This window comes from Clarias gariepinus, chromosome 20 (genome assembly GCF_024256425.1).
Source record: "Clarias gariepinus isolate MV-2021 ecotype Netherlands chromosome 20, CGAR_prim_01v2, whole genome shotgun sequence".
Taxonomy (NCBI): domain Eukaryota; kingdom Metazoa; phylum Chordata; class Actinopteri; order Siluriformes; family Clariidae; genus Clarias; species Clarias gariepinus.
In genome coordinates this window covers 18,127,703-18,199,791 of record NC_071119.1, presented here as the reverse complement: position 1 = coordinate 18,199,791, position 72,089 = coordinate 18,127,703, and the positions used below count along the sequence as shown (strand labels likewise).

Here is a 72,089-nt window from a genome sequence, read left to right as displayed (position 1 = left end):
TTTGCTCTTACAACCTGTGTTTTATCTCACCATGGTGCTTCACATCACTGCTTTTTATTAACGCTGTGATCTCAGAACATATGAGAGAAACTTATTTTAAACTTCCCCTAGAAAGAATAAACATATACTTCTCTCTCCATTTATCTTTAAAGGTTCAGTTTTTATAGTCAACTGTCCTTCACTTGGAGTAAGGCATGCTATATCGAGCTTTTTGTTTCAATTCTACCATCGTATTGATTGGCTCTGATTAGTGCCGTGTATAGCCATGCCCACCTCGAAGGAAAAAGCACTAGATTACTGAAATATTAATTATTCTCATTTAGCAAAAAAGCTAATCTCAAACCTCATTTCTCTTGAAACATTTTTATTGTTTATATAAATAAAAGAAGTTTTTTTTTTTTTTTGTACATTGGTCCGAACTCATTCTTTCAATAGTATCTTTACATTTTATACATTGGTAACCACCCCAAAACCAGTCTCAGAGAATTTTCTGTCTGTCCAGGCAAATTTGTCACAGCATGACGCCAAACTGGCTGTAGAGAATTTAATATAACGTTTGCAAGACTTAGATATTCGCCTGAAGTTTAACCTGACCATACGTGAAATGAAAATGTCGAGTAAAAGAAATGTTATGAACAGTTATGTACTGGATTTAATAATCTACTTTAAAATAAGCTACAAATAAGCTACTTGCTCAATGTAAACACACACCTGCACCAATAGATATTAATTAGAAAAGCTAAACTGAATATGTGTACTGGGATTAGTTCATATTTATATATTAGCGCTGAAGTGGTATAAGTGAATTTTAACATGCTGTAATCGTTTTCAGACAAAACTTAATCTTTACTGTAATATGTCTTTATTTACTGCACTATGTCTTTATTTTTACTTGTACAGTATATTTTACCAGTTAACTTTATTTTCTACCATATTACCTTTTATTTATATTTATTCTTATGTTTAAGTTTTTATTTTAAGGTCACTGGTAGTCGAAAAAGCATTTCACTGCATATCGTACTGTGTATGACTGTGTACGTGACAAATTAAATTTGAATTTGAATTCATCTGATCTATTTATTGGATTTCTCATCTGTAATTCACTGTACAATAACCAAACAGAAACTGTATTTGGCTGACAATAAAAGAACTACAACAAACAAAGCGTAACCATAAACTTTTCTATATCCTCTCTTTCCCATTCATTGTAATAAGAAATGACAATACTGTATATTTACAATCTTGCTGTGAACTCCATACATTTTCCCAATATTTGCCAGCAATTCAGTGGAAACCAATACCATATAATGTTGTCTAACAAAAAAAAAATTGGTGTAATTTTTTGTTCATCTTTGTTGCAGTTAGACGTGTACATAAGCTTTTTTTTTTTCTTTTTTTTTTTACTGTTTCTAACGCTATTATTATTAAATCCCAAATGTTAATTCAGTTAATCAGTTCTACGGGATAGGTGCGGATCTGGCAACACAATTTTTTTTAAAAAAGCCGCACTCTACATATCGCCTCTGTACATTACAGTTTCCTGTGTCAGGTATTACAACACCTGAAGTGAAACTGCTGAGCCAGTGCAAGTCGGAACAGCACGCCACAGCAGGCAGCGTGCTGTTCCAGCTCAGGTGTGTGTGGTTTGACATAACATTAGGTAACGCTTCTGCAATCGCGACCAGTGCACTGCACTGCACTGCACGCTGCCATGGGCGCGAGCGCTGACAGGAGTTTTCCGAGTGTATCCTGCCAAAATGACGCAAGCCTTTAACACAACTCAGTCTGCCGATTGGGACACCGCTCTGAGCGGAGGACACCCCCTGTCTCCGACTCTCTCTATCCCTCTTCTTTTGTCGGCTGTCCAGTACTCCAGAGAGGACACGCAGCTCGCGCAGCAATGGTCGTGCTCGAGTGGTCGGTGCTCGCGCGAATTTTCGTCTCGTGCTTGACGTGTTTGACGTTGCAGCGCGGCGCGCGCGGCTTGCAAGCGGTAAGTGGCGGCAAATGACCCGAGTGTGGCAAAGTTCAGCACTGTGACCTGACACTATCTATCTAGATCTCTATCTTTATATTTGTCTTTTTCTCTTTATTCATCTCCCCCTTTATCTGTTTATATATATATATATATATATATATATACTTATATAAACTGTCTCCTTTTTTATCTATTTATCTATCCTTTAAAAGTTCCTCAAGAGTTTTTCAGGAGCAATAACCATTTTATCTGTAAACAATCTAAAATAAAGGTCCAGTTATCTCACTTTTTAGATAATCCTAATCTTTAACACAGCCGGGAAGAGTTATTTCCTTTTTTTTTTTTTTTTTTTAGAGTCTATGCTGTATCAATAAGGTTTTAAGAACAAATAGGTTACATGGAAACAGTTACCTTATAAGAGGTGGATTTAAGTTTATATGCATGATTGTATGTATTCCACTGTTGGATCATTAGGTTTTTATCCGAGGTCCTGGATTGGTAAAACGTCACACCCAGGGGTTACCTGTTCGGTAAAGATTATCATTTCTACCATACGACTGTAAGTATGCTGGGTCCATGAGTATTTGGAAAATAACAGATTTTGTTTTGTTTTTGCTGTTTTTGCCTGGATAAAGTTCATCAGCACAATGGATTTGAAATGAAGACTTTGAGCTTTAATTTAACAAAAATATTTAATTAACCACTTAGAAATTACACAGTCTGAAAAGTAACTGGACAACTGACCGATAAGTAGATAAGTATCCATTTGTGGTCTTTTTTAAAATTAATTTACAATGACCTAAGGAGATAGAAATGCACATGCAAGATACCAGTACTTTAATTAGGCCATAATTTGGATTAAATGGATTAATTAATTAATTAATTTGGATTTGGTAAATACAAAGCAAACCTATCAGAGAGATAGCAGAAACTTGGGGTCAAAAATTTGGTGCTTTCTTAAAAAACGATGAACGAGAAACACCAAAAGCTCTGAACAGCTTCACATCATGTAGCCAGGTCGAGAACACACTTTCTCGCTGTATCATTTTCAAAGTTAACAATCAAGAGGCATCCTAATCATTATAAATATAGACTATATAAAAACAACTGGAAAAACCCTTTGCGACATCACCAGTAGGTTTCCTGAAGAGTGGTTTCGAAGCATGACTTTGGTTGAGGTGGCAGGAGGTGACTCGATCTGCCGAAATTCCGATTAATCCATAAATGGGCATATAGGCAGCGCGAACAGCAGCTGGGTGTTAGTTGCCAAGCCTACTTACCTCAGTTAACCTTTTTAGCTAACCTTTAGCTTAGCTAAAATGTTAAGGTGGCTGATGTCACATCGTGCTTACGCTGCCTAGAATTTGATTGAACTTCATCATCCATCATGTTGTCTGTCAACTCCTACATTTCTTCTTGTAGGTTAAACTACAACAATTTCTGTTTTCTGATTAACCAAAGTGATGCATAGCAGACAGCTATCGGCAGCAACTGCCGTGGCTCAAATCGTCCATACAAAATGTATAATTTTAAGGTTTAACGTAATGTAACTAATGAGTTCCCCCTAATGTGCAGTTATCATGAATGGGATATCCAGCTTTGGTGACCAAAACTGCTGCAAACACGTCTGTGTCTGTTGTAAAGTTCCTAGTGGACATGGGAGGAACTGCATATGTTGGCGATTTCAAGTTGGGTCAATTTTGCAGCAAGATTCTTTAGACAGTAAAAACCATGATTAACTCGTATCAGCATGAAGGGATGAAAGGAAGATGCATAAGGACAGGAGAGGCTCGTGATCCCATCATCTATCAAACATGGTAGAGGCAGTATTATGGAACGGAGTCACTTGTGTTTACTGATGATTTGAATTATCCAGGAGTCTAAAGGGTGATATTTGCTGCTCACATTATGTTAAATGCTGCACGACACCACAATATCAAAAAAAAAAAAAATAAAACGAAAAAAAGGATGGAAAACATCTCAAAAGCTCCTTAAGGCAAGGAAATGTAAAATTTTTAAAGGACTGAGTCAGTTACCTGACCGCAACCCAGTTGAGTATGAAAGTAAAAGAATACCAACCAAACAAGCAGTTATTGAAGGCAGCTGCAGCAAAACCCAGGCAAAGCAAGTATATTCATATTTATGTTGATTTGTCCGATTACTTTTGGCTGTAATTCCTAAACGGTTTATGCAATATTTTAGTTAATCCGCGTAAATTCTCTCTCTCTCTTTCTCTCTCTCACTTTCTCTCTCTCTCTCTCTCTCTCTCTCGCTTTCTTGCTCTCAAAAATACACAGCTTGTTTCTTTTCTGAGGATCCTATAAACTCCTCCGTCTAGTAAATTTTCCTGAACTGGGAAACATTATCTGTTCATCAATTAAAAGCAAGATTGTTTCAGGAATGTATGGTTATGTGTGTTCTGTACATTTACTAGTCATCACAAGTGCCCTAAGGGAACAAAGTTTTATGTAATGACATCATTCTGATACTGAAGTTTCTGTTTCTCTGTCCACACTGAAGCGCAAACAGCCTCCTGGGATTGAGATCTTTACCTCCACACAGTCAGTCATTGCAGGTCAAAAAGGTACGTTTGGAAAAGGAAAGCAATTGTATTAAGTTAATGATTGCTTAAGTTAAAGATTTTAGATCTTGTATGAACAGTGCAGGGTTTTCAGTTTACACTGTGATGTAGTGCATCACTGCGGTGTTAACCATTTGTCATTAATGGGTGTTAATGATTTAAAAAATGATTTGATGCTTTTGGATATGTTGTATCTTGTCTTGTGATGTCAGTGTGTGTGTATGTGTGTGTTTGTCAGTCCTCACCATAGAGGGAAGGGAGTGTAAGTTCCCGTTTAGATGGGGTGGGACTCTTTATCATCAGTGCGTTACATCGAGTCCTGGCATCCGGTGGTGAGTTATTCCATGTCATACATGACACACACATACACACACACACACACACACACACACACGTTTGTACTGTAAATGCAAATAATTAATGCTATGTTCGCCCCTAAATCCAACTCTAACTTTAACTTCAGTAACATGATTGCTTTAGGAGACCCCTGTTAGATGTTAGATGTGTTTTTTTGTTTGTTAAAAAAAAAAAAAAAAAAGGCAGTTTTCCTTCTGGGGACCAGCCAGATGTCCCCACAAGTTAAAAACTAACAGATGTTCCAATGCTTGTGCATACACACACACATGCAAAATCAATGCACCAAATCAGTCCCAATCACACACACACAGACTTAAGATTAAACCACAACCATATTTCTCAGACTTCACATTCAACAAGGACCTTACAATATATAGTTACTGTATTTTTTTCCCGAAAGTTGCTCAGTAAATTCAGTTAATTTCAAGTTGCAGCTTTTTCAGTCTCACATTTGGTACATCTTTTTATGTAAGTTAAGTTTTACAGATACCTGATTTTCCAGCTTTTTTTTACTTTACCGAATTCAAAGAAGGTTTTTCAGAACTTCAGCAGAAGTTGCAGAATCAGTCAGTGGCTCAGTTTCACTCCATGGCTGTTTCTGTATGTTTGCATGTACTTTAATATGCTTTGGAGCAATGCAGTTCCAGGGTGTACACTACAACAGATCAGCCATAAGGTCCATCTACTCCTTAGAGGGCCAGTGGTCACCCTGTCTGGTCCAATTGCACAGAATGCAGTCGATGCATGACAAATCACCAAAAAAAGACACAATAGAAAGGCATAAGAATACTCAGTGCACCACTCCCTGCCATGCATGAAGCATGACAGGCAAAGAGCCCAAGGCCAACAACACAGCCATCAAATTCCCCAGATCCTAATCTGATTGAGCACCTATGGGATGTGCCAGACAAACAAGTCTGATCGACTGACCCTGCCACTCACAGCACCCAAATGATCTGCTGCTAATGTCATGGTGCCAAACATCACGGGACACCTCCACAGGCCATGAGAAGCTACACCCAGAGAGCCAGAGACACACCTGTGGCACAAGGGGAACTAGGATTATGACTGATCAATTTAGGGCAATTAGAATTAATTTGCATGCTTGCATTGAATTCAATATCCGTAACACGTTAAAATGATGTAATGCAAATAAATTCCGGTTCTTCAACCTTTCTGAATGGAATGAAGGATGCATCTGATTAGACAAATCCTAGGACCGAAAAACAGTTAAAGATTCAATTAGACTGAACCAGTCTTGTGATTCTAAACTCTTTCTTTTCCCACTTTCAGTTCTAGAATTTGTCAAGTCTGATGCGTCCTGCATCCCACTGAGGAAGTACAGACCCAATGGCAACACACATGAAATACTGACAAGAGCTCCCATCATCAATAAGTGCTTGGGGACAATACTGTAGCTCGGTTCATTGGTGAAGACTGGCATTTGTTTGCAATAACTGTTGAAAATGAAAGAAACCAATATGTGTGTGATAATGCATTCATTTCACAACAACATCAAGATTATTGTTAAAATAATAAATAAAAATCAAGGCCCGGTTTACCCCAGCTGGTGCCCTTAGTCTCCTGGCCACCTGTAAACCCAGACCACTTAATAAGCAGTATGGAAGATGGATAGATGGATGGAAATAATCTACTAATAGTCCTGATATATACACATCAGGTGAGATAGGTGATAAAAAGTTTTCCTAACCCTGACCAGGATGAAACTTTTACTAAAATGAATAAATTAATGAAAGAGTAAATGCAAATAACGAACAGTAAAACAGCTAATGAGTCGATATACTAGGAATGTAACTAAATATAAATGCATTATTTAGTTTAAAAAGGTTTAAATCAGTACAGATAATAGGAGAGGCACAGTGAATGTGTGTGTCAGGACTGTGGATACAAGATGAAACAAGTTTTAATGTTAGCTGTCAGATTTCCCTCTAAGGCCCAGTCCACATGTACATGTTTTTAAAGCATTAAAAAAAAAAAAAAAAACTTGCTGTCAAATCATTCCAAATCAGCAGGCAGCTGTTGGCAGAAACACCATTTTTCCTGCCCACATGTCATCACTGAAAACACCCAGAAGGAAATTTTGTGGTGACATTAAATTGGCAATGTTATAGGAACAACATTGACTGCATGAAGACCAGAGAAAGTTGAATAAATGCCTCTAATGCAACGTTTCGAATACGAACTCCAGTTGCTGCACTAAAATATTTCCAAATAAAATTTAAACAATAGAACGAGATGGACATGCTGTAAGTGGGATGTGTTTTATCACATTTCACGGATTCTAAACCCTATTAGAAACTTATGGGCCCATGGATGCGATCAGACGTTGGGTGAATGAATGTTAATCAGCATAGATGCTCAAAATAAAGGTTGAAATTTCAGTGTTTTGAGGCTGTATTTTCAACATTGTGTTTGGGTTGTTCATTTAATGTTATCTCAACGTCATTCTAACTTTAAAAGAACAACATTGAGCGTCATCAGAGGTGGGTCGAGTAGCCAAAAAATTGTACTCAAGTAAGAGTAGCTGTACTTCAAAATAATATTATTTAAGTATGAGAAAAAAGTAGTCATCCCAAATATTACTCAAGTAAGAGTAAAAAAGTATTTAGTGAAAAGATTTTCAAGTACTGAGCAACTGTTTCAATCCTAATGTCCGATTTTTTATTTTTATTTTTTTAGAAATTATGTAAGCAGTCGAACAAAATAATGAAATAATGTACAAATTCTGACAATTTCAAATAGTAAAATAAATTAATAAAAATAAATATCTTTACAAAATATCAAATTAAGGAAAAATGAAACACAAATGTCCTAATCTTACTTTTTTCACAGTATAAAGTTTTTTTAAATAAATCCCTACTGTATGTTACATATGTATGTTTGAACAGTGTAAACTATTTCCTGTGTAAGTTATACTGTATATTCAGTCGCCCTGAAAATGACTCAGCAGATTTAAATAACATTAGAACACGTACAAGAGGCCTCACTTTACCATAAACTGTGTTCAGCAGAACAAATGTAAGAAACTTATATTTTTTAGCATCTAGCTTACTCGCTAATTATCTATGTTAACACGGCAACATTAAACAAAACAGCTAAGCTAACGTCAAGGTTTTATATGCTAAAGTGTCAGTCTGTTTTGGCAGACAGAAAAGACACTGCATTATGAAGCTGTTCTTTTGTATTTCGTTAGTTTACTTCGCTGTCTACGACGACTGAAGATTTTTTTTTCATGTGACATGTGGTTATTGTTATTGCAGATGATTGGTCAAACGGAGTCATGTGATTATTTTTGCTACGTTTGATTGGTGGAACATGGTCACATGGTACTGAAGATCCACCAGCTACATGTTCTACATCTAATGTGTAGAATAAATGGTTAGAAAAGTAACGAGTCATGTGTAGCCGAATGTAGCGGAGTAGCATTTCTTTATTGCAAATTTACTCAAGTAAAAGTAAAAAGTATGGTGCGGTAAAACTACTCATAGAAGTGATTTTTTTTTTTAAAGTTACTTAAATAAATGTAACAAAGTAAATGTAACTCGTTAATACCCACCTCTGAGCATGATGGCAACGAATAAGCGGTATCACATCCAATATCAGGGTTTCCGCTGGACAGAGTTTCTAAATATCCAAAAGTGATCCAAGACAACCCTGTTTCTAGAAGCGCCTATCTATAAAAGAACAAAGCATTTACAAAGCTTTTTAGAATTTTCTCAGGGAGCTCCTATCTTAGTTTAAAAAGTCCTAGACTAAAAGTGATTTAGGAAACTTCTCAGAGCAACTCTGAGTAAGGAAACTACATAAACTTTTATGCAAAGTTTCTGTAATAGGCTAAATATCTTAAAGATAATTAAAACAGCCAAATGTTGTTACAAATGTGTCTACTTTTGAAGCAACCAATTTCCACACAGAAGTTACTATATTTAAGTTCTTACGTTTATTTGCCATACTGATTGTATTTTCCTTGTAATCCATTTCAGATTGATGGTAGCAAAATGTCTCAGGTTTTACCAATTTACATGATTGCAGGACAGTCTATTTAGGTTGCACTTTTGGATGGTATGGATGGTACAATCCAAGAGAGATGGAAGGAATTAAAACAACAAGAAAACCAAATTGGACAGAAGAGCATTGTTTATGTTTAGTGCTTTATGTTCAGTCTTTGGAGAATATTTCTTCCGCCATTTTGTCCGCTGCTAAAAGCCTCTTAAAAGTCCTCCTCTCTACTCCTAACAGTTTTTATCTTAGGAGCTGTGTTTAGGGCCAAGATGTTTCGCGAATCATTTTTATCTTTACTATGATGTAGTCCTAAATTTAAGGGGAAATAAAAAAAAATGACATAATGCTAACAATTTTCTTTCGGAGCAACTTTTAGGCTTAAGAAGCTTTGTGAATATGGGCCCAGAAAGTTAGGGGTTTTTTTTGTTTATCTAAGTCCTTGCATTAGTAACAGGTTCAAACTAAGTCGTAGATCGGTAAATTTTTTTAGCGTTGTTCAATTCAACACAGTACACTCCAGCATGTCTGAGGTTTTTTAGCCACAAACCCAGATCAAATTGAGGGAAGGGATCACTCTGTGACTGAGCTACAAAGAATTTACAGTGGAAAGAACTTAGCGGTAGCTTTGCTTCTTTATACAGTACTGTATAACGCAGTACAATGCTGTGTGTTTATAATCCAAGAATATGTTGCAACTGATTCTATTCTTCAAGTCTCAAATATTTCATGTTTAGGCAAATTAGATAAGATAGAAGTTTGGCAATATGAATAGGAGTTACTGTATAAACTGATCCAGTACAGCACTTCTGGTTTGGGTGACTAAACCCTGAATACTCTGAACAGCTGTGTTTTCAGTATGTCTTGTGAGTATATTTGTTTTTTTGTGGTAAGTAGAAAGCCTTCGGTAATAGTCTTCAGTATGAAACATCATCAAATTGTAAGCCATAAAGGGATTAAAACAGTATTGCGTTCTGTAACCTCTGGATCGTTCTGCTTTAAACCGGCGATGTCTGCATTCCTTAATGACCACAGCGTTACACTATTTAGTGTTTTCCCAGGCTAGCCATGTATTAAAAACCGTATAATCCAACGCATACCTTCCAAACCTGTATCTGTTTAGCGATCTATGAGTGTATCCAGAGTCAACTAAAACTAACTAACTAATTTCTATAAACACTGACATGAGCCATAATGTCTTTACTACATTCCAGTAAGACTAATCGTTAGTAATTTTTTTTAGTTGTAGTCTGTCATTGCTTGTCTTTTGCCTTGTGGTTTAGTTTAAATGTCTGCACTTAAGTAATGCCAAAGTTTCATCACCTGCTGCTTTACAGTGCATGTCTGCTGACTGACATTCATTTTCAGAGCTTTGCTGGCTAACCAAAAAGCAACCGAAGAGCACAAACTTGTTATTTAAAAATGTTAGCCATGGAAAACCGTTCACATAAACTTGGAGAGGTTTCTGGAAAAGCCATGCGGGCTGATTAGCAAAACTTTCTTGCTGAAAGATTTGATCGTACAAGTCAAATTATGATAATCAAATTTTTCCCCCTCACTGCTAACCAACTAGCTTTAGGCTCTTGTAGCAGAGCTTATTAACTAAACACAAAGGCAGACGAAACAAAACTCAAACAGCAGGCACACCACAGCAAAGAGAATCTCCTCGAGACGGAAATAAAGACCAACTCAAAACTCCTTCGCTCCATGAGACAGGATTATGCATTTATCTTTTCTATTCTTTTATTTTTGGGGGGTATCTCTTTTCTTTGTCTCTTCACTTTTTTGTCTTTTAGTTTTCCCATTTTTTCTCTTTTCACTTGTGTTGTCTTTCCAGTTTTCACTTTCTTTTTCATCTTTTCTCTTTTCTTTTCTTTGTCTTTTCTTTTTCCTTTTCTTTGTGTTTTCTCTTTCTTTTTCTTTGTCTTTTTTTCTTTGTCTTTTCTCTTTCATTTTCTTTGTCTTTTCTTTTTTTCCTTTTTGTTTCCCCTCATACCTGGTGCTACCTAATGTCCTCATGTCTATTGACTTGTCTTGGTATTCCCGCATTCCCCCGCATTCACGTTTTCCCCCTGATTGACATCATAGCGCTGTTGCCTAGCAACTGTACATGAGGTTGGCTGCAGATCTGTCTGACCAGAAATCTCTGGTATTACTGTAGATGTCCGGTGGTTTGCCCGGGGGCGAGACTGGCTGTGTTACAAAAGGAAGTTTCTTCACCAACATTGAGGATTGTGTTAGGCTTCCCATTTCATCGACATTAAGCGTTCTGCATTATGATTGGTTACAATTCCATCTCAGCTCTGATTAGGTTAGATGCGTTACTCCAGAGACACAATGGATATATGTCAGTGTATTTCAGTGGCTTTCTGGAAACTGGTCATGTCACCTAATGTTACTCCCATGTAGGGCAAACATTGTCATAAAGAATATATTTATTTCGACAAAAGAGAAACGATAAGGTCAAGTGCTTACATGGCTAATATTTGTACGCATTATCTAAGGTTTGGAGTGCTATAACTTAAGTAAATGCTTCTTGATTTTTCTTTATTAAGTAATATAATATATAGTACTGTGCAAAAGTCTTAGGCACCAGATTATATGCTGTTATACATGTTTATCATGTCTACATAATAATGTACAAAATCATTCAGTATTTCCATATAAAACTTAAAAATTAATAACTAAATAACATTACAGGAGAATATATGCATGGGTGTAAAGAAATAAAATGTATTACAAGACAGACATTTTTTCAGATGGAAACGAAAAACCTAATGTACTCTCCTGGGATTTGCATAAAAATATAAAGGAGCGAGTGAGACAAAGTTACCAGAAGAACTCGTATTCTCCAGCAAGCTCAGTAAAACCTAACAGCTGTTTTACTTATAAAACTGCACAAATCTGTGTCAAAAACTCCTGATTTTAACTCCTGAGTTTTCACCCCAAATATTGACTGTTTATTTTATTACTCTTTGTTGCTCTTTATAGAAGTTTCTTTTATGCAGAAAAGTTTTCAAAAGCATCTTTTGCATATGCCATATTTTTGCATGTGCCCAAGACTTTTGCACAAGTAAACTAGTTGTTAGGTTTTACTGAAAGCATTGCAAATTTTGCAGACATGATAAACAATTATAACAAAATTGGTACAGCATATAATATGGTGCCTAAGACTTTTGCACTGTACTGTATGGTCCTGTCTATTATCTGTTTAGTTGTGGAGTTGGATTTCCTTTTCAGATTGACCTTCGCATGAACTTTTCCTCCTTCTATTCCAGGTGCTCACTCACCAACAACTTCGACCGGGACATGGAGTGGGGATATTGTAGGACACGGCCACACCATTCCAACAGTAAGGAAGATCCTTCTTCCTTTTTTTACACACAGAAAGCTGCATAAGGAGCACATTACTCAGCACACGAACATGCACGTTGTGGGTGGAATCTGTTTGTGCCGCCGTGCACTTGAGGAAGAAGTATAGTGGTGTTGTAAAAAAAAAAAAAAAAAAAAAGATAATAAAAATCCAAACATTCGACGGAGCATGTTTAGATGAATGAACACGCTAACTCAAGCAGCTGGAAGCACATTTTCCTACGTGTGTGTGTGTGTGTGTGTGCTCTACTACAGATGCACATGAAAGGTGGACACAACTCCAGACTGTCCAGTCTTTCTAAACATGAAAATGATCTCATGATGTTTATTTATTTATAGTGGAGATTTGCGTGATCTTGTGGCATTGAGGATGATTTGTCAAGAAGAGTGGGCTGAGTTTGAAACAATCTTCATGATGTGTCATCATCTGCACTTGTTTCCCACTGGTTCATGTCTTAAGTTAGATGGTTTTTACCCTTGAATGATTCATAGGTCACTGTGTGGCTTAACAAGCAAAAGAGATTCCTCTGAAACTGCTCAGGTACAGGGACTGACCAAAAAGTAAAGCCACAAAAGTTGTTTAGGACTTCTGGAGAACTGTTGCTCAAGACTATGTTAAAAATACAATAAAGTCTGGCTCACTGGAAGCGAAATATAAAGAAATAAGGACTTTTGCACAGTACTGAACAGTACAGTAATCAATTGTGAATCCACCATAGTTCACAATATTATCTTATATTCTTTTAAATTTACATAAGTTACTTGCCAACTAGAGTTTCGGTGCAGGAAAGTATTCGCTCGACTGCCTTCACATGCATATAAACTTAAGTAACATCTCATTCTTAATCCATAGGGTTAATATGATGTTGGCCCCGCCCTTTTTACAGCTATAACAGCTTCAATTCTTTTATGAAGTCTTTCCACGAGGTATAGGAGCGTGCTTATGGAAATTTTTGTCCATTCTTCCAGAAGCACATTTGTGAGGTCAGACACCGATGTTGGACAAGAAGCCCCTAATTCTTTTTAATTCCTCTCTAATTCGTCCCAAATTGTTCTTTTGGTTTGAGGTCAGGACTCTTGGTGTGAAGTTCTTCCACACCAAACTCGCTCATCCATGACTTTATGGACCTTGCTTTGTGCGCTGGTGCGCAGTCATATTGAAACTGGTGAGGGGTTGTTTTTCAGGAGTTGGGCTCTGTTCCCAGTGAAAGGAACTTTTTGGACAATTTCATGCTTCCAAACTTATGGGAACATTGTTGTTCATGTTGGCCATCCCCACAGGCTAATAAAGACATGGACAACATTATATTAACCCCTTTGGATTAAGAATTGGATGTTACTCGAGTTTATATGCATGTCAAGGTGGACGAGCGAATACTTTTGGCAATACTATACTGTATGTCCAATATCGTCCCAGCAGAAACACGAATGATAGATGTCCTTAGTATAGTTCCAATGAAGTTTAGGACAGCATTTACAAAGGTTTAATTGTTTATGAAGAAGATTAACATTAACATCCATCCGCACAACGTCCAACCACGTCCATGCTCCCTTATGTTTATGACGACCACAACAGCTTCCTCTCATGTCAAGGGACTTTGAGAAATATTACAGTGAGGTGCATCTAAGCTTCTGAGTTACGCCCCCTAACATGGTGTTTGCACAGCTTACAAACTGCATCACAGCTGCTTCCACAGAACACACAAGACTTTAAGCATTTTTTTTGTTTTTGTTTGTTTTTTTCCCCCCTTTTGGCTGCTTCCGAGGTAATATTCCAGCAAATTGCAGTTGCCTAGTATTTATTGTTACATTTGTTATGTATACACATTAAATAGAGCCAACAGTATTTTCCTGTGTGGTCCAGTTGGAAGCTTCAGGTTTGACGTTAGTGTTGTTTTGAATTTGTCGTATTTGCAACGTTGTATTGGAGCATTCGATCAACACGATCTTGTAAAACAACCCAATACCAACATGGTCCTAAAGTCTGTAATGTTGCCAAATTAAGGTCAGTGCCAATTTGTGAATTAGTGACTGTTTCTGAGTTGAAAGAAAACACACTTCAAAAAAATTACATAATGTAGCAAGAGAAAATATCTTAGTCCTAGTAAGATTTTTCTAATATTAATTATAAGAAATAATAATGAGCAGTAAGCCAAATACAAGATATAAAAGCTTTAAAAAGAATAAGTATATACAATATATATATATATATATATATATATATATATATATATATATATATATATTCTTGTTCTATTTAAAGCTTTTATATCTTGTATTTGGTTTACTGTTTATTATTATTTCCTAAAATTTCTATTTTTAAGAAAAAAAAAATCTTAAAATTTTTATTTTTAAAATTGAATAATTCTAAAAATTATGATTTTTTGTCTAGAAAAAGATAAATTGTAGATAAATTTAATTAGATTAAAGATATTTTTACTTGCTATGATGTTTTTTTATTATCTTTTGACCACATTAGATGTGTTAGTCTGACTTTCATTTAAGTAGGATTTTAGATAGAATAGCATGTTTACATTTATTTTACAATACGATTTTAGTCGGGCTAACACGCAGATTATAAACGTATGATATACAGTTACAATTTTGTAAAATAAAAAAATATATACAATTTTTACAGTAGGAATGACAGCACTTTTGTGAAAAAGTATTTGATCTGATTTTTATTTTTATTTTTGCATATTTGCCACACTTAAATGATTTAAAAAAATTAACATCACACAAAGATATTACTAAATGTGTCTGAATTAAAACAGTTCTTCATGTGAAATATTATTACAAGTTATCTCACATGCTTGATGGAAGAAACCTTGAGAGGAACCAAACTTAACAGGGAACCCATTCTCATAGATATATGAGATAGCAGGGATTGATCTGCATCATACTGTGTGAGACTGGAAGTTCAGTATAACAGGAGATGTGTTTAAGTTAAAGTGGAGTCCAGTTCGTTCCTAGGGAGGCACAACAAGTTATTAGGTGTAGGGGTAATTACTTTTTCACAAGTTGCCAGCTAGATCTAGACAGCTTTATTTCATTAATAAATGAAATCATCATTTAAAAACTGCATTCTGTATTAACCCTGGTTATATTAAAATGTCTTTTTATTAAATATTAGGAAGGGGGCAAATACTTTCTACCCAAAGCTGTATAAGTACAAAGTCAAAATTCTGTGTGTGTTTAGTTTTTTTCCAAAGAACATGCCAACTTGATCTGGCCAACTTAACACTTGAAAATAATTACGACACCAGTGATCTAAGGATCTCGTCCCCCAGTTGCAGCTTGTGTTTATATCACGACTTCCTTTAGCAGCACGTCACTCGTCTGAACGGCGTTTGTAGGTCCGTCTACGGTTTCCGAAAAAAGACGCGATTCAGCGGAATATCCCCATGTGGCCCATCTGTTTAAAGTAATCGCAGTCACTGAAGTCAGATTTTTCTCCATGTGACGACTTTCTCTTTCTCCCCTCAGCTGTTTTCAACATCATCAGCGAGCGAAGCTTGTGCCATCCGAACCCGTGTAAGAACGGCGGGATGTGTATGGCGGTTCACTACCGGCGTTCGTTCGAGTGCGCGTGCCCGGACGCTTTCACAGGAACCGAGTGCGAGCTGAGTGAGTGAATCATATTACAAAACCGCAACACGGTAAAAAAAGATTGAGATACACTCACATTGTGTGTGTGTGCAGAATAAAGTTACTTTTAAAAAAACAACTTCAGTTCCAGATAATGGTTTATGCCTTTGTTGAGTATTTGTGTTTCAAAATGGGCCGGTTCACACCCTGTTATACTCCTTTGTACTGCTCTCTTTCATTAGTCTAACGATCAGGTTTCGCATTTTACACCCTTTCCCATCCTCGCATCTCTTTTATCTTCGCCATTTGTCTCTTCGCTCACGACGACTCTCAGATCTAAATCTAAGTTACAGATTGCGTCCAGCTGATCATCTGAGTTGAGTTACGAGACGTTCCGCATGGGCGCATTTTTTACAACGAAAGCCAGTAGTTGTGTTTTCACTCTGAGCCTCGTTCCAGTTTGAGGATGTTTTGCTCACACACTTCGTTAATTCCCGAATCCAGTCCGTACACATAGCCGCTTCGCGTTCTCACATAAAAACAAAACAAAAAAACATGCATTTAAACCCGGCTTAATCGTTTCAACTGACCTGCTCATGAACTTTAGTCTGTTTCTTATTAGAACACTACAGATACACTGCATGGGCTACAAAAAAAAAAAAAATCGCAAACTATAATATTTGGTTAGCTTTGATTACAGCACGCATTCGCCGTGGCTCTGTTTTAAAGACCTCATGCAACATCATCACAATATTTATTTCTGACCACTGGTTTTTGGCCAGGCTCTCGTATCGAGTCGAGTCACTCTGTGAAGTCTTCTCCTGCACATCCCAGAGACATTTCATTAGAGCAAAGGACTCTCGGGACTCTGCGGAGTGAAAACGATTCCTTATGCTCCCAGAAGCACAACTCGTGCCCTGGAAGATGCTGGCAGGAAAGAAATGTGATAAACTGGTCTTTCAGCACATACTAGCTGACTTGATCAGACCTGATCGAGTGAAATGACCAGAGATCATAACACTGGGACACAACGGGTCAGAGGTAGCTCAGTATGAGGGTTTGGACTAGGTTCAATACTCAAACCCCATGACCACCCATGAGTTGCCACTGTTGGGCCCTTGAGTCAGGCCCTTAACCCTAAAGTGCTCAGATGTATAATGAGATAAAAATTTAAGTTGCTCTGGGTATAAGGACGTCTGCCAAATGCCTCAGTGTACAAATGTAAAAAATGTAACACTGCCCCCATCCATCCATTGCTCCAAAGTCCAAACTTTACGCTTGTTTTGTATTAAAATGCAATTGCTATCATCTACTGTATGCTGTACAACCATTTAATTTATCTGAAGAGTGCTTCACTGGTTGAATGGCACGCCACAGCCTTAAAGTAGACCAGGGAATGGGAAATGTCCTGAAACCTTTCGGTAAGTAAAGAAAAGAAAGAGATCACAGGCCAGTGATTTTAGCAAAATAATCAACATCCGCATGACGCGATGTGGCCCGATGCAAACCTCAGATAGTGATGCCACACTGATCTTTCCTATAACACCACATCTGGATGGGTTTAATTCGTTTCGTGCCCCAGCAGTTTGCAAACAATTACAAAGCGATTTTATTTAAAGAACGTGACGGGCTTTTTATGTAGCATCCACGAAAACAATTGGTTCCTGTTATCACCTCAATCTTGAATAATAACCCATACAGATTTTTAATTCAGTCAAAAAAATATATAAAATCATTCTACCTATCTGTTTAAAAGTTTGCATTCGATGATCGAAATTTCTGTTTGTTTGTTTTTTTGAATGAAAGAAAAGTGCTATGAGCCACTGCACCTGAGGTATTACAACATCGGCGAGGCATGGGGACGAATCCACTTGCGCAACGTCGAGCAGTGCGTGTGCAGCAGTGACGGCGTGTCTTGCATGCGCACGCGTTACAGAGGTAGTGCCTTTGTTATACCGTACATACACACACCTACAGTAAGTCGCATTTCTGATCAAATTTTTCTTCATCTATTTCTTTGTCTCTCTCTCTAGTATGTTTCACTAATCCCTGTGAGAATGAAGGAACATGCAGAGTAATTGAAACAACAGGAAAGGCAGTATGTGCCTGCAGACCAGGATATAGAGGGCCGTACTGTAGCATCTGTAAGTACCCAACAACCGACCACTCACCGACAGTCGTTCATCACTTTATCAAAACATCTCTGCATTTGTGTGGCTGCGGTTTAGCACCCGAGGAAAACTGCTACAAGGACTCAGGTGCCGAGTATCGCGGCACAACGAACGTGACGCTCTCTGGTGCCCCCTGCCTGCGCTGGAGCTCAGACCTCATGTACAACGAGCTCTCGGTGGACACCGTTCACGACGCATCGCTACGAGGACTCGGGGATCATGCGTTCTGCAGGTTCGGACGATAACCCCTAATCGTATACATATCTGATACGTTATGATAACACGGCTTTCATATACAGTACTGTGCAAAAGTCTTAGGCACCATATTATATGCTGTACCAATATGTTTATCATGTATGCATAATCATGTACAAAATCTTTCAGTATTAAATTTGATAAAATAAAATTTTTAATTTAGTTTATCATATTCCCTACTGTAAAAAATTATATGTTACTCTACAGTGCACAATCACTATATACAGTATGTTTAATAAAAATAAAAAAGGTTTAAGGGCTATCTAGATGGCTTTAACCCTCACTATTAAAAAAAAAAGCACTTGATGCAACACATTCTATAATTTATTCAATTAATCTGCTATCCAATTCCTAACATTAATGTGTAGGTATTTATTATTGACATTCGTATATTGTCCATAAATAAGTCAGAAGAATGAATTTACCAAATGTGTAAACATATTGGTGTGATACAGTATGTAGTGATTATGTTAATCTTTCAAACATTAGAGCTGGACTTAATCAACAGAGACATTTCCGTCTCACATTTCTGGGTCAGAATCGTGTGTTTGTGATAAAGTCCTAACGCCTCTGGAAAACTCCACCCTCTGTGCAATTCTCTTGTGTAACTACTCGAATAGTGCTTAAAAGCGTCTGAGGTCTGAATAATGATGGTACATACCTTACTGTAAGTGTGAATATACTGCATTTGTGTGAATGATTGTATCCTCACTACACAGGAACCCTGATAATGACAAGAAGCCCTGGTGCTACACGATGAACAACGGAGTGATCTCCTGGGAATACTGCGACATACCGTCTTGCCTCAGTGCGTTATGTAAGTCAAACCTTGCTAATATTCTGCCCCTATATATGGGTATTGCCAATATTTAATATAATCCTTATATGTTACAAAGCTGAAAAAGGGACCCGTATTTAAAACAGTTGACCGCTCTTCCATCAGTGGCAAAATACTGCAGAAACCTTTCTGCTAATTGTTTGTTTGAGCTTTACACACCATCATAACGGTTTCTGTATAGATTGTATATGCTCAATATATAGCGTAAGAGATAAGAGGGTACTTTTAACTGAAATGAAATACGTACAAGTGCCATCAGTGCGTAACATTGTTGACTGACAGCTCCAGGGTGCCGCAGCTCAAACACCGGATACAGTCTGGTCACCTGCGGGTTCCAAAAACATGCCCCTATGTGGGCAAAGTTGCCAAAAAGGGTGTAAGTATTTGTATATGAGTAACAACCAACTTGTCTCATTTCCCTTCTTACTGTAGCTTCCCGTAAAGCTCCCACTCCACCTTCTCCCCCGACGCCAGCGCCTATTCGCAAACCCAACTGCGGCAAGAGACACCCGAAGCGAGTCACTCGGGGACGGATCCTTGGAGGCACCACTGCGATGTCCGGCGCTCACCCCTGGATGGCGGCGCTGTACATCAGCGAAGAGTTCTGCGCCGGCACTCTGGTTGCACGTTGCTGGGTCGTTTCAGCTGCTCACTGCTTCAACCGAAAGTGTGTGTGTGTTTGCGCACGAAATATACTGTATATGGCCTGATCAATAGAAAAATAACTCAGATTTAAAAATGTGTAAATTCGATATGGTCATAATTCAAACATACGCTTAGAATAGGAAAGCAATACTAATCAGATCCATCCCAATTCAGAATTAGAAACACAATATTTTATAATTTTATTTACTTTATTTTATTTCATATTTTACTTTCCTCAATAACAATTTGTATTTCTTTTTTCAGTCCTTTGCTGTCAACGATACGCGTGGTCCTCGGTCAGCACGTTTTTAACGACTCGGGTTCCACCACGCAGACGTATGGTGTAGAAAAATACATTTTCTACGACCAGTACAATCAGTTCAGCCCAACAGTGCATGATATTGGTAGGTGGCCTTAAATTTAAGAGTAACCATAAAAGGAGGATCAAAAAATACTGATGTTCAAAAACAGACTGCCATTGATTGGTTTTCTATAACAACTGCCCAGATATATTAAGTCTTGGCTAAAAACAAATTAGTAAAAATGACTCCGTAGGAATTTGCTGAGTTGGATGCGCCACATAATCTAAATGAAAAGTTATAATCATTGATAAAGTTATGCTTCATATGTGTAAGGAGATTTCTAGGAATTTTTTGCTATATCTAACAGGAAAAGTTTAAAACCATTCCTGTAGTTATCGTTTTTTTACGTCGCAATGATAATAGCACATGCACGCACACTACGTGTCCTTCATGAAAGTGACAATTCTGTTTCCTGTGTAACTCACTGCATAGTGTCTATGAGAGTAGTCATAAAAGAACAAACCACACAGACCAGAAGATATGAGAGATGAGCTGCTCAATCTGTTTATCATAATATGTCCTTAGCTGCATTGTAATATTTTCATTACTGGAACTATAGCCAAAATGTGTGTATGTAGACGTATCGAGGATCTGTTTATTAAATATTATTTCTGATCAAAAGAACGTAATGAACTCGAGAAAAGATTCGTTCATTTTGATGAACCAGATTCAACGAACCAAGTCATTTAAATGATTCAAACTTCCTATCACTACCATCAAGGTAGAAGGTTTTCTCAGTAGCTGTGCCACGATAGGACCGAAACGCGGACAAGTTATCCGTCGATCGTCAACAATCAGGTATTCCACTCGCTGAATGCTCACGGGATGGCCCCCGAACCATCTCGGCTCAGACATTTTTAATACGTTCATACTGTTCAAATATTTTACTGAAGTCTTCTGGAAACGGCAGAAGTTTCATCACAATCCCGGTTTGACTTGAACGCCCTTTATATAATAATAATACCACATAATCACCAGTCAGTCTCTGGACCTTTATTGCTAAATTCGAAGGTTAAGTAGCTTGCATTGGACTCCAGTGTGCTTTGCGTTTTGTGCCTCCTGGAGAGAATAACAGTTCAAAGACAAAAGTTCAAAGGCTTAACTAAAATAAAAAGATCGCTGGATAAAAAGACCTTTAATACTAGCTGTGGTGTACTAGAAATAAAAGACTTCAGGATATGATGCGAGTCCCCATGTTTTATTACTAACATGACAGACTAGTATGATGTAATAAACTGGTTATACATTTAATGTTATGATACACCAGAATGGATATTAATATTATTTGTTAAATGCTACATAGTTTATATAGTATTTACGTCTCATTACACTTGGTCCCGCATCATTGTATCAAATTGTATTTTTATGAAGGCGGTAGCTTGAATTACAAAGTGTGTGTGTGTGTGTGTGTGTGTTTCTGGTTTGCAGCCCTTGTGAAGCTCAAGAAGGTTGATGGGCGCTGCGCTCATAAAAACAAGTTCGTTCGGCCGATCTGTCTGCCGGACGAGTCCATGACGTTCCCCGACTACACATGTTGCACCATCTCAGGCTGGGGACACGTGCAGGAGAGTATGTGAACACACACACACACACAGCATTCCTACTATTTAAATAGTCACATATTTCAGTAATCTATTGCCAGTATTTTGGAAATGCCCCTAGGTTTCGGTTATAACCGAGTTCCTAATGGAAACATTTTGTGTTCCTTTCTCAAGTGCAGGACAGATTCTTGTGCCATTCGCTCATACATTACAGATGTGGATAATGATTACAGTGAATAAGACTAGTTTGTCTAAAGAAAAAGTGAATTCTTAGAGCATAAAGCTGAATTAACTTGTAAACACACTTATTGTTTTTATATAGAAATCATTATCACGTGTACAAACAAATAGATCCTTAGACTGTTAGTGACTGTGTGTGTGTGTGTGTGTGTGTGTGTGTGTGTGTGTGTGTGTGTCTTAGGGGGAGATACGTATTCCTCCCTGAGGGAGGGAACTGTGAAACTTATTCCGCATGAGAAGTGTTCCTCTGACGAGGTGTATGGCTCGGAGGTGAGAGAGGGGATGCTGTGTGCAGGTAGTTCCAGCTGCGTGGATGCTTGCCAGGTAAGCGGCACTTAATATTGTACTTGACGCTGAAATTTAGCTATAAAGGTCTGGGGAATGATTGACAATTATGCAGTTTTATTATATAACGGACGTTCAAGTCAAACCAGGACTTTTGATTAAGGAATTTCCACATGTTTGGGCCATCAAAGGAGTTCCTGGGAGGCCAGAGTTTCTGAGAAAATGTTCTACTTTGAGGGTATACAAGCACTAGTGAAACACCCAGATAAGTACATTAGTGTAGCAGGATATTATATAGAGAAAAATAAACATTGCATGAAAAAAACAAACAGGATATGGGCAAAAAAAAAATTTAGCTAGGAAAAAACAGTCAAGGGCAATTTTATTTGCCATTTTATGTTTGCAAGATCTCACAAATGTATCGCAAATGAGATCTCTTTCTTCTCAAGTTTTTTTTCTCGCGTCTCATGTGCTGTTCCATCCAAAGGGTCAGACCAGGAAAACTTGTCTTTCTCTTTTCCAGAACTTCCCGTCTTGCTAAGTGCATCACGCACTTCTAAATACTTCGCCTGAAGTTTTTTTGTCTTAATACGGCATTGTTCAACTGTCCGAGAATAGTCTTTCTCCCTTAGCTGCTTACTGAACAGCGCCTAAATGCAGCTGTTTTTATGTGTCGTGGACAGTTGCTTTTGGATATGCTCATCCGACCATATTTTTATGAGGCACTTAATTTCTTCGGCACTCCACGTTTCTCCGCGGTTTGATTTCATCGCGAGTCAATAGCTTGAAAAATTTTATGGAGTCAACACGAAGTGAAAAGAATTTTACCCACAACCCCGTATCTCTTATACCCAAAGTGCATTAAAACTATAATATTTCGTCAGTTTTGGTTTGGTTCACATGAATGCAAACGAAACAAACCAAGGGACCAAACACGTTTGATTCATCGCAATCTGGCTGTTATGTGGAAGTACAGAATAGCATATAAGTCATACAGATACAGGTCAAGAGCTTAGGTTTATGCTCGTAGCAGACATCCGAATTTGGGAAAGTGTGTTTGACCAGGTGACAGACGATTGCTGGTTACAGTATATCAAAAACCACCAATCTTTTTTTATTATCATTATTATTAATATTATTATTATTGATTACACAAATAATTGTAGAGTTTAAAAGGTGTGAAAAATAATAATCCATTGAGCCATTGGAAATGCCTTCTTAAGGAGAGAAAGTTCAGAGAAGATTGGCCAGATTGGTCTGGACTGACAGAATAGTTCAGATAATCACTCTTTACATCTGTGGTAAGCAGAAAAAACATCCCAGAATGCACAAAACATCAAACCCTGAGGTGGATAAGTTCTATTCTTGTCAGCTGAAAAAAAGGAAGCTGACCCTAAAGGGCGGCACAGGAGCGCAGAAACTGCCCTGGAAAATGTTAGCTAGAAAAACTTCCTATGTTTCCTCTGTGATCTAACTTCCTCAACTAGGTTAAAAGCTCTTTTAAATATTGTAAAAACTTGCTAGTAAGACTTTCGATCTAGGCACCTTGGTAGTCCAGTTAGGGGCCGTGGAGGCCGTTGGTGATTACCAGAGTATTTATTCCCATTTTACGACCATGGTGGGACCTCTGCAGTAACCAGAGGAAACCCACCAACCACTGGGAGAAGATGCAAACTCCACACATACCCTGGAGGTGCAAGCCGACAGTTATAACCACTAAGACGCCGTGCCAACAATTAGTGAGACTAATCAGAAAAAAGTCTTCGGTTTCCTTGGGAGCATAGAGTGGACTTTAGAGTAATGGAAACCCTATATGGACCTTATACCTGAGCGATGTGTACAGCGGGAAAGAAGGGAAGCGCATGAAGAGATGCAACGTCATGCATAGTGGCATGGAGGCAGTTTTAGGGTCTGGGGTTGCTTCGAGTGCTTAGGTCGGAAAAGCTCCTCAACGTTATGTAGCAATTAAATGAAGTCAGCTGACGACCTGCATGTACTGAATGGTTATTACATCTATAGAGATTTATTTCTATCCTAATGGCACAGGCATGTTGCAGGAATCACATCAACTGGCCTCACCACATTATTTAATGTAATAAAAGCTAAAGGTGATAGAATGAAATCTTGTGTGTAATTCTTAGAAATACCAGACTTAACATAGTACATAATATTAGATAAAGCACACTGTTTAATCAAATGTTATTATTACAATTATTTTGTAATTTAATCATCAGTAAAAAAACGTGTGTGTGTGTGTGTGTGTGTGTGTGTGTGTGTGTGTGTGTTTCTAGGGAGACTCCGGCGGGCCACTGGCATGTGTGCATAATGAAGCGAGTTTCCTCTACGGTATCATTAGTTGGGGTGATGGTTGCGGAAGAACAGGGAAACCAGGCGTCTACACCAAAGTCACCAAATACGTTACGTGGATCAATGACATCATCCGGCGCAAAAAACCCTCCCAGAAGAAAGGACTTTAGAGCATGTATAAGCGTGAAATTGCCATGTCTATTGCCAGACATTTTTTTTATAGAGAACTGTGAATGAAGATTTTGTTTTATAATCTAATAAATTATATGGAAAACCATGCCTCATGTTATATCCTCATGTCACTTGAATAAACAACGTTTTGATATACACTTGAATCATTGTCATCCACTGGCTGGTGTTATTTTTGGAAATACAAGCTCGGCAAATCCAGTCTGGTTTGTCTGCTACTGACCGCTGTGTGATGCTTTGTGTAGCGGTGTTGTTTTTCTTTTTCTTTAATTGAAGCATTTGACCTTTGACCTGGTTAACTGGTTAAATTCTAGCTTCTGGAAGGACAACTGTTTAAACATGGGCGGGGAGAGATGGAAAAAGAAAGACGCTCGACTGTTGGCAAAAATGACAAAATAAAAGAGTCTATGATGGAAGGGCCATAATAATAATTACTGGACGAATGTTGTAATCCAGGACATACAGGTACTCCGTGGTACTCCGTGGTCCACAGGGTTGCTTTTAGATTTGCAGTACGAGTCCTCCTGTCCCTTGACTCTTAAATAAGAGTTATTGTCAGTCAAAGATATTGCGTCAATAGGATTTAAATCAGGTTGCTCAGATATGGTCACCTGAGGCCATAAGTGACATTAGATATAAATAGCAGGAGATGATTTTATCATTATGTACATCATAAGGTTGAGAGTTTGTGTTATTCCGGTGCAGGTTTACCCCAACCCCCCTCCCCCCTCCCCTTGTATGTCATACATAATAATCCACTTTTCCGAGAAGGCTTTCTACTAGGTTTTGTAGACTGGCTTCTGATAAAACAGCATTAGTGACGTTATGCACTAATATTGGACCAGGTGGTCTGGCAAGTACAAAACTGTTTCTGAGCGCAAACATTTTATTTAATCTGATAACAAAGGTAATTAGGTTGATCTAACTTGCCAGTATTTCTGGCAAAACAAAAACCAAAACCTGGTGGGAACAGCGATGAAGCAATGAACCCAAGTATGTAAGTACTGTAAGTAGTTGTGCAACTTAATTGTTTTAATTTAACACTAGGCTGTACAAAGAGTGAAAAAAGTGCATTTTCTCCTGGGTCCAGGTGCATGGTTAGAGCTTCACATTATTTTTCCCGTAATACCCTGGGTCCATCCTACCCCCCCAAAAGCATGCACGTAAGATGACTGATCTTGGATGTGATGGGTGTGAGTGTGTTTACGTGTTTGTTTGTGTACTGTTTTCTGCAACAGACTGGTGGCTGATTTAGGTGATATTCCATCCATTAATTATTGAGGTTTGTGAGCCTGGAGTCTATCCAAGGGAACTTACGGCACAAGGCAGGGTACCAGGACGGGATGTCAAACTAACGGCTGGCACAAGCAATCAAACCAGAGGAAACCCGCTAAGCACAGGAATAACATGAGAATATGCAAACTTCATGCCATCATGTCACCATGCCATCCTGGTTAGATTATATTATCAAAGTAAATAAGTAAATTATACTGCTTAAAGTAGAACAAAGTAAGCACTGTAAAATGTTGACTCTCAGGTATATATATGTATATCAGGTCCATGTGAGACATACAATTGTTGCCACTAAATGAATCCCAAAACTGATATAAAGCTTTCAATACAGTATAAGTGGATTCCTAATAATTTAAGGGGAAATATTAATAACCCTGTCCAGGGTGTACCCCCGCCTCAAGTCTCCTGGGATAGGCTAGCGACCCTGTATACAAGATGAAGCGGTATATATACGATGAGTAAGTCAGTGGTAAAGCTGCTTTGTCACAGTGACCATTGTTTAACGTCCTAAATAAATAAAACTGAATTGAATTTAGTTTATAATGATGTTAAACCGATTTCTAGACATTGTTCACTATTATTTGCATTCATTTTCCTGATCTACAGGAAGAATTTGAATTAAATCTATTAATTAATGAATTAATCAATCTGGACAGTGTGCCAATCCATCACAGGGCACACAAACACACATACACACACACACACACACACACACACACACTTATTCACACACTACGGGCAATTTGGGAATGCCAATCAGCCTAATCTGCATGCCTTTGGACTGTGGGAGGAAACCGGCGTACCTGGAGGAAACCCACAAATCAGACCTGGCTGCCGTGTTAATTAATTATATAAAATAGATAGACAGATACATTTTTTTGAAAGGAAATTGCAGATATCCAGCAGCAATAGAGACAGTAGATTTGATTGCACACTGCATATCTTACATACTGTATAGTCAGTATACTGTACACAGGGTAAGAACAAAAACTACTATAAGGTGTATTGTATCATACACGATGTTATGAGGTAACGATAATATCATTATTGACCATATAAAACCTAGAAATAGTGCCATAGGTCAAGTAAACTATAAGGATATATTACGTTGGAGGCTACATGCTAATATTTCTATGCCTATCTTTGCTTTAACCGTGCGCATGCACCGAAGCGCGCGCATCATACTCTAACGTGCGCTCTGGTAATTAAATACTATTATACAACCACAGGTTTTTTTGTTTTTTTGTGTGTGTAGACAGGACGTTAAAAAAACAGAACACATAAAACAGTTTCCTCGGTGTCACCTGTGCTCTTCCGTCCAAGTGGGACGGCTTTTTTTTTTTTTTTTTTTTTAAGCGCGTGCGGCTCTCGGTGGCGGCGCCAGTTATTTTGAAAAGTGATCCGCGCGCAGCTGTTCACGAGCCATGAGCGGAGGAAGATGACGGATTCATCGGTCGCGGAAGGACACGTTAAAGTCAGAGACGGCAAAAAGGCGAGGGAGCTTTTCCTTTATTAGAGACAGACTTTTCTTTCTTTTGCCTGTGTGTTTTTAGTCTTTATTGTTTGTTTATTTGTTTGTTTGTTTGTTTCTCTGTTCCCGCAGTGGAAAACTCGCTGGGTAGTCCTCCGTAAGCCCTCACCGGTGGCGGGTATGTAACCGTTAAACCTGATACCTCGGCCCTCACACACACACACACACACACAGCTACACGTTTCATTAAAGCAAGTTTACTCTCTAAGGTTTTGCTCTAATGTACTTCCACTTCCTTCTGTACTGTTTCCAGTAATCTATGACATAATAACACAGGTCCTCATTAGTCTGTCTGTACAGGAATGTGTGTTTAAGTTGAGTGTTTTTAGTCTGCAGGAGTTGAGTTCGCATTATGGTATATATTCAGCAGAGATCCTTGGCTTATATCATGTTCCCCATTCACAACTTTGGCTCTCCCAGTTTAGATCGCAGTGTGTTGAATTACATTTAAAGACACAGGGGTGGTCCGTTTGAATATTTTTCAGTACCGAGAACCAAACCTTACGATCGACAGTTTGTTTATAACCGGTAATCAGATTGTGTTTAAAGCGGCGGTCATTGACTTCAGGCCAAATGGAGGCCTCAATGGTTTAGTTCTCAGAATCCGGGTTCGAACCCCGCCTCGGGTATGTGTGCATGGAGTCTGCATGTTCTCCCTGTTCGTGGTGGGTTTCCTCCGGTGCACTCATGCAAAGACATGCAGATTAAGGCTAGTTGTAGATTGGCACCCCATCCAGGGTGGGATAGGCTCCAGGCCCCCCTGTGACCCTGTATACAGTGCTTGGATAAAGCGGTAGTGAGGCCATAACACTGAGAGCAAACGCTGTTTGGATTGGACCACTCATAGTAAACGTCTCAACACCTCATTTACTTTAACAAACTCTGACACTTTACCGTGTATCACGTCCATTAAAAACAGTTCAAGTCGAACCAGGGACTTTTAAACTCCAGCACTAATGCACTTATCCCAGAGTTTCACTAGTGCTTGAATACTATCAAGGTACAAGTACGCCAGAGCTATGATCCTTTAATAAACCAAGCATGCCGAAATGGCTTGGAGCGAAGTCAGGCCTGTACAGGAGATGTTGCAATACAGTAACTCTCTGCCGAGTTCCTTTAATGTGAAATAGTTGTTGGTGAATGATTGTCCCACAGACAGTTAGGTTGCGATCCGTCGACTTTAAAGGATCAAACGAGAACGCTTTTCCGGGAGCAGAAAAGTGTATATATCATTATCATTCTGCACAATCGAAAGTCGCTAGACTTTAAGTATCAAACCAAATTTGGGTTAAGTCAAACCGTGACTTTCGATTGTGCAGGATGAGAGCGCTTTTCTGTTGCGCTAGTCAGTAGTTTGTTATAGCTAAACTGGCTGCCACCTAACACACAGTATGAATGCAGATCAATTCCTGATTTCTGTTTCACCCAAATGAGGATGGGTTCCCTGTTAAGTCCGGTTCCTCTCAAGGTTAACTCTTATCGCCATCTCAGGGAGTTTTTCCTTGCTCCTTTTTTCCAGTGTCGCCCTCGGCTTGCTCACCAGAAACTATCTGATTATTTTGATTCATACACATTCACATTCCATACAAACTTAAATAATTCTTTGTGTAAAGCTGCTTTGCGACAATGACAATTGGTAAAAGCGCTATACAAATTAAATTTAAAAAATTGTAAAAAAAAAAAATTGTGCATTTCAGTCACCGGACGTCTTTTATCTAAATCATCCACGACTAGTGCCTGCACCCGACTGACACAATGGAAAAGCGCTATCGCTCCGGTCCCGGTTTCACTTGGAACAGAACTCATCCTTAATATTAAACATACTGTATTTATTCTTTATATTAAATCTTTAATTAGAAATTTCCACTGTCATGAGTTTTGTGAATACCCATCATTTGCAAAACCCATGCATTCCCTTTTCCTACAGTAATATGCTACGACATCTACATTATTTTAAATCAAGCAAAATAATTTTAGATTGAAATTTAAATGTTTCTGTTAATGATTGAATGCAAGGCCAAAAGTGATTCACTTGCATAATACGCATGAAGCTCTTGGTTGAAAATGTGTAGCGAGCTGAGCCGATCACGAAACACCCAGCTGTTGCTAATGGACCGGTAACGGTTCTGTAATTACTGTCAAATTGAAATGCATTTTGTTTGTCACATTCTGCAAGAAAACCACACAAGAACATATGCGGAAATGTACCCATCCTGTCATTTGGACTGAAAATGAACAATTTAGCATCTGTCGAGTTTTGATCTGACTCATTAGAGGTGGACCAGCATTTGCGGAAAGCCTGTGCACACTCACTTCTGATGTACTGATAATATCTCTACACCAATCCCACTGTTGATGTTTCTAAGTTTTCACTTTTTTTTCTTGTCAGTACACTATGTTAGTTAGAGAGAGGACATGAATTTAGTTGGTGTGAGAGAAGAGGATGCAGAGGATAGGGTTATATGGAGGCAGATGATTCGCTGTGGCGACCCCTAAAAGGGAACAGCCGAACGACAAAGAAGAAGACAGTATGTTAGTTAGACCTATAACATTTAATCCATCAATTAGTAGCGTGTGGATGAATGCGCGTGAGTGTAGAGGTCACACTCCTGATGTAGCTCTTGTGACAGCTGTCTATGTGATGTTGCGATGGACAAAGGGTGATGTTTGGACAGTTGTTGCATTTCCTGGGACTGGGAGCAACAGGGACACTTCACACCTGTCTTATTTACTAACTCATGTTGATTATATTAGCACCTCTTATCCCTAAGCCGATTCAGGTCACGTCAAGGTGTTTTATTAGCAGAAAATTTAATGGTACACAATGGCGAAGGCTGTTTCTCAGTTTCTTGTCTTTGTCACAGACTGCCTGGTGCTATTGGTGTCTAAGGAGCGTGGTGTAAAGGAGCGGAGCAGCGTGGTTTTGGAGCACATCTGCGGTCTGGAGACAGGAGGGAGCAGCGAAGGAGTTGCCTACACTCTGACAATCCTCAGTCTGAATCAGATTGTTCAGCTAGGGTTTGATAGCAAGGAGGCACTACTGGCTTGGGACCTTCGTCTTCGCTACTATCTAGGGGAAGGTGTGTATGACTGTTTTTTCAGTGACCACCCACTGCAAAGTGCGCGAATGCAGAGTGCATTTCCGGCCTCCACAATTGCAAGGAATGATTACTTTCACATGATATATTTGTTTTCTACTGTCATAAGCGTTTAAGTGATCTCCATTTATGATTTAAGTTAAAGGTATCTATTTAGGTGTTTCTATGTTCTGAACAGTACTTAAACTAACTCAAATCTTTAATTGTTTTTATTACTTTATGCAGGCCCTTCTGAAGTGGGGACATTTCTTATTTTCTATTTTTTCGGCCAGGTGCTACTGTATATCTTCCAGTCAGCTTGAAACAAATGACCCTGTTTAAACGGTACATACTGTTTGCGTGTAACTTGGCTCACTTAGCTAGTTCATTTAAATATGGCATTAGAAGTGAAACGATGGTCTCATTAAATAAAAATTGCATGTCGCTGACCTTCTTCGTTATGCTGAACTGAAATCAAACACACATGCTCATTTTAGAGCTCATTTCGCCCTTTTTTTTTTTTTTTTTGATAATTTTATGTACTTCCAACCTTGGAATACTACTGTGCCATTTCCATTTCCAGTTGTTTCCAGTTGTTGTTAGCTCTTTTACAACGAGTCTACATAAGATAATACGTTTCTTTAAACACGAGAAGAGAAAGTCCAAACATTGCTGTGTTACACCTTGTTCCACATCATCCTCACTTACCAGATGAAATGACAGATGATGTAACGTTCTGTGAGTTTATTTCCTACCGTCTCATATTGTTCATGCAGATTCTCAAACATATCTCGGGACAAAGTTTGATGCTACAGACTCCTGCAAAATGAAACGATTTGCTCGTGTAATGCAGGCTCGGTTATTGGCCAAACTTCACAGTTCCCAGTTACCACACTCTCCTTTAACATTCCCCACAAGTAACCATCAGGCGGTGTAAGAAGAATCGGGGTAATGGGACGGGTATGGGGAGGAATTGTTCTTAAACTCAGTCCCCGTTTACGACCGCTATCATATGAGTCAAAATAATCCTCAACGATAAAGACTTTTTCCTCCGTCAAGAGACTCAGTTCTAACAACAACAACTGCACAACACAACTTTTTACTACTGGTAACATGTGTGGCTCGAGCTCTGCCACGTCAATAAACGCACATGTGCGTCCGAGATGCGCGAGTTTCAGAACTGTATATTTTGGCGCATACCGTATTAGAGATATGTCACTGGCATAACAACCCGAAACGCCAACGATTACCAACGAGGGTTAACTAGCATTCGACGATATCTAGGTTGAAATTTGTTGGTTCTAATGGGTAATAATTCACTTTTGCGTATGTGTGAATTGTTTTGAGCTGTAGGATCATAAAGGAACTGCAAAATTGTGCAAACTTTTTACATGTCACAGTGAAGTGCGCAGAATGAAGTAGATTTCTATTTAAACACTCGTAAGTGCATCCAAGGTCGATTTTTTTAATGATATTAGGACTTTTCCATTTAAAATTAAAATTAAAATTAGGATATGTTCTCTTCTCGTGGGCTAATTGCAATGAAACAAAGCCTATATGTTACCTCAAGCTTGAACAAATACATCTATGAAAATGGCATTAAAAATTCATTTAGTAGTTTTTATGTGACAGACAGACAAAATTTCCAATAATGTGTTCTATATCTATTCCCCAAAATATTTTTTTCTTAAATATCTACCACGTTCAGACAAACACCAACTATACATTTTTATTGTATGAATAAATAAAAATATTATATATAAAAAATGTTTACAAAAAAATATCATGTATATTTTGAAATAAAAAAAAGACTTGTAAAGTCAGTGTGGCGATACTTGAATTGCCACATGAAAGAATCGCGATTTGTAACTGTAACGTTTTCCCCCCATCTCTATTACTGATGTGCCTAAAAATAATAATACCGCAAATAACCGAGCAGTAGAAAGGAGGACACGGAAGTGATTGTGCAACCAGCTCATCAAGGTATCGCTGGAGTTATTAGATTCTTATTATAAAAGTCTGCATTTAAACATAGATATTGAAAAATATGCAAATGAAAACAAAGTGAGCTATTCAAAGTGAGCTAGATTCAGTGCAAGCACAGACCTGGTCCAATGAGGAGAAAATCAAACAGTCTGGGGGTGAACAGTGACTCCTTGGTAAGATTTAGGCTCATAAACTTCTGACCCCTGGCACAGAAACTTAACAGACCCACTCCCACAACGATTGTTGTGTAAGAGCAAAGAACAATGATCCGGTTTTGTGGACCAGCTGATGAGGACAAGGAGTATACATTATACATATAATTTATACATTGTATAAATTGTTATGGAACAGCTATTAATGAGAAAAAGTATAGTTTTTAAGATTAAAGGTGCCCTTGAGCAAAAGAGTCTGTTAAATGGCAGGCTTTGATGTGCATTCCTTTCATTAGCCTCATAAATCTGAGAAGCAAATAACCCAATGTGACCTAGGAGTGTGTGTGTGTGTGTGTGTGTGTGTGTGTGTGTGTGTGTGTGTGTGTGAGTGAAGGTGGGGGATTTGCAGTTACTATACTGAGGGGGGCTGGCAAAGCATGCTGTGAAGTCACATCCTTGCTGTCACTCCATGTGTGTGTATGTATATGTGGGTGATTGTAAAGTATCCTGAACTTTGACTCCTTGCCTCATTGTTTTGATTTGTGGCCATTCACAAATTTGTATCATACTCAGTGCTGACAGGTTCAACCAGCCCCACACACATTGCTTTCTCTTGAAGCCCCCCTCAGTGTATATAACCTCCTAGTGTACTACACAAGTTATTTTACTTACACCTTGAGTAGATTACAGTGGATCCTTGGATTGACGAGAATTTTGCAAAAAAAAAAGTTTAAACAAGCAAGGTCTTGCAATAAGAGTACTGTAGTCCGTATACACTTTGTCTGCCGAGCGTCACATGATCACAACTGGGCCAATGGACCTTCTCTCTCTTGCGCTGTGGGATTCTGGGTAATCACCACACCAACGACCCTCGTGAAGGAAAAAAAAGGTAAAAAGCAGTAGCAGTGTGGGAGAAAAATATGTTTATAGCTTTCCCTGCTCCTTCTTTTGCTCTTGTCTAACACCAGTTATTTTTTCAAAAGTAAAATGCAGGTTAATTTTTATTATTTTGACTTAATATTTTGTATTAATTATTTTTTCTATAAATATTTTTTGGGCTGTGGAATGAATCATTGGAGTTTCCATAATATTTTAAGTTTAAGTTAAAGTGGGCTTTTATTGTCATTTCAACCATATACAGTTCATTACACCAAACGAAACAACATTCCTCCAGGACCAAGGTGCCACTGTACATACGGACAACATAAATTTACAACATAAATTAACAAGAAATAACTAGCCAACTAAGAAATCTAATTAGCTGCCTAGCTAAGACAAGACAAGATTGACAAGATACCATAAATTAACAACATAAACTAACAAAAAAAACTAACCAGCTAACTTAGAAAACAAATAAGCCGGCTAGCTGAGACAAGACAGATTTAATGATATTTTAAGTTAACAGAAAAAACGACTTAAGTTTTATACAAAAGAGACAACACAAAGTTCATGTGCAAATGTGCAAAAAAGAGAGTCAAAGTGACAACATGACACATTTCAATACTGATGGGGTATTTAATACTTAAATGGGAAAATTCACTTTGATATACGAACGAATTATGCTCGCAATCCAAGGTTTTACTGTATTCTTTTCTCCATACTGGATTCTTATCTCAGTTAACTGTATGTTAAACTTAAGATAAAGTGGCAAAAATACAAAAACTTATTTCAGGATGATCACCCTGGATATCTATCAACTGCTATTATTTTCACTGATATTTAAGGGAGGACAACACATTTTTCTGCGTTTTTTTTTTTTATTCTTATTTTTTACCAAGCTGAAGTCAGTATATGGTAATGACTGTGCCTCTGATTGTGTGGTCAAATCTTTGCCACATTGTGCCCTGCACATTTTGCACATTTTTTCTAACTGATAGTTAAACAAGTTACATCAATAATCAATGCATCTATAATAATTAATACGTTGCACATTTTTTCTTAGTTTAAGTTTTACTTAAACAGTTCAGGCAGCACAATCCAGTGCTTCTCATGCATAGATGTACCCTGCATTATCAACACTGTCCCCCAAGTATTTATAATAATCTAATAATGGTTCATGACGGTAGTGAGACCAGCAGTGTTGTACGGTTTGAAGATGTTGATTCTGATTAAGAAAAAAACAGGAAACAGAGCTGGAGGTAGGAGAGCTGAAGATGCTGCGATTTGTTTCGGGAGTGACAAGAATGGACAAGATTACGAATGAGTATATTAGAGGGACAGTTGCAGGTAGGACAGTTTCTGGTCAAAGCTGTAGAGGGCAGATTAAGATGATTTGGACATGTGCAGAGGAGGCATGGGGGGTTTCAGGAGGAGATGAAGCTGCCAGGCAGGAGGAGAAGGAGGGTGGAGGGTAGAGTGATGAGGGAAAATGTGGTAGACAGAGTTAGATGAAGACAAATGGTCCGCTGTAGCAATCCCTAACAGAAGCAGAAAAAGAAGCTCACAAATATAACAGTTTGTTTGGTCGAAGTGAGCTGTAAGCAGGCCAAATCAATCTGGAGTTCTTAAAAGGAATTGTGGAGACCCAACTTGTCAAATAAGTTATTAGCAAGCTAGCTAATAAGGATAGCTAAGTTGATGTTGGCATACAGTTGGGTTGTCATGGTTAGCATCTTGTACTACAGGTAAGCAAGATTGAAAAGTATTTTCTAAAACGTATGGATTTAGTTTGAGGAAACACACAGTGTAAAATTGGAATATATTTTCTGAAAGTCCATTAAAACTGAAATGTTTAAACAAACAATGCAATGTTTGCAACACATACAGTGTGGGGCGGTCACTTAGTGTTAAAGCAGTTAGCTATTATTCTTCTGTTATTTGACACAGTAAACAAATACATGTGGAACAGTAAAAAATACTGTATCTTTTTCTGCCTAGACTGCAAGTGTTGTAATTTAATAAAGATCTGAGATGTGGAGAAAGAGATGCAAAATAAACATTATTTAATTTCTTACAGGCATTCAATTTCTTGATCATTAACATCCCTAATCATGTCCCAATATAAAAGTTTAGCTACATTCATGTAATATGTGAGTTATTATAATTACCATATGTTATTTTTATGCTTTGTGCTGAGTTAATATCCAAAGGCCCTCAGTGATGTGTCCAATTTGGGCTCAGATTAATTGCAACAAATGAAACCAAACTGCTATTTAAATAGCTATTAACTAATATTTTAAAGAAAAACGCTCAGAAAACCAGAGCTCACCACTCAATTCACTCGCCATTCAAAACAACATGGCCAACCAACACACCTTCAGCTATCATTCAGCAAGGTTCATATGCTCAGGAGTTGCGCTACCTTGTCGAAATATGCTACTGTAGCATAAACCCGATAGCATTATGTGTAAAGGTTGCTACAATGTTGTGTAGCTCGATCAGTGGACATGCAAATATTTACATATTCAAAAGTCAAGTAGCTGTAATGTAAATTTTAATTGTTTAGGCAGCATGTTTTAATGATAAGTAGCATGCAATTCATGCACTTTTGTAGCACATTTTAATGCGTTCATTGTCAGAAAGGCAAAAAAATAGGGACTGCGTGTTCTTAGAGCACTGGCTTTGGTATGGCATTACAGGGTAAGGGATTTTGAAAAGCAATGTTCAAAGGAGATAGTCATAAGAAGAAATATGTACAGTACATTAACAGTAATTACTTATTTTGGACATTTAGTGTATTTATGCACTCTGTTCTAAGAAATATTGTATTTTGGCAGTTTTACAGTTGCCGCAGAGCACTGTATACAGGACTACAGGTATAGTATTCATTATGTCAACGGCAAAAGAAGCAAAAGTTGCAATTACCATAAAAAATGCTCTTGTCATTAATGGATTTTAATCGTAATTTCTTAAATTAGCACACATTGCTGTTATTACATCTCTTATAGACTTTGGGTAAATATATATTATGAGGGATTATCTCATACAGCGTGACACATGATAATAATTATACAGGTATAAACTCATATAGCCTAAAACAGCTGTGGGGACAAAAACAAGCTCTTCATGTAACGACATACAGACATACAGTTACATAACTGCTTCAAAAGAAGTCTAAAAGTTAGCCTTTAATTAGTTGTGTTAACGATGGCATGCTAGATTAATTACTGTAATCACCCAACATAAAATTTTTATGTGATCGAATCTTATAATTAACTTATAATGATCTATATATGAACTTCCAGTAACATAACCAGTAACATTCAATTCTTAATCCATAGGGTTTAATATGATTTAATATGGCCCACCCACTGCAGCTTCAACTCTTGTGGAGTGTGTTAATGGGAATTTTTGACACTGATGTTGGACAAGAAGGCCTGGCTTGCAGTCTCCGCTCTAATATATCCCAAAGGTGTTCTATGTGTCTGCTATGCCTGTGGTGTAAAAGCAACTGAGCAACTTGAGCAGCATGTATTAAAGAAAAATGCAGTGTCCCTTATTTGAACACATTTTAGCTTTAGTGAAGACGACCAAACAAAACTAGGTTGAATGTAAACACTGTGGATAATTATTTATCATGGCTTTACTCTTACTCAGATATACATAATTTACTTTGACACTTTATATAGACAGGTGTGTGCCTTCCCTAATTTTGTCCATTGAAGTCAATTATACTCAAGGATCTCAAGGACCGTTGAGAGGACTAGGATGCACCAGGGCTCAGTTGCAAGTGTCATTACAAAGGGTCTGAACACTTATGCAAATGTGACATTTCAGTTGTTGTTTTTTTTTTATATATGAATTAACAAAACACTTCAAACATTGATGGGGGGTGGGGGGGTGGTTGAAAGCATTATAAGATTAATGTGAAACATAAACTGTGGAAAATGATTCTCAAAAAATTTTCCTTTGGCACTGGGTCATAGTTTACACAAGTGACAGTTCAAGAACATAATTTTTTTTCCTTAGCCCTTCATTTTATCTTCATTCTTACAAAGTAACTTAGAAAATAACATTTTCTCCCACAAGGCCCCCCAAAAACACCTGCAAGCAAAGTTAAGTGTGTTATCACACTGATGCATGTGCACCATTTGCTAATTGGATCAGTTCCCTTATCGTGAAGTTTGTGTTAAAACTGTTAATAAATACCCCAAACCCATCTGTTCTGCACATGGGTGCTGAGTAATTTTGCTTCACTTCACTGAACGATCTTGCGCAGATTGTGTATGTGTATCTTTTTGTGTTCAAGTGTTCACGATTAGTTTTTATAAGAATTCTCAGGTAGTCTCACATCATTGTGGATATTCCTGGTTAATTCTTGTTCGTTCTACGCATTATATTCAAAAGTTTGTGAACACCTGATCATCACATACCCATATACATACAGCTCTGGAAACATAAAGATTATCAGTTTTTTTCTTTTTTTTTTTCTTTTTTTTTTCTTTTCTTTTTCTTACAGGTGCATGTACAGTATTGGTGAGATGAACAGTTTTGTTTAATTTTTTGTGAACTGCTGACATTATTTCTGACTACTGTTATTAGAAGTGTATATTTTAAGGAAATGACAACTTCACAACACATCAAAATAACCCAAGATCATGCAGTTTTAGCAGAGCTTTAATAACTCAAATAAACCAAAATGCAAGTAATGTGTAAACAAATTTTTTTGATGCTTTGGCTAAATAACATGAAGAAATCGGTATTTGGTGGAACAACCCAGATTTGTAATTATAGTTTGAATGCGTTTTGACTCTCTCTCTTTCCAGTCATCTCCATTTCCAGTTTTCTGGCGTAAATTGCAGTGCTCTCTTAGGCCTTGTTCACATGGGCGTTAAAATCAAGCGTTTTTCTGGTGTTCGTAGCGTCCGGTTAGTGCGGATCAAGCGCCAAGGGTTTTCTACACATAGTCAATTTGAGTGTTCACACGGGCTTTGGTGACGTGCGTTATGCCTCCACAGGTTAACACACAAACTACAATTTGGGCTGCAGGCTGGCGTTAGATAGAGACAAAGAACGCGAGTGTACAGTAGAAGTCGAGCGCCACTACAAAACGCAACATACTGTAACCGTCTAGGACGTTCAGAGTGCATTCATTTATCCAAAAATTTAATGCCCGTGTGAACAAGGCCATATTTGGTTTGGACATATTCAGAGGAGAGATGGTGAATATATCGGTAGAAGGATGCTGAGGTTGGAACTGCCAGGCAGGAGGTCTTGAGGAAGACCAAAGAGGAGATTTGTGGATGCAGTGAAAGAGGACATGAAGTTAGTTGGTGTGAGAGAAGAGGATGCAGAGGATAGGGTTAGATGGAGGCAGATGATTCGCTGTGGCAACCCCTGAAAGGGAACAGCCGAAAGACAAAGAAGAAGAAGAAGAAGTGAACAAGGCCATATGTTTTTTTAGAGCTGTATGTTTTTTCACCATCCCAATCAAAATGTATCCCTCCTTTTTCGCTGTTACAACCAATTCCACTATTTCAGAAAAGCTCAGGATTTGTCCATTCAACCCAGTATGTCAAGACGGATGGTGAGAAAGCATTTCAATTCGTCCCAAAGGTGCTCAGTGTGAGGTCGGGGTCTGACGACGGCTCACACGAAAAGCCGATTCCAGATGATGCATGATGGATTATAACATACACAATTCGAGCATAAATTGATACGTATTTAGTCATTTAGTAGACACACTTGTCCGGTGTGACTTGCAAAATCTGCAAACACTTACAGTTAAAGCGTAGCAATACAAAGCTTGCAAGGATTCCTAACCTGAAAAACAAGAGACATGCTAGTTTGTACAAATGAGCCTAAGTGCATAAACGATATACAAAGCAAGTTGTCAAATCTCAGCCTTAGCACCGAAAACAAATATTAATACAATACATACAATAAATAAATGAACGCATGGTGAATGAAATGAGAGTGGGTATGAGAATGTGCTGAGTCACTGTCTCAGAGGAAACAAACAGAGACAGTTAAACAAGAGGTTTGAGGTTTGCTGTTTTTAGGGTTATACCACCCTCTATTGAGAAATATGCTGAATACTGTACCTGTTGATGTCATTAAATACGGTAGTGTTATGAAAAAAACGCCTCTGAAAAAACAAAACACAAACAAATATCCACTTACTACCTCGTTTTTTGGTTCAGTCTGTAAATCATGTCAATAGTGTATTATTGTAAAAAAAAAATGTATATTGTAATAGGTTCAATAAGGTTGCATTAGTTCCTCATTTATTCTCTCTCTCACTCTCACTCTCATCCACACCCTTTTCCCAACAGTACACAGTTTTAAGGTGACAGTCCTGTCAGGTACCAAGCTGGAAACTGGTCTGGCCACTCTTCATCTGTGCAACAATCTGCTCGTCATTGCCAGGGACGTCCCCCCCGTTATCAGCGGCCAGTGGAATCTCCTGGACCTGCGCAGATACGGCCCTGTCCCCAATGGCTTTGTGTTTGAGGGAGGCACTCGCTGTGGTTACTGTAAGTACAGTAAGCAGGTTAAATATTCGTGTTCTGGCGTCATCCATGTGAGCGTTATGCAAAATCAAAAACCAAAGCTTCAGTGTTTATAGCTGAGCTGTATCAAGTACAGTGGAACCTTGGATTTACGAGCATAATTCTTTCCGGAAGTTGGCTCGTATTCCAAAACACTCATACAGTACACCAAATCGAATTTTCACATAAGAAATAATGGAAACTCAAATTATTCATTCCCCCCCCCCTCCCCCCCAAAAAATATAAAAATAATTAACACAAAAACACTCTCTCCCCCTTCCTGTCTTGCATGTTACCCTTCCTCCACTCTTTTTACACACACGCGTGTACACAACGGAAACACTGTTTTATCGGAAAAATAAACAAGAAAGCTCTCTAATGACACTCGATTGAGCGACACATTAACGGTATTACTGCTGTAAACTAAAAATAAAACAAATTAGCCTGCATTTTATCTTTAAAAAAGAATCGCAACAGAGCAGTACTCGGTACTCGTAAAGAAAGACTTGTTCGTTTTCCAAGTCAAAATTTATAAAAAATCTTTGCTCGTCTTGCAGAACACTCACAAACTGTGTTACTCGCAGTCCGAGGTTTCACTGTACATTTAAATGTTCTTGTTTAAGCCTGCAAGATTCATTTATCTGAAATGATGATGAAGAGTTTGGATTTATATTATAAATTCTAGAACGATATCAGAGATTTCTAAACTATGAAAAAATATGTATGACATTAGGTAATTAAGGAACAGCAACAACAACAACAGTCAATTGTTATTTTAAGACAGGAAGGTCACCCATTCTAAAATAGTTCTTGGAAGAACAGTGTCATCAAGTGCCTTTGCAAAACCCATCAAGCAACAAAACATACCTCTGCTGCAGAGGAGAAGTTCATTTAAACGAAGTTTTCCGCCTCAGAAATCACCAATTAATAAACAGCACCTCAGATTAGAGCCGTTATGAAGGATTTACAGAGCATAAGTAGCAGATACTGTAGATCTCAATATCAACTGTTCAAAGGAGATTATTGTATATTTTAGACAGCTTCAGCATTTTTTTACATTGTAGAAAGAAATAAAAATCTGGAAAGACTATGGAATTAAAAGGTGTATCCAAACTTTTGACAGGTAGTGCACAAAAAAATGTTTCATGCATAAGCTATTCTTCATGTTTATCCAGTGTGCTGTACAGATGTTTAGTAACAAATAAACAATGTGTTTGTACAACAATAACTTGTGTTATGCTGCGTATGGAATTCCGTTAAACCCCATGTGACATTCATTTCGTCTGTACAGCAAATTTTTTATTTTCCTTTCTCAGCACTTTTAAAATGAGAGAAGATTATTGTTAGGTATAAGTGTAGATATGAAATAAGTGTGTGTGTGTGTGTGTGTGTGTGTGTGTGTGAGAGAGAGAGAGAGAGAGAGAGATAAGGACGAATGCTCTTCTGGGTGGTCTAGCTGCTTAAGTTAATGTATGACTTCCTGCTAACGACCAACCTAGGGAGGTCACACATATCAATCACACTTGTGAGTAAATCTAAACATCTATCTTCCCACTGACACACACACTCACTAAAGGCCATCTGTCACTCACAGAATTCCTGAAGTGTGCTTTTTTTTTTTACTTGCCCACATCTGAGAAGCAGACAGTTGCGTATTACTGCTTTTTATACATAATGTAAAAATGTCCTGCAGCGCAAGGTGTTTGTCCAGGATTAAACATAAATATTGCATTTTTATCCATATACATCAATATCGCAGAAGTAGCTCACGTGCATTGTACAAAGAATAGACACTGCAGTGCAACAGATACCAATATTTACAATCACATACAGTATTCTCAGTGTGTAAGTAAATGTATAAAAAGTCTGGTATATTGTATGTGTTTGTGCGTGTGGGAGAAAAAAGTCGGCCTCACCGGTTTCAATGAATCAGTCTGGAAGCATGATGATAAAAAATCACTGTACTGTAAAGTTGTCATGGTAAACGCCATGTAACGTTGTCCTCTCCCCCTTGGTGTCTTTTTGGGTTCCATTTAAACGAGGTCAGCTGATTCCCCCCACAATTTAAAGGCGCTTTGCATTGTATATTTGTGACAAGGTGTAAAAGACTCACTTTTGGGTTTACCGGGGATGTACTATTTTATTTAATAAATAAATATATAATGAATTTAATGTGATTGTTTTTTATTTGAAGCAGGTGTAGGTGAAGAGGTGTAGGTTTTTTAATCTGTGTGTGTGTGTGTGTGTGTGTGTGTGTGTGTGTGTTTGTGTATAGGGGCTGGTGTGTTCTTCTTATCCTGTGCTGAAGGAGAGCAGATAAGCTTTCTATTCGACTGCATTGTACGCGGCATCTCCCCTTCCAGAGGTCCCCTCGGAATCAAGCCACTCCTGCCAGGTACGAATACCCGCGTGTATGGGTGTGTGCAGGTGTTAGAGCCCGGAATATACACATCAAACAATTGTGATTTGTAACAAATCTATTGCTCCCCTCCATCTCTAATGAGTATATTGTATGATCATCCGAAAACACTGGCTGCAACAGTTTTAAAGGCTACATCTGCTCATTAGTGTTGGTTCATAAGAAAGCAGCATGGCATAACATTCCTAATGAGTACAGCGACGAACATTAATAATCACCATGCCGAATAACGATCACAATATGACATGTTTGTTATTTATGCTTTCCATGTCATTATGCATGTTCCATTCGAGTCTAAGCTCTCATGTACATATGTTTGTTCGGCGAGCTCATTAGAGGCGCGCGGCTTTCATCAGTCAGCTAAGATTTGTGGCGTGTTCCTGTTTTCACACTTCGCATTAGCCAATCAGATCAGAGTTCATCAACTATTCTTACACTCACAGACAGAATAAATAGTGGCTGAGAAAATGGCGAGGTGGGGGCGAAAGTCACATCAGAGCCTCCGACAAACTCAATCACTTCGGAGTACACAGTCTCCCTTTAACTCCCCTTCTTCTCCATCTCTCTCACTCTCTCTCTCTCTCAGCCCCTCATTTTCTTACACTGTAAACACTCTGCATTTGCTGTAATAAGAGCAGCTTCTCTGCGCCCAGCTATACCGCAGTCAATAACTGAAAACGAAATCGGCAACAGATGCATTGGCTCTGCAAATATCACACACCGTTCTCAGTAACTTTGCCTTGGAATCAAAATGTGTTGGCTTTGTCATGAGAAAGAAAAAAAATATATATAATATAATATATATATTCCGAACTATCATACAAAGTTGATTTGAGATCCTTGATCAGGACTGTTGTTGACAGTTCTACAGTCTCCCGTGTTCTTGTTTTTTTTTTTTTTTTTTTTTGGCTGCGTGCCATCATCCCCCCCACACCAGGCCTATTAATAGTAGTTAAACGCTAGACAGACATCGACGCGTTCCTCAACACCCAACCCGTCTACATTCACCACCACTGGCTCTGCAGTACCAAAATGCACTGCAAGAGGGCAGCATTTCATATTCATACACTATCATTACAATTATTCCATCCATCATCCATCTAGGAACCTCTGTAGTCCAACTAGGGACCATTGTATCTATTCCCATTTTGTAAGGCCATGGTAGGAGGTCCTCCGGTCAACATTGACCTGCACATTCACACTCTACAGGCAATTTGGGAATGCCCAATTGCCAAATCTGTGAACATACCTGACAGGGGAATCGAACCCGGGACCTGGAGGTGCAATTAATGTATTACATATTTTTCTTGATTTTGTGCTATATTTTATTTTACTTATCAACTGCAATCTTTATTATAAGTTTAAAAAAATACAATCTAAATGGGTGGGAAAGAAGTTCAAGGTAAGCAGCACATGCTTACCAAATCTGCAGTGAAAGGTATCCAAACAGATAATCCAAATAATGTACTTCATTATAGATTTGGCACCACTTTTGCAGCTATATTAGCTTCCACTCTTCTTAAAAGGCTGTCCACAAAATTTTAAAGTGTTTCTGTGGGATTTCATGCCCATTCATTCTGTAGAGGAGTTATGAGATCAGATGCTGCTTATGGATGAGAAGGCCTGGCTCGCAATCTCCATTCCAGTTCATCCCAAAGGTGCTTAATGAGGTCAGGGCTCTGTGTGCGGGCCAGTCAAGTTCTTCTACACTGAACTCATTAATCCATGTCCTTATAGTCCTTGCTTTGTGCACTGGGGCACAGTCATGTTGGAAATGACCTTCCCCAAACTGTTGTCACAAAGTTGGAAGCATAGCATTGTCCAAGATGTCTTGGTATGCTGAAGCATTAAGATTGCCCTTCACTGGGGATAAGGGAAACAATTAACTTGGTATGTCAGACTCTATCCAAAAGAATTGGAGCAGTGAGGACATTTCTTTGTCTTTGCTATGTACTAGGGACAGTTGGACTTGACATTAAAATATAAAGCGACAACAGATCTGTCAAAACATTAAAACCAGCTGCCTAATATTGGGTACGTCCTTCATGCCCCCCCTCCAAAACGGCTCTGATCCATCAAGGGTTGGACTCCACATGACCTCTAAAAGCATGCTGTTTATACAGTATAAGTGGCAAAGTGGGGCCTAGATCAGCTCCAAAACCATTTACCTGGTGCCTAGTATGTCCCACTTGTTGACACGTGTTACTGTTACAAGATAATTAGTTATTTACTTCACCTGTTAGAGATTTGTAAAATAATCTGTAATGTTAAAAAAAAAGACTTCTGTAATTGTCTCTTCTCTGTTTTTAAGACTTGCTTAGCCTGCTAGGATGCATCTGTTGTTAAAAACGATAAACAAATATAAAGACCAGAGAGCTGTCTATGGGAGAAGGTGAGAAAAGAGGAAAAACTGAGCCAATGCACAAGCAGTGAGCAAAGCCAACCCAACCCAACCGTTTGTGCCAAGGAAATGATCAGCAATTGCTGTCGAATGTTGCTGTTGCAAGAGCTGTAAAGAAAAGCCTGGAAAAGCATAACAAAAGAAGAATGAAACAGTTCAGTGTCATCAATCGGTTGTTTTTTTTCCCCCCCTAATACTTCTGCTCACCAAATGTGCCAAAGGTGCAATTTTTTGCATATTTATCATGAAATAAAATTCTCATTCATATTTTAATATTCTTTTTTTAACCCAAAAGTCTTAAGCAGAATTGCCCGTGGTCTTCCAATACTTTCAGAGTCATCTGTATTATTAATGTGTATTTTTGACAGATCATTTTGAATACAGACCTGTACAGTACAGTACGTGTTCTCTACATCCATGGTGTATAAAGAAATTTGGAATTATATATTGAGAATTTTGTTCCGACAGACTTGTTAATATCATGTGTGTTTGTAAATGATAGATTTGCATTTGGCAACCCATAGTTCAGTGGTTTAAATACGTAATCTTTGAGTATTTCCTTTTTTTCTGTTAACTATTGAAGCTGCAGGTGTTCTACAGAATTAAAATCAACTGGACTCTCAGATTAGCGTATTCCAAAATACATAGATTAAAAGATTCCTGGTGAATTTTCCCATCTGTGTGACTCTTAGAGCCCAGTGCCAGTGCAGCTTCAGCAGAGGAGCGACTAAACCAAGAGGCTGAAGAGTTGGAGAAGAGGCTTAGTCTGCTATCTCATAACACAGGTGTTTGTCTTTTTAGGTCTTACATGCTAAATAAAGGTTACTTGTCTCCCAAGTGGTAAGAAATTTAGAGTCTCTTATTAGAGACTCATTCTGTTGTTGTTTGTTACCAGGCCTGTTTATTCAATCAAACTCTCTTTTCCTGTTTACTGCCTTAGCATCCACCTCGAGTTTCAGTTCTTCAACAGCCGGAGATGACCGCAGCATATCCGGGTCCTCTGACTCTGAAACCAGCCACTCGGATTCCAGTATTGGCAGCCGACTAACCATGTGGGTGGAGCCAGTCCCTAATACCGCAGCTGAGTCCTCTAGAACTGCCTCTCACGGAGAGGAGAAACTGCCAATTAATCCAGCCAGTGGACCAAGACTGCAATCAAAGCCCGCTGTCTCACGGAAGCTTCAGGAAATTGGCCGTCAGAGCTCCTCAGACAGCGGCATTGCCACAGGAAGCCACTCGTCCTATTCTGGCAGCTTTTCATCCTACACAGGCAGCTTAGACACAGGGAGCCCCAGAGACGAGTACGGCACTCTTCTCACCTTACCGCCGTTCTCTAGTCCTGAAAAGCATCTGTGTTCGTGTCCGGTCAGCCACACCCACGAGTACCAAGTGCCTTCATCGCTGCGCTACCTGTACGACACACCCCGCAGTCTACTCGAGGAGGCTAGAGAGCAGAAAGAAGCTGCCGCGGCCCACAAACAGACCGAGGAAACGGTTAAAGAACGGACTGAAGCCGTAGCCGCTGCACGCTCTCCTTCCGGATCTCCTGGTGACTATGGGGCTCAGGGTTCGTCCAGCACGGACACACACTCCGACTGCCCGATTTGCTGTCCGCATCTGACTTCGTCTACGATGTTGTTTACGACCTGCCACGTCTGTGGTGGTTTAAAGGTACACAATCATGACACACAAACACACAATATAGAATATCGAGCAGGAGTCAAGGTAAATTATGGTAGTAATTATGATGATGATGATGATGATGATGATGACTCAATTACTAGTCACACATACCCTACAGCACAGTGGGGTCAGAGTGCAGGGTCTGACCAAACCTTCTCAAAGTAGTGCAGCTTGACCCTTCAAATCAGTAACCCACAGTTTTTTACAGTGTCGCAAATGTCTCCATATCTAGTGTAACTTCTATTACAAAGCATCCTCTACTAATGCAATTCCTTTGACAATACACACAGTGTCCAGCTCATGATTAACGCACGATAATAACCTTTCTATTATTATGCATGTAATTGCTTAATTATGTTAATTTCCCCTATGTATGCAGGCTTGGGACACCATGTATAACACGTTACCAGCCATTTTAACCCTACAGTAATTAGAAATAACAAACGTTAGAACGCTCCTGTTAACTCTTGTTTTTTTGTTGTTTTCCCCCAATGGTCATTACAGTCGTGCCAGATTAGTCAGGATTCCAGTAATTAGGTTATTTTAATTCTCTTGAGCCCCCAAAACGCCCTGAGCTGTGTTTTATTTTTATTTATATTTTTTTCCATGTTTTTTTTAACAAGTCTGTCTCCCCTGTATGATAAGCTTAACGTTAGTGATGTACCACACAAGCACCTATAATAACAAACCACACTGATACTTATACATCATGAAATCCCCTGCTACTACTTTTTATAATTTAATAAAATATATTGTCTCAATTATTTGTTGCAGCCCTGATGTCTGTAAATATTAAATATAAGTTAGAAATGCCATGTTATACATATATTAAACATTAAGAAAAACAATAGTTTACACAAGAACAGTGGCACTTTTTTTTATCTCACAACCAGGTGCTAAAGATGGATGTACATTAAATTGATAACAATAGATTGAAATGGATTGCAGTGATTTGCCTAAAAGTCAACTAGGTAATTTTTTTTTTTTATTGGAAGAAAATCTAAAATCTAAGTGATACTCAGACCTGAGGCCAAGACTCAAGCAGATTAAGGTGTCATGTTGCATTTAGAGAGGCTTATTTACAGGCATTACAGCAAACCTAACATGCAAGAACGCGGCCTAAGGCCCTGCTCTCAACAAACTCTTGGGATTTGAACCACTAGCCCAGCACTCCATGACAAATTAATTTCCACTGATACGTGCTATGTGTTTATACTAGATATGGGCATCACCAGGCACCACCTCATACGATATTATCACCATACTGTAAGTGCAGTAGGTGTCGATTCAATTCGTATTTCAATTCTTTATGATTTAAGTATCATGGTTTTATTTTCAGACCTTATTACAATTTTAAACCAAATTTGCAGTTAAATCTTGCTGCCTGCAGCAGTATTCGATTTGTTTAGGATTATAAAGGAATTGCAGCCTTTAGCCACCTCAACTGCAAACATACGATGGAGAATCAAAAATCAGCCGTACTCTGTTTATATTCTAGCTTCTGTTGTCTTATCAGCGCTTTCCGTTTAAGGCTACCGTCTCCTCAGTCACTGCTGTGCAGGTGTGAACATCTTACATCAGTTTACAAAAACCATGTTTTGAGGTGTTGAAGACCCTCCCTATAGTCCTTATCTTGAACCATCACCTGTTTGGTTCCCTGAAAGCAGCCCTACGAGTATAAAGATTCACTTCTGATGAATAAGTGAAGACAGCGGTGCATTCGTGGCTCAAACATAAAACATTTTTTATTAAGCTTGTTGACAAGACAGGGAGTGTGTTGAAAAGCTAGGAGATGATTCAAAAAAAAAATTCACAGCAGTGCAGTAATTTATTCTGACTAGCCTTCATGTATAAGACCGAAATGCAGTTTAAAAAAAATATCAAATGTGGATTCATGTCGAATCATCTCTGGGTGACACTATAAGATAACAAAACTAAGATGGCAACTTAAAAAAACAACAACCGTCCTTAAGTGTTAGCTTTAACAGATGGCTAATTTAAAACTGCATAGCAAATGTTAGGATTTTCATGAGGCAAATACGATGTCGGTGTAATCCTGATTTCTTCTCCAGTTCATAGATTCAAAAGACCAGTACTAGATTCAAAGATTGAAAAATGATTTAATATAGCTCAGACACAGGAGCTGCTCGCTGACACAGTTGACGTTACATCATGAGCACATTTAAAGCAGGAGATATGGGGATCTTTGAACAAATCGTGACAGTCCTCATCAAAAGATAAATGTGTGGTATAGCAATTATAGCAATATGCACTCATTCATTCTCTCTCTCACTCTGTCTCTCAGGCTTTTGCAGAACATTAGCTCAACGCATCTTATTGTGCTCCTGGAATCTCCTTTTGAAGACGCCACATTTGAATTCATATTCTTTGAAGGATAAATGATAAAAGCTACAAAGATAAAGATTATTAAATTTTTTTTCAGTGTCCTTATGAAGTGCTGAGATCAGATAATGAGAAGTAAAGACCTCTTTGATGCTCACATTTTTTTGTGACTCACTGCTGTAATTATAATTTGTTGCTTGAGCAAACAAAAATAAAGGAAGAAAGAAATAGACCACAAATGGATGGCCAGTTCTGCACCATGGGAGTACCACTGTAGGGAGGAAGTCCATTCCCAAAATTTTTATTGCAGCTAGATGCATATACGTTTATTGGGCCTGGTGGTGCAAATAATGATTATTGTAATAATTAGGTCATATTTTATTTTTTAATTAAGTCATATTATATATTTTTTTGTTTAGAGTGCACATTAAATGCCAGAAATATTAATTCCTTCGAGTGGCGCAGTGGTAAAGTGCTCGCCCAATCATCCGGAGATTGCAAGTTCGATTCCCGGTTGATGCTGTAACCTCTCGCAGCCGGAGGTCTAAAGAGAAGTGATTGGCCGAACTCTCTCAGAGGGGTTGGATGAGGGGTACTCAGTGCTCCCACATCAATCACGGCTCTAAAGCCAATCAGGGGCGGATAGCGCTGTCCTCCGAGCGAGGAGTTTGACCAGATGTGGTTGGCTGGCATTACTTGGTTCAGAGGAAACATGCGATAGCCTCCCGACTGAGTGGTAGTAGCCTTAATGTGGGAACCCCCTAGTGAAGGTGAGATGGAAATTGGACACGTCTAAATTAGGGAGAATATCTAAATATATATATATATATATATATATATATATATATATATTCATTAAAATATTTTCCTACAGCATTTCATTCAACCAGTGCTGCTATAGAACCCTAAATTAGGCTTAACACACCACTTATTGGTTAACATTGTGGCATTTCACCTATATTTCCGGATGATAGGGCAAGTACTTTACCACTGTGCCACTTTGAGGCCGCAAGATACTGTACCTTTGTATCTTAAAATAACAACTGACTGTTGTTGTTGGTACCTATGTGGTATTTCATCGTTTGTTTTTATAATTTTTTTAAATTATTGATCTGAAATGTAAAAATTAAATTCAAACTTGTGTCCAAACCTTTGACTGGTACTGTAAATCTAATGCAGAATGTGCTTCCTCTTGGAGGTATCACTTTGACAGATTGAAACCGGCTTAAGAACATTAAAGGAGCCATAGACAGGAATTGTTATACGTACATTATTGAGAAGAAAGAACTGTGAGAACTTAAACATCAGTTATAATAAATGATAAACTTTAGCAGTAAGTATATGTTGTTTAAAATATATATTTGTGCATATAAGTTTCTCTTGGTAATCAAAATCAGACCTTTGCACATTAGACAAGTTTCCAAGTGAAAGCATTTTTTATTTATTCTCCAGCAGTGTTAAGTAATTTGATGATTTCTGTTTTTGAACAGAGAGCACCCTTACCTCAGGCAGGAGCTTCACTCCAGCACGGCGTGCCAGGTAGGATGTTAAGCATGCGAAACATCTATAAACAGCAGCACTCTAAGGCTTATGTAATTTAATTAGGTTATGTTTACAAGAACATTCAGTAGCATTCAGCTCAGTATAATTTTGTAATCCACTTGAATAATTAGCACTCATTTACAAGCACATTTTAGAGTTATACTTCTTGCTATTCATTCAACTGAGAACATGTATAATTGACACCATAAAATCACATGGCAACACAAGGAGCCGACGCTGTTGTCTCGAGCTGTGAATAATGGGTAGACCGTCGATTTGATTCAGTTTGAATGTTGGCCATAGCAATGGTTTGATTCAGATTGCCTTATAGCACTGAAGTTTGTAGGCTGAATTCTCTCAGCTGCTATATTTCTTACAGATTTAGTATAAGTATTACACGAATTACTAAACATTCAGTTATCTCATGAACATTAAAATGATGTGTAACTTTGTGGTGTTTAAGTGGCAACCCTATCCAGAGTGACTGGGATTTAATTACTCTATTATATATTATATCCTAGCATTTAATAGATCAGGGCTTTGCTCAAGGGCCCACTGTGACGGCTTGGTGGTGGTGCGGGGATTTGATTCTGTGACCTTTCAAACAGTAGTCTCATGTCTTAAGCATTGAACTTATTGTTTAAATGCCATAGAAAATTGTCTTGTAGTACTTTTTAGAGTAATTTGTAGTTTCTAGGAATTCTTCGGTTTCAACAATTAATGTTTGTTAGTTTGCCAAAATGGTTGAAAAAGCATGAATTGATTCTCGATCAAAAACTGCCCCATCGATTCAATGAATCAAATTGACCTGCAACAGATTGATTAAATCTTATAATCTGCTACTGTCTAATTATTTGACTGAACTTTTGAGGTCAACATTTGTTACCATTTCTAATTTCCATGAAAATCAGCATTAAGCCTCACAGCTTGTTGCACGTTACTATGCATGTTATCTTTGTGGGCTTATTAGGTACACCTAGCTTACATCCTCACTGGTTCCATTTTATAATCTGCACTTAGCACAAGGGGGAACATGAGTAAATGCGGCCGAGACCCGATAACAACCTGCTAACCGCTAAAGTGAGATTGATTGGTAACCACGTTTGTCCAGTTATGTATCCCGAAATGTTTTTTAATTTGTTCTGACAAATTTCCTCCATAATAATATTGGTTAATTTCAGAGGAATATGTGTTAGTATAGATGTGAACAATACTGCTACCGTCATATTGAGTATTACACCGTATTATATCTTATAACAAAGACAACTGCTGTTTCTTTTCTTTGGGATGTTCTGGCCCTAATATTTCTCAAGGTTAAAGTTTATGTTTAAAGGCTGTGTTCTAGATACTACTGGAAAACTACTACTGCCTCAGACAAACCCTGAAATTTTAAGGAAAAACTATGTGCACATCAAATACAAATCCCCACAGTTTTCGCACATGTATACTGAGAAGTTGCTAACTATGTAAACAGCCAAGGAACCGTGTGTACATGTGAAGTGCACTTATATGTAACTGTTAGGCGTACCAACAAGTTAGGTGTACCTAATAATCAAGATAATAGGCAACTGGGATGAATTGATGCATAACATTGATTGTGAGCAATCTAATTATAGTACAGTATGTGTAAAACAGCAGGTAAGTACAAATGTTTTAAAAGGTCCCATTTTCAGAACATCAGATTTTACTTCAGCAGGTGGAAAATCAACAGGACTCATCACTGATGCATCAACTCATACCACCAATCCAGAGTGTAATCCAGAACAGGATTTGTCGAAACAACCTCTGTCAAGTTCAGGGGCTGACAATAAGCTGCAAGAGGGAAACTATATGGACAGTTTGTCTGATCTGTTAGGACATTATTCTTCAAGGAGGACTGTTTCCGTGTCAGTTAAACCAAGCCTGTTTGATCCAGTAGGGTTTTCCTGTCCTCCAAGGAACAATAGCCGGGGATCAGGCCGAGCTGGTTCATACATCCCAATGTCCTCAGCATTAGCATCACCTCAGTTCCCTTCATCCTACCAAGTTTTTCCTATCATTCCTTCCCACCATACTTCTCGCTCAACAATCTATGAGAACTGTCTACAATGTAGAAAAGGTCAGGGTGGCTGCATGCTGCCCAAGGCTGTTTCTCCAGCACGTAGTAGCTTGCTCAACCCATTTGGATGGAAGCACACTGGTGGGCAATGCCAATTTCCTTTTCCCCAAGACCTGAGTGCTAGTTCCTGCGAATTAAGCTCAGATATTCCTCCTGTGGAAGGACCAACTCATCTTCCTACACTCACCTCCTTGCCAACCTTACAGCCTAGCACTGGAGAAGCAACAGAGGGAGGTAAGGTGTTATCTTAAAGCCTCAGCTAAACCCAAACTGAGCAACCTCACTCTTATAGTCAATCTAACCCAAGAGAACAAAAAAGCACTCACTCCTCGTTTGTATTGCTTTTGAAGATTTTCCCTGGATATTTTCCTCCCTTTTGTGTTTGTTTCTTTCTGACAAAGTAATTAAACACCTTTTCCTCTTCCTGGGTGTGTGCCTTCTTCCTTCCTGTTTTCTTTTCTTATGCCTGTTGCTTCCACCTCCTCACCACCCCACCCACCTTCATCGATTTCTTCTTTGTACTTGCTGTTTTTGGAGTTATGGATGGTTAGAGGGAATCTCTGACATGAACTTTAAAAATGAAGTGACGGTGGCAGGTATTATTTTAAAGTGACGTGTGTTAAGCTCAGTTTTGATTAATGGTAAAGGCCAAGGCATTTTGGCAATCTAGCTAGCGCTGCCATCTGAAGCACCGGCCACAGGCTGGTAGACAAATGGTCCAACTATATTCAGACAGAAGGCTGAGCTGACTCTCTAGCATAGATCTCAACCTACGTTCTCGAAGCAAGAGTAAGAGTATGGGAATGATTATACTTGCATCTATATGATATATAGACTGATCAATCTGTTGGGCACAAAATGCATGAGCATGAACATGTGGGCCCCCAACTGATTTTAAAAACCCATGGGGACGAAAAAATTTATTTGATTGAAGTCACATTTGTGATTCCAAATGCTGCTCATGTTTACAGTGATTCCCAGATAGCCTTTACTGGCTCGTGATCATGTGCATGCATAATATCAAGATTGTCTATTAAATTACATTTCATATTTTCCTGTACAGATAAGAAGCAGAGAAGTCATGCAGAGAGAGGGAGAATGGATCCCGCTGACGAGATCATGGAGGGCCAAGCCACAGACCGGAGCTTAGAGGTTCAGCATTGAATTAGATGAAGGGTCTGGCACTATTTAAGACAGGCTGTGATAGAGAGAGAGAGAGGGCGACGGAAACAGAATTATGTTTGTCATATCTTAAGCGTGTAAGCTAGTTAGAGCTTGTGATAAGCTCAGTCTTCTAAACGGAGTGTGTTATGTAAGAGATTGGACAAAACATTTTTACACCCTCCTACAAGACAATCATAAAGAAAGAAGCCTCACATTTTGTTTTTTTTTCCCTCGCTTTCTTTCTCTCAATATCCCTTCACCAAAATATTTTTTTAAAAGCTTAATGAACACACTGAATAAAAAAAAAAAACTGTTATATAGACTAAATTCATAATAATTATGATGGGTTTCCAAATGGGTAAAATTACAGTTTAGTGTTTTGCTCATATTATTTATATCTACACGTAGCATGTTATTGCTGCTTTTTCTCTTTCCAAATGATTTTAATGTTTTTAATATCCAGCAAACATTACTCGCCACTCAGTGACCTACATGTGTATGACTCACTTTCAGTTCGAGGAGAAGAGCAGATATGAGCTGATAGGTGGCTCTGGGCAACAGAGGAGCACTGACGAGTCTGAAGGTGAGCAAACTCGGATTTCTTCTGACAAACATTCGATTGTGTGCCTCAGATGTCAAATTAAATGCTTATCTGATTTAAGTAAATCTAAGCTTATTTAAGTAAATTTCATTTTGTTGTACGCTTGTGTAGGCTGAGGGCAGGGTAGGGTGGTTTAGTCTTTTTGAATCAAACCATGGGGTCACCCTCATGCTGGTCATTTAGGCAGGAGAACAAAACAACTTATCCAAGAGTGAGGTGTTCTTAAGTTTGGTTCCAAGAACAGTCTTTTATCATTCCAGTACAGTGAAGAATTGATTCAACTCTGCATTAACTCAACAGCAGGAAGTTCTTTCGGGTGGCTGGTAGGGGGTTGTTGTTGTTGTTGTTGTTTTGGTAGATGTGAGGTGCGAACTCACTAATTTATCCAAAGAACAGAAATGTCCTTGCACTGTTAAAATGTGTCAAAAAAATAAATACTGCATACATTACACAAAAAGTTTTAAGATAATTATATATTATGTAATAATCGACTATTTTATTTAGACATGTGTAAAGGTGTGAAAGCACTCATAAGCATGGTCTTTTTGTTGACTATAAAATAAAAAAGAAGAATTAGACAGCTTGTTATATGTTATTGATCCAGAGGCACCCAATTTGGACTGTTTATAATGTTTATAAAACAGCCAATATGCCAAATCTATGTCCGCAAATGCACCAAATGAACCGTATATCCAATGTCATGTAAGTTACTAATGCTAATTTAAATCTACATAATATTATCCTCATAAATAGATGACATAGTTGCATACCTTTTTTTTTTTTTTTTTTTTTGCCCCTTTCTCCTTTTTTTTTTTTTTTCAAATCTGGGCACCTAATGGCTTTTTTTTTCTACCTCATTGCCTTCCTTCCCATCTTGTACTTCGAGAGTCCCCTGTCTCACTCACAAACTAGAATCAGGGCACAACAAGGTTAGGTGACATGAAAAATGCGACATGCAACAAGCATTAGAAAACTGATCACTCAAATGTTGTCAGCATTCTAAACTCTTCGTTTTGGGCACGCTCAGTGCTGCCACGACAAAATCTAAATCCACCTCTGATCATACAGGGTGTAAAATGAAGCAAGTTGTATACAGAGCACTTGAATGAACAGATGCAAATCTTTTTATTTAAGCAAATTTTGTTGCTAAATAAAGTAACATTTTACTCTTACTTCTTTGCAATATTGAGAAGTTGAAAAAAATTTTTTTTTTTAAGTTTGTAAATTATGATTTAATTTATTAAGGGGGAAAAAAACTTACCATAAAAAAGTTCTCCAGACCATGAAAAAGTAATTGCCCCTTAACCTAATACCTGGTTGTGTCTCCCTTGGCAGCAACAACTGCTGCAGTCATGTGTTTGCAACAACTGGCAATGAGTCTTTCACATTGCTGTGGAGGAATTTTGGCCCACTCTTCTTCACAGAATTGTTTTAATTTACCCGCATTGGAATGTATTCGAGCGTGAATGACCTGTGTAGTTAAGGTCATTTAAAGTTAAAAATTAAAACAGAATTTTGAGCTATTCATACAGTGTTTTTTCACAGCACAACGTAATATATTACAGTAACAGAATTTAGCCATTACTTCATTTCAACATAAAGAGAGCAGTGAAGCAGTGCTTGAATCCTGTAATCTGTCCAGCTGTCTCACCTCCTCATCTGTACACTCTGATGAAACAGATCAGCTTCCCTGTCATGCTAATACCACTATAAGCACCGTTGCCCTTGTCATCTTGTATATCACCAAATGGCCATGCCGTATCGCTGCATCGTGTTCTGGAAACATCAACTGTCTTCACACTTTCTATGTTAGATTTGCAATACAAATAAAAGTATACAAATAAAATGGTGCCGTGGTAGACTACTGATGTCTTGCAGGAAAAGGAATTTTAATCACCCACCAACAAATTGACACTATTCTATTCACAGGTCACAAATATTTCAGCATAAACACATTTAATGTGTTAAAAGGTGAAGCTTTCCTTTTAAGATTTCCTCGTAGCATCATTTCACACTCTGTGATGAATTCCTATTGCTTCTTTTTTAAATTAGAGGAATAATTCAGGGCTGTTCCTTAATTGCTTTGTATTATAGACACCGTGTCAATAACTGTTACTATTCCTGGAGACCCAAAGAATGTCCAAGAATGAAATTGAACGCATGATGCTATTTATTCCTTTTTTTCTCTTGCTGTAGATTGAACATTGTCAATATTTCACGCATGTTCATTCGCGCATGTTGGCATTAGTTTGAGCTGTACATATTCTGAATGTTGTGGAAATGGTTCAAATCAAAGCTCTCACATTGATCTACTATTCTGACATCGTTATTCAAGTAAAATTGAAGGTGCTTTCCAAATTATGCGGCTAGTAAAACCTCAGATATTAAATCAGTAGAATAGGAAAGGGGGTCCCAGTGTTCTCCAACTACTGGACAGCATACTTTCAGAGCATTTTAATACTGGTTTGTTGTAAGTGGATTTGTAAAGTGCTTTTGTTTTACAAGTCTCTAGGTGGTGGTTCTGCATGTCTGCTGAAATGAGATGAGGACAGGTTTTATTACACTTTGATTGGCTGTTTTCTGATGAAGTTTGGTGATTGGCCTCTGTGTTTTTTTTTTTTTTTGCATTCAGTTCCAACTGATTCTGTCAGTGACTTAAATGTTCACTGCACATTGACGTAAACAGCCTTTGTTTTACAATCTTTAACACCAGCATCACAGCTGTTCTATCCTGTCCCTCTCACGCTCTTTGAAACCACTATGTGATGCATTTCATTTTAGTTCAATAATTGAAAAAAATTTGTTAAAATATGTATTTTTATATATATATATATATATATATATATATATATATATATATAAATATTTATATATATATAAGTATTTTATATATATATATATATATATAAATATATATATATATATATATATATATATATATATATATATACACAAAGGTAAATACACACTTTTTTCAGTTTATTTACTATTAAACCAAAAGCTGATGGAGGGAAATATTATGTGGAAACTGTTCTGTCGATCAATCCCATTGTATTTATAACACTTAGCTCTATCAACCTATCTGACAGCATGAATTATTCAAGGAATATCACACAAGAGAATGATGTAACCGCAGGCATGAGGGCACAAGCCCGAGTGCTGAAGATATCACAGCTGTGCCGATATTTAGTACAATAGCACAGCCCCAAATATAATATTGATTATATAAAACCTTTTCACAAACACCAGTTATTATTAGCAGATTATGATTTGTTTGTTTTTTGAAACAGTGATTTTTCAACACCAACATATATCCTTCCGCGACTAACAGAACTAACCACGACCAATGGAGCTGGAAACTGACAGTTAATGACTGATTAACAGGAGTAAATTCCTACCTTTAAATTCCTACCTGTACTATTTACTATATTATTTGTACTCTATTTTATCACAGAGGCGTTGGATAGTCCTGAGAAAACTTACAAGATTTTCTTTATATTTTCCACATATTCAGCTTTAGAATATAAGAATAAAGTGCACTGTGTAGTGTGTACAAATCCTTGTTCTACACACCAAGTATTGCCCTTCACTACTTGGTGTGTGTCAGGGGATAGAAAAGGTTTTGGGAATCAGCCTTGTGTTAGAAGCTAGTTGGCTTTGTAGCTTGTGTTAGCTGTAAAAAAATTAAACCAGATGTGTTTTTATTTTTTTTTATTTGATTTGTGGGTTTTGGCAGGCAGCCGCTCTCTCCTCTGCCCAGTACTGCGGACTGTAATGACCTCATGCATATAGTTAAATGTCATAATTGTTTTATGCACTATATCATATTGTGCAATGGGATTGCTCAGAACTAACTGTTGTTTAATCCCTCCAAACTCATGCATTTATTTGTTTTTGGTTTCTTGTGTCTCTTCATGTGATTAAAATGTTTCGAGACTTTAAAACCCTGCTATATAGAGGCTGTGAGTAAGCCTGGCTAAGACTGCTGAGAGTTAGTCACAGCTTTCAAAATGTAAAATAATAAGGAGAAAGATTGTATGAAATCATGTAGAAATTGCTTCAGGTTTCTTGCAGTGCAGAATATATAGTATATGCTTTTGACCATGCAGAAACACTTCACTTAGTTACTAAACTCTTCCACCATCATCATACATCGAACTGGTATCAAAACAGTTAGAGTATGACTTTTTGTTCTGGGCACCACGTGTGGTTTCTATTGGAATTAGTGGAATGTTTCTGTTTGCCAACTTTCTGGCCATGTCTCAATTCCAAAGGCCACATCTTGTAACTGATTCCATGTGGACAGGCTGTACTAGGTGTATGTGTATGTGTGTGTGTGTGCCAGCAAGTGCAGAAGCTGAAGTGTTATAAAAGAAACTTGCCATTCTGTATATTTAGAGAGGCATTTTGTCATTTGAATACCGTCTCAAACTCCCAAAAAGCATTAGTATGAAAAACTGATGTTCTTTGGGAGAAGGGGGTTGATATGACAGTCATAATGTTTTACAGGATGATCAATATACTTTGTGCGTGTGTGTGTGCTGCAATAAGTGTATAAGGGCCTAAATTTTTTTTAAAAAGATCATAAAGAGATCTGCCCACTCCCCCTATTGTGTCATTAATCTGCGCCCACACGCCTGCTAAGCTGTCATACAAAAGAACAAATATTTATACAGAGAGAATGAGAAGAAAGACAAAATGCTGCCTCTACAACAGGGGTTTTCCAACATTTACCAAACTGGATCCCTTCTCAGAAAAAAAGGTTATAGACACACTTTTTGTTTGATTGTTTATTCAAATATTAATGTTGTGTGTTTAATTTAACTTTTTAAATGGTGGATCAGGGATGTCAAACATATTCCCTGCAGGCTTAGACCGGCGCAGTAGATGTTCTAATCTTTCTCACTGTGAAATATGAAATCTGTGTGTAGTTAAAGCTCAAAGCATTTTAGCCATTATTTGTTTTGCATGTATAAAGCTCAGGATTGTGCAGCATAGAGTGACTTTTTTCCAGCATAAAATAGGCAATACGATGAACTTAATCTTAGTTCATTTTAATCAACTACCCAAACATGACTAAGCAAAAGATTTAAATGGGTCACATGGGCAAAGAAATAGCACAGATACAAATGCTGTTTTTTATTGTTGTTTTAGTTATTTCTATAAAACAAAAAATAATAATAAACCAATTTTTGCAACATAATTTGCATATTCCATATTATAAAAGTAATATCACATTTCGTAGCTAAAAAACCCAAATATACAGTTTAAAACATGCACGTTAACACACACCAACATGGCTTCTATATAAGCACTTAAAAAAAAATTAAATCATCATTGACCTATGCTATGTTGCCGCTTGAGTTTGAAGGGTTGAAAATTTGCTAGTTCACTAGATTTAAAAAATAGGGCATTAAACTCAGCTAATGAAAAATACATGCTAATGTGGAACTATTTCATATGCAATATACAACTAAGTAAGTTTAAAATATTATCCCAGTTAAATTATTTTTAGTTCAGGTAGTAACACTGCAAAATGTGTGAAAGATATTCTTACCTGTACCAAGGGGCAACCTCTGGTTCAGATGTACCAAAACATGCAGTTCCTCAAATGACCACTAGGTCACTGGCTCAAAAAGCAAGTAAATCCCTATAGGGCTGATGTTAAAATACTCAACTTTACAACAAAAATGTACACATTTACAGTCTGGTGCAAAAAAATAACAGTTTCAGCCTCCGAAACTGCAAGATATTTGTTCCTATTAAAGTATGCATGATTAGGGGATTTGAATTATCACTTTAGCGAAGCAGCTAGCTGGAATCGTTGTAGTTTAACTTACTACGGGAAGTTGACACGGGACGAAGTGTACAGTCTGACGGAGTTCAATCAAATGCAAAGTAATGTTAGCATATAAATTTAGATTAGCCATCCTACCATTTTTAGCTAAGCTAATACTAAGCTAACTAAAAATCCCTTCCCTGTCCAAAAATTATTTTAAAAATCACTTAATTGTAAGTAATTATTAGCTTTATATTAGGATATGTGTAATTTCCAAAAGAAACTTATGAAGAATTTGAATAGAAACTCATTTAAATCACAAGTCAGTAAGTAAGTCTTGGAACAATACTTAAATAGCAGCTATAAAAACCATTACCATTCTGACAGTAGTTGGTTTCATTCTGCAGTCTGTTATCACATAACTGGAAAACAATAGATTTCTATTTCCTATTCATGACACAATAGTCCTGATTGTCAGTAAATTACAATAAACCTTTCTTTTCTCTTTCTTTTTGTGCGTGTAACTCTTTAACTCTGGATGGTTAACTGCACTGCCTTAGTTGATGCATTATTTTGTTTCAGTTTATAATTTCTTGCTTCAAGAGTTTAAAACTTAAGGGGAAAAAATCATTCTTTAGTCAGTTTCCACTTTTAAGTTAATAGTAGAATTTTTTTTAAAATGATCTGTACTCTGTCTGTAGAATTTATTTTAATGAAAGACAAATACTACATTTTTACATAATCTCTTTGCTCTGCTCTTACACTTTGTCCATCTGTCAACAAGCATTTGTATTCCCTCATTAAAAATGTTTCAGTCTGAGCTGCGAGCTACGAATGCACCGCTGTCTTCACTTCTTCATCAGAAGAAGTCCTCATAGGGCTGCTTTTAGGAGACCAAACAGGTGAAAGTTCGATGGTGCAAGATCAGGACGTTAGGGAGGATTCTTTAACACTTAAAGATTTTAGCAGAGTATTAACAGTGTGGGCAGAAGTGTGCGGAAGTGCATCATCGTGCAAGATCTTTGCTGTTAAATTCAAAAGTTTACTCTTCAGCTCTTCAATAAGCGTCTCACTGTAACGAGCACTGTCGATTGTTGAACATTTTTCTTAATAACGTTCCAATGAGAATTTCAAAGAACTGTACAGTATGCGTTGATGAATTTTCCAGCTGATGGATGACTTTTGAACTTTTTCTTGGTCAGCGTTTGAGGATGTTTTCGTTCCATACTCCGTCATGAACCCGTGTCTTGTCTTCATTAATGATTTCTTTAAGAAACTCACACCTTCCTTAGAGTATCGGCCCATAGTTTGTTTGCAGATATCAAAACAGTTCAGTTTGCACTCTTCTGTGAGTTGTTTCGGCACCAGGTACACCCTCAAACTATGCCCATTTTCGCTCGCACCACAGTTACAGATGTAAAACCTTCACACCTGCACAGCAGTGACTGAGGAGACAGTAATTTTGAAGGCAAAGCTCTGTAAAACAGTGTGTCCAACAGAAGCTTTAATTTAACCAGAGTGCTGATAATTTTTCGTTCACATTCGTATACTAAAGACGTTAAACAGTTTAAACTGTGACATACTGTCTCAAAATAATGCTATGTCCATATCATGCTGTGTTATTCCATTGAGGATTCAGGAAGCTGGAGGTTCTTTAGTGCATATATTTGTTTACAAGAGAGTCTGTATTCCTTCCAGAAGTCTCAGGGGTGAGTGAAAGGCAGAGAGGGGGAGTGACCTATGTAAATATTCCCATCAGCCCAGCGTCCAAAAAGCAGCTGCACTATATGGAGCTGGAGCTTCAGGAGCACGGCCTCACAATCAGAGGTGAGAGCACGCAGCATTTGACCTGCAGGGGACTGTACTGTTGGAGCTAACACAGATGTTAACAGTAGGGATGATGGCTGATTGCTAGTTGTGATTAAGGGTGATTGGAGTTTTGTGTTTGTGTGTGTGTGTGTGAGAGAGAGAGAAAGCATGTTATAGTAGAACATTTAAATACTTTCTCAACATAAACCCCTCCAGAGGATTTTTTTGGCCTTAATACTTAATTTTTTTTTGGAGCGGGGTGTCATTACCACTGCTTTGTTTTTCATTTCAGACCCTACATAATTTAGGCTGTACTACATTATTTAAAACGGACTGAACAGACACAGCAGTCACTTGACATATTGCTAAAATATTCATAATTGGAAGGGAACATTGTGTTTAAAAGTTTATTCACTTTGCTGACAATCTCATAAGGAACAAGTAATAAATTATTACGCCGACAAACCCAGAACGATGTTCCATGAACTACTGCTTGTGTTCATTAGAAAAAGGGCAGTGAAAGTGCACAGCTGATTTAGAAATACTCAAGGACATACTTAAGCGAAATAATAAAGAATGTCATTTTGCTGTGTCCTACTTTATAATAATGTTTTACACAATCATGCAGTGCTGTGCCAGGTCAAGCCAAAAGCAGTTCTTATGTCGGTGTATTTCTGCAGCACTTTAGTTCTTTAGGTGGTGAAGTCAAAATGTGTGTATTTGTGATACAGTACAATCAATAAACCATAAGCTGGCTCATGCAAGTCATTCGCTTTCCTCTTTATAACCATATGAAGTGCTTACTAAATACAGCATCAGAGTAAGGTCTGACCAGGATAGAAAAGTGCCCCATATTCTCAAGGGCTCTCCTTCTACACCCAAGAGCATTGCTGGAATCGATTTCTCTGTAATCTTATTCCTCACATTTGTTGCCTTGGCTACTGGCAGCCGTAGTGGCACAGAGGAGTAAAGCACAGTGCTGTACGACACTGTCACACCACGGCATTATTGTCAGATCGATGTGAGACTGCTCGACTTATTGTTACGATGATAACCAAGGCTCATTTTGCATGTATCTGTATAACCAGGACTAACAGTTCCTTCTTAGGTGAACAAACTGTGAAACTAAAAGAAACCATGACAAACAGATTAAGATCTCACACAGTCTTAGTTGATATACTGCCTTGCTGCATTTCCAGCGTGAGGTTTTATTTGCATGAACATTGTGATTTTTTTTTCTCTTTAGGAACAAATATAATATATTGATGTTTACATATAGAGAACGGTCTAAAATGAAATAGAGAACAGAAGGGCAGAGGGGTGTGGTGTCAAGCACCGTCAGCCAAAGAGTCTTGGCCTCTGATATTTAGTTTCAGTAGTGTCAGTGAAAGAAATGTGGTCTGTGTGTGTGTGTGTGTGTGTGTGTGTGACACAAGTCTGAATGAAAGAGGTGTGGCCTGTGTGTCTAAGTCTTAATTGAAGAGGTGTGGCCTATTTGCCTGTAAGTCTTAATGAAAGAGGTGTGGCCTGTGTGCCTGTCATTCCTAGTAAAAGAGGTGTGGCCTGTGTGTCTTAGTGAAAGAGGTGTGGCCTGTGTGCCCGTCATTCCTAGTGAAAGAGGTGTGGCCTGTGTGCCTGTTATCCTAGTGAAAGAGGTGTGGCCTGTGTGCCTGTCATTCCTAGTAAAAGAGGTGTGGCCTGTGTGTCTTGGTGAAAGAGGGTGGCCTGTGTGCCTGTCAGTCTTAGTGAAAGAGGTGTGGCCTGTGTGTCTTGGTGAAAGAGGGTGGCCTGTGTGCCTGTCAGTCTTAGTGAAAGAGGTGTGGCCTGTGTGTCTTGGTGAAAGAGGTGTGGCCTGTGTGTCTTGGTGAAAGAGGGTGGCCTGTGTGCCTGTCAGTCTTAGTGAAAGAGGTGTGGTCTGTGTGTGTAAGTATTAATGAAACAGGTGGGGCCTTTGTGAATAATCTAATGTAATATTTAATATCATCTGGTTTTAATCTTCTATTTTACCTCTCTCTTCTGCAGGAAAAGATTCAACAAAATATGCACAAATTGACATTACTGCAACAGAGACTGCACACAGAGTGGGTACCCAGCATGCACTGGAGCGGGGGGCAGGACTTCAGAAGCTGGAACAATTGAAAAGAGGAGGGGCACCTCAATGATGACATAATTTTTCACCTAATTAAATATTGCTCTTTACCGTGCTAACAGTGATTACAAGAAAAAGAAGGAGGCGTTTTGAAAAAGTGTTTCTCAGAACATAAACAGTGTGGAATCTTTAACTGATAAGACGGCCAAGATCGTCCCTCACACCATGTGGACGGCATACAGGTCCGGGTTAGAGGCTTCAACTCAAGAGTCTCAGGCCAAGCTAAACCGAACCGAACGGATGGCATAATTACAAGAAAACCTGATGGAACTCAGGCATCCGAAGGTCCAGTTTCATTAGCTGGCGCTGTGTAGCGATGAGACTGTCATCAAGTGGGTTTTGTTGTGTGGGTGTGTGCGTGTGGGTGGGTGTGAGCGTGATAATTTGAGCATTAGAGCTGTGAGGACAGACCGTGTGAACACGGCTGATTATAGATGAGTCACCATACACTCAGCTGCCTGCAGCAACATGTCTCCTTTTAATTTGCCTTTAATATTCACCCTTGATCAATTACATACAGTATTGTCGCTTAATTAAGGAGCGGACGTCTCTGAATACACATCAGAGCTGCAAGTACGGATCTTTTTACACTGAGCAAAAAAATGTAAAAATTTAAAATGGCAGATCCATATGAGGGGATTTGTGGCTAAAAGGTAACTCCTACTTTTTTTTTCTTTTTTTTTTTTTACTGGTCGTTAAAATAGCAACAGTATTTATAATCACACACACATACACAAACACACATGAGTTCCAAGGCCACAATTAATGTTCCTTTTTTGGATTTCGTGGCTGTGAAAATTAGCTGTGTATCTTTTTTTAAATGACTGAAGAACAACTGTGCGTACACCGTCTTGGGCATTATTAAACACTCAGGCGATTTGAACCATCTTTTGAATATTGTATATTTCTTCTCTTTTGTTTTATCAGATTTATACCATGATTTTGTAGTACAATTAAAACAGAGAACTTGCTTTTTGGTTGCATTTCTTGTTTTTTTTTTTATTTGCAGCATGCTCAAAGACGTTATGTTGACCTTGAATGCAAATCCGAACATGAATTAATACAGGAAGAGAGTCCGATTTTCCTCCTCCTCTAATTCCCCATGGATCGTAAATCTGTCACATGAATGACCCCATTCCCTAGAGTCGCACTCGTACAGAAAAATCTCTGCAACTTTCATTACTGTTACAAAGTTGGCATTTATATGCTGAAAAGGTCTCACATGCATGCCCTGGGAAATTTGGGGTCACCATGAAATCCACAGGAGGTCAGCAGAGATGACGTCAGATAGAACATGTCTGAAAATGTCGGAGCAGCCTGCTAATCTGACCTTTTTTTTTATTATGCATTATCTACATTTCTGATGAACCTGTTGCTGACCTTGAGTTCAGTACTATACTGTACATGGTAAGATTAATGTGTTGCCAGGTTTCTTAGTATGGAGCTCTTGAGAGCAGAGTTTAATGTTTATATTTTGGGTATTATCATCCTGTCCCAGTGGGCACCCAGACGGCCTCTCGGGTTGTATGCAGAATACTCTTTAAGATGATCTTGGGCATTCAAGTCAAACCTGGACGTCTGATTGTGCAGAATAATAAAACAGTAATAAGATTTTTTAAAAATTGGACTGCCTGCTGAACATCTGACATGCTGGCCTCCCAGGAACTCCTTTAAGAACACAAACATGGAAAGGTGGCAGTCATTTCCAGCCGAGTTCCTGTAATGTGAAAGCAGTGTTTGTGAATGATTGAGTGTACAGTTCTAACAGACAGGTGTATCCCTTTTGCAAGCTGGTGAGAATGTATTTGCAGATTTTCAAGTATTTTAAGGTGTTCCACAGGGTAACAGGAACGATTGAGCAATGCACTCTGAGCCGATTGCGCTGTTAAAGTGAGTCTCATTAGTGTACTAAGTGTCCATACAGTACATGTCCATCAGTTTTATGTCTTTATTCACCACAAATTTCATAGCAAGTCCCAGTTAGACTTGAACACCCCTTATGTAAGGACATTTGACTTGATGTCTTGAGTGTTAATCTTTTTTGGGCTTTATAGGTTCTGAAGACATCACCAAAAGATCTGTTGTCCTGTAGATGTCCTGTATCCATACTCTAATGGGTGTATAATAGAGTATAATTATGATCCATTCTCTATTATACTAAAATTTCTCTTACACTTTCACTTTGTATAAATGGCCCCTTTTTCACAACTGGCCACGAGGTTATTGCTTTAATTTAGTTTTGTAGCTTATATACACTCACCAGACTCATTTAAAAAAAATTTTTTTTTAGAGAAGGCTAAAACTGGTTCGGACTTATCCCCTTACTTCTTTTTTCTTTTATATCCCAATTTTTTCCTACCATGGATACCTTAAAGTGCAGCTTTCCTGATGTAGCACATGGTCAGCAACTGGTATTAAGGTTCCCAGTGTGTGCCAAGTTAACATTCCCTGCACCTGCACCACCAACAGCAGCCAGAATTGTATGAGGCAGTTTGTATTTTCATCTGCCCTGTCTTTCAGTGTTATGCGTAGCCTCAGATTGTACAATAATGACAATATTACAACAGTATATTTTAGTTCAGTGTAGCCCTTTTTTCTCTGTAATGTACAGTAAAGATCCTTTTCGTGAAGTGATTTATGCATTTATTCCATTCATACTGTCAACTGCTGACTGTAAACTATGAGCAACTATATGCAGTTCAACCATTTGATGTGGTTTATATGCGGCTATTAAATGTAACCGTTGGTTACCTTTAAGTCGGTTATTAAGTTATTAAGTTGGGTATTAAGTTGCACAAGTTCGTTCCTTGCTATGGCCAATAGTGTGCTGTAGGTGGACCGAATAACATTATTAATTTCAGACGAAATCAGTTGATCAATACTTTATTTTTCTGATCTTTTAACACAGTTGAGATTGTTTTAATCCTAAACTTAGTTTTAAAGCACTTTAAATAAACACTAAAATTGTACAAATTGTACACCCAGTATAATTGGAATGGAAATCACCAGGGATTACACAATACAATATTCATGATATATAATACAATACCTAACTGTCGATTCCATTTGGATTGTGATATTGTTAATATCACGATTATATATATATATATATATATATATATATATATATATATATATATTGTGGCGTGGGCGGGGCGGCGGCTGACGACCAGCATGCCTTGCGGGGATGTCAGTGTATTCACCATGATGGGGAAAGGTGTTTGGGTTAGTGGCTAGTGGTTAGTGGAGGACCTTGTGAAAATCCAAGCGGGCCGCCGAGTAGCGGAGCGACTACTCGCGCAGAAGAAGCGCTTTCCCGACGGCGCTAAAGCGAGCACACCACGGCAACCAACGCGGAGCGGCGAGGTGAAAATCCCGGCACTGGAGCTCGGGGCAGAGGCGGACGTTGCGCTGGCTCCAGCTACAGCTCCGTGCGACGCGGGTGACCGTAAGGAGGCGCTGCGCGAGGCCGAGCCCGTGAAGCCCATAATGGCGGTACATGAGCCGAGCGACCGCCCGCAGCTCAGTGGCGCTCAGTTCGTGAACCTAGCCGGGGACAGGGCTACCCGTCGCGGCTAGGCAACGAGCAGCGCTCCGACGTTCCGCGACGACGCCGAGGCCAGGGACCGCCGGACTACCGCTGCAACGTTTTCAGCCCTGAGGGACAGCGTACACCAGCAGCCGCTAAACTATCGCCGGGAGGACGCTTGGTAAGCCGCGCTGGGCTTTACATCGACTGTGTGCTGGACGGCGTCTTACTGCGGGCGCTCGTGGACACCGGCTCCACTGTTTCGCTGCTGCGCTCTGGAGTACTGGGGCAAAGCAAGCGAGTCCAGGTGGGTGGTCGAACTTTTACACACGAGAGAGAAAACCCTCGGTGCTGCGAGCGAGTGGAGCGCCGTGACGACGTAGAACCCTCGACGCCGAACATTTCCCTCGTGCAGTCCTCCAGGCTCTCCAGCGGTGATCAGCCGTCCGAGCCGTCACCCGCAGTCGTTTCGCCGGTGTCACAGCTGAACCGTGATCCGCTCATCGCCAAGCAGAAGGGCCCCACCCAGCGCTCGCGGGCACTGCTGCAAGACTTTCGGCTGGGGGCACCTATGGGGCGGATGGGCATGGACACTCACAGCCAGGGGCGAGATTTTGCTGCTGGAGAGCAGGTATGGGTGTGTTCCTCCAGAAGGAAGAGGGGGCTTTCGGCCAAGTTTATGTCCCACGGGGCGGGCCCCTGTACGGTAATTGCTCGGCTCTCCGATGTCATCTACCGGGTGCGGTTGGCGGGGCGGGCACGAGTTTTGCTCCACCGGGACCGTCTTGCGCCTTACCAGCCGCACGCCGATGAAACAACTCTGTGGAGGCCGGACCGCCTCAGGAGTATGTTCGCGTTTGTCCCTCACCTGCCAAAGGACGCCGGCGTTCCCACCGCCAGCGCCGACCGCCTCCAAGCCTCCGAAACAAAGGTTGTCATGGTGACCAGGGACGGTCACAGCTCGGGTGGGGGCAGTGTGGCGTGGGCGGGGCGGCGGCTGACGACCAGCATGCCTTGCGGGGATGTCGGTGTATTAACCATGATGGGGAAAGGTGTTTGGGTTAGTGGCTTCAGCCCTGTTTGTGTGTGTGTGGGAGTGTGACGTGTGAAATGTGCTCCAGTTCAGGCTGACGCTGAAATGGATGTAGGCTCCTGAGTGAAGGTGCTGCTCATGCCATACCTCCTGTGTGCTAAATAAAGTACTCCCAGCCATTGCATTGGGCAGCAAATAAGCTCACTCGTCTCTCCAGCATTTTTTCCGGCGTAAAAACGCTATAATATATATACAAAAATTTAATAGATTTAGATTTAGATTTTGTTTAAATTGTACAATTCTAAACAAGCATGCCAAATAATTCACTTCTACCACACAGCATGCTGCCTCACGGTATATGCCTAGCTTCGCGCTCACTACCTTTAGAAATATAAATAAACAGCAGCATTTTATCCCATCAAATGCAAACATATACCAATTTTAAAATTATTTTCAAAAATCTTTTATTGATTTTGGACTCAGTGTGGCTATACAATAATTGCCACCCAAAAAAGACACAATATGCAACTGAATATATTTCTCTCTACTATCCAAAACATTTTTTTTTTTTTTTTTGCTACAAAACCATGCTGATCGTGAAGGTAGCAGGAACCTTCAGGTGTGGCGGAGGTCTCTCTTAGATCGTAAACCCTCATAAACAAACTTGCATGGAGTTTATAGAACCAGGAATCTCACATTATTTTTAAAAAATGTTTTGCCCCTTTTTTTATATATATTTGTTACATTTGATTTATATGATCAAGATCATCAAACAAATATTAATACTACACAACACTAATCTGTGTAAATCCAAAATGCAGTTTTTAAGTGATGGTTTACGACACCCAGGCCTAAATACTGCCAGACATGTTGAATCAAGAAATAACTTAATTAGAACCTGTGTGACAAAGCGGAACATGCTAAACAATCTCACATAATGCCAAGATCAAAAGAAACAGATGAGAAACAAAGTATGTATTTCTAAGGCTTTGGGATTCCAGCGAACCAACGATGGCAAAGCCAGTATCTACAAATGGGGAAAACTTTCTCAGGAGTGGCCGGCTTACCAAAATTACTTCAGGCCTCTTTAAGGCTCCTGCAGGTCTTAGTTAAGGTCTTTAGTTTATGATTTACCAATAAAAAAGAGACTGGACAAAAATGCCATCCATGGAAGGATTGCAAGGCGAAAGACATGGCATCTAACATTTGCAGGAAAAAAAACGTTTTTTGATTATCCCCACAGATTTGAACTGTTTGGTATAAAGTGTGTGTCTCGTTTTATTCTGCAAAAAACAAACACCACATTTCATAAAAAGAAGATCATACAAAAAGTCACACATAGTGGTGCCAGAGTGGTGGCCTGGACTTGCTTTGCAGCTTCAGGACCTTGCCGTAATTGATGGAACCATGAATTCTGCGCTCTACTGTATAAGAAAATCCTGAGGGAGAATGTCGGGCCATCAGTTTGTGACCTCAAGCTCAAGCACTCTTGGGTTATGCAGCAGGACATTGATCCGAAACACACCAGCAATTCTAACTCTGAATGGCTCATAATACACAATATTAAAAAAGTTTTTGGAGTCGCCTAGTCAAAGTCCGGGCTTCAACAAGCCATTTATGCTCAAAAGTGTGGCAAAATTAAAGAAATCCGCAAACAAGAGTGGGTCAAAATCCCTTTACAACAGTGGGAAAGACTCATCGACAGTAAACCCTTGATTGCAGCTTTCGCCTCGAGGGTGGAACAACAAATTATTATTTTTAGGGAGCAATTACTTTTTCTCATAGGGCCAGGCAGGTTTGGACAGCTTTTTTACTGCGTTGTATGCATAACTCAAATCAACCATAATGCAACTTAATACCTGTGTTGTTGATGTTCTACTTTTAAGGTTAAGACGTATTTTTCAAAGAGCTTTTTATTTAAAGAGCAAAGGTCCTAAGTGGAGATAGGCCGAGGGTCAGACATGCTGTACTACAAACCTTTCTAGTCAACCTTAAAACCTGATTTTCGTTCCATTTTGCACACAGTATAACAGGGCTTGTTCAATGAAGAGAGTACCCTTTTTGTTTTTACAGTGCATAATGAACAATTAATGAAATATTAGTCTTTTATTTCTATTTCTGCTTGAAATAGCTGAATAATTATTCTTATTTGTATCTTTACATGATTTAATGGCTCTACATCATGCAAAGAAAAAAATGTTGCCAGGATGCTGTTCAGCTTTGTTTCAGTTCTAGTTCTTTGAATATCCTTATTTCCTAGGGTCTTGTTCAGGACAGTCTTCTTTCCTTTCATTAATGTGACACAGCTAGCATTTATATGCTAATTGGGTCTAACACATGTGCCCCGGGAAATTGTGGGTCACCATGGTAACTGCAGGTCTGAAAAGTTCAGAGTAGCCTGCTGATCTGACCTTTGGTGTCATGTACTGTCCTTACCTGTATTGAAATTAATGAAGGTTGTACAGAGATATTTCAAAATTTTATGGTAAAGAATAATAATAATAATTTTCATATGCAACAATGACCATATTGTTTTCTTGTGCATGAAGGAGGCATCTTTAAAAAGAGTGTTTCATTAGAAGATCTCAACAGATTGCGAGGAAACAAACAGCTAAAAGCTAAGAGGAAATAAGATCCAACCAACGGGTTGTTTTGTCCAGCAGGAATGACCAACGGAGCAGACAGGTCGTAACAGGACTGTCTAAGAAGGATTGTCTGAAAATGTACTCCAGGCACGGCGTAGGTGCAAGGTGCAAGCGTGAAGACATTCATTAAATAATATATATCAAACGAAACAGGAACAGGCTAAGTAACAAGAAATAAAAGACCATAAACTGAACAGCGGTAAGAACAAAAGCAATAATGAGCACAGATGCAAGACAAAGTACTGTCTAAAAACCAATGCTAAAGACAAACTAAACCTAGTTCAGGTGAATAACTGAGATCACATGGCTGTGGCGAATTGACGGTTGGCTGCAGAGCCTGCTCCAGGGGTTACCCTTCCTTACAAGCTTGATTCCCATCTCTGTGTGCATGGAGTTTGCATGTTCTCCCTATGCCTGGTGGGTTTTCTCCGGGTACTCCGGTTCCCTCCCACAGTCCAAAGACCTGCATATTAGGCTAATTGGCGTTCCCAAATTGCCCATAGTGTGTAAATGAGTGTGTGAGTGTATGTGTACAGTATGTGCCCTGCAATGGATTGGCACCCTGTCCAGGGGGTACCACGCCTCGTGGCGTAAACCTCCTGAGAGCCCCCTCAGCGACCCTAAATACAAGATAAAGCTGTACAGAAGATGAGTAAGTAAGTTTTTCCATGTTTGCTCATTGTGGATGGTGAGGCT

At 38.7% G+C, this 72,089-nt stretch overlaps 2 protein-coding genes across 5 annotated transcripts; both read left to right on the top strand.

The window, feature by feature from the left end:
* The first annotated feature begins 1,668 nt into the window (after positions 1-1,668).
* On the top strand, positions 1,669-24,817 carry LOC128508741 (hepatocyte growth factor activator). Its single transcript, XM_053480204.1, is given in 15 exon segments — positions 1,669-1,842; positions 1,845-1,993; positions 4,499-4,562; positions 4,798-4,891; positions 12,215-12,288; positions 15,795-15,935; positions 17,703-17,834; positions 17,930-18,040; positions 18,125-18,299; positions 19,042-19,139; positions 19,593-19,827; positions 20,070-20,209; positions 21,596-21,736; positions 22,130-22,272; positions 24,525-24,817. Coding segments are annotated over 15 exon segments (1,968 nt in total). The 5' UTR covers positions 1,669-1,757; the 3' UTR covers positions 24,711-24,817.
* Positions 24,818-27,429: 2,612 nt separating this feature from the next.
* On the top strand, positions 27,430-65,157 carry LOC128508681 (protein Dok-7-like). Of its 4 annotated transcripts, XM_053480109.1 has the most exons (13): positions 27,430-27,514; positions 27,626-27,671; positions 30,418-30,633; positions 39,983-40,183; positions 42,474-42,593; positions 45,711-45,803; positions 45,959-46,689; positions 50,535-50,583; positions 52,280-52,918; positions 53,748-53,836; positions 54,362-54,431; positions 61,927-62,055; positions 64,060-65,157. In XM_053480109.1, the coding sequence occupies exons 1-13, from the start codon at positions 27,461-27,463 to the stop codon at positions 64,197-64,199; spliced, it is 2,577 nt and encodes an 858-aa protein (XP_053336084.1). In that variant the 5' UTR covers positions 27,430-27,460; the 3' UTR covers positions 64,200-65,157. The 4 variants fall into 4 exon arrangements, 3 of the variants coding, with proteins under 3 accessions (XP_053336084.1, XP_053336087.1, XP_053336085.1); XR_008355939.1 differs by lacking the exon at positions 64,060-65,157 and having other exon boundaries at positions 53,748-53,860; positions 61,927-61,937; XM_053480112.1 differs by lacking the exon at positions 52,280-52,918.
* Positions 65,158-72,089: the final 6,932 nt, after the last annotated feature.

What these genes read in the sequence shown, in the direction of transcription:
- LOC128508681 (XM_053480109.1), top strand. Translation starts at nt 27,461, where the DNA reads ATGACGGATTCATCGGTCGCGGAAGGACACGTTAAAGTCAGAGACGGC. An exon ending in ACGTCTGTGGTGGTTTAAAG is followed by an intron (nt 46,690 to 50,534) that starts GTACACAATCAT and finishes GTTTTTGAACAG; the next exon opens with AGAGCACCCTTACCTCAGGC. An exon ending in GAGCACTGACGAGTCTGAAG is followed by an intron (nt 54,432 to 61,926) that starts GTGAGCAAACTC and finishes TATTCCTTCCAG; the next exon opens with AAGTCTCAGGGGTGAGTGAA.